We start from the raw sequence: 70,881 nt of genomic DNA on the forward strand, positions 1-70,881 counted from the left end.
GGCCTCACTTCCCACTTGGAAACTTGAGGGTCATTTTTTTGGGTGTCTGGGAAACCACCCACCCAGCTGCACACAGCTCACAAGGTGTGAAATCCTTGATGCACATCAGTACCATCCACATCCGAGTTAATTTTGTGCACTGATTTTTCTGTCATTACATTAATTCCATTTTACGGAAGAAACTCGAACATCCTTTTCCTTTGAAGCAATCACCACTGTAATGCAGCTCTAAGATTCATGGTGCTGGAAACCATGCCAGGACCAGAGTAGCAGTGCAAGTCTAATTAAGACATAGAGGAAGAAAGGCTGTAATCTCCCTGGTCAATTAATCAATTTCTTAATTAGATAGCACACTGATGGGCGGACAGAGAGCTGGGGGTTGGACAGTCGGGGAGATGGAGTACGAGCTCAAGACCCATTTGAGTCGATCGCCCGTCCACCACGCGAGCCAGACCCCAGGCACCCAGCAGACCTGCTTTCCCCCGAGCTGCCTCACGCAGCCACGACCTCCCCAACAAGCATCTTTATGGACGTTTTCCAGCTGCTCAGTTGTAATGCAAAGAAAACGAGCGTGCAAACGAAGCGTTTCTAGGTTGAAGTAGGAGGGAAGAAAGGGCTGGAAACCCTTCCCCACGGCCACCTGAACCCCTGTACCAACTTCCCTCACCCCACTACTGCTTCACCTCCACTGTTTGATTCTCAGGGCGGATGCCCTGCAAGGATGCTGGCTTATTTGGGGAAGGAAATATTTAAAATTCTAAAAGGTAGAGCTGAAAGTGTAGTTTGTCTCTACTCCTTCCCTCCCCCTGAGAAGCCTGGATGGAAAATGAAACCATACCCCATAAAAACAATACTGCAACATAAATGTAATTATTTAAAAACTGTAAAAATATCAGAGAAAAGAGGCTGTAAAACTTGCTCTCTACAGAAAAACAAAACTTTGTCATTAAAAATAACCACAGGGTCAAATTTTCTACCAGTCCTACCAAAAGCCTATAAGTACTTCCCCATGCAGCACAGCAAGAACATTATAACATTGAGGAAGATCATCCTTCTCCTTTCATCATGAATGGCTGTGAAGCCCAGAGCAGATAACAATTCGCTTCAAAAGAGAAAGAATTGGGAGAAGAACCCAGAAGCTTCAGCTCAGTTTCTCTTCAGCCTTTCCACAGGCTCAGCTCTGTTTCTAAAGAGCTGCTGTTTATGTGCCACCAGCTGCTTCTCCTCTGCGTTTTACTGTCCTTGAAAGTGGAGACTCCCTGCTTTGGTTTAAATTTATTATTGATAATAAAATAAATAAGCAATCATTGCAAAAAGCCCTAAAACTCTTTCATGCTTAATTTAAATGCACCAGTATAACATTTGGAATAATCTCATGAATAGATGCAGGAACTAAGATCACGTAAAATAACATCAGCAAATTATCTAGTTGCCAACGCAACTTTCTGATAATAAAAGGCAGCTCAGGACAATTTACCATTGTTTAACCTAATTTATTTATCTGCACATAATCGCAGTACAGCCCTAGGGGAAATAATTGGAGTTGATTTATTTGTATTTATTTGCTCTGAATTGGAACAGAAAATAAAAAGGTGGAATATTTTACAGAAAATCATTCAAGAAAAATTAAATCTCTTTTGAGGGAGCCAGTTTTCAGCTGCAAGTTGCCCACCTGGCTGGTTCTTCTGCAGGCAGAAAGCAAAGCAGACAGCAGCCCTCCCAGTAGGCATGGGGGAGCTGTCATTCCCATTTCCCCGATAGAAAAATCCATTCTTTTATTCAATAAATCCATTTTTGCTGCTGAAAATCACAATTTTTATGGAAAGGCTACTTTCCTGTTAAAATGCCAACCCAATCTGGAAATAACAGAGCAGGGCCCGCTAGTGAGGAATTTGAAAAGGTTAAAGAAAGTCTAAAAGCTATTTGGGAAACATGTGGCCACTTCTATGGGAAAAAAAATGCATCATTTCCAAGGTGAAACAAGAACACCTGGACTCCACAGCCTGCTAGACTTGTTTTTAGAGGCAAGTAGAGAAGATGCATCCCTTCACCTGTGGCAGGCTCAGCAGGAAAACAAAAGATTTGGGGAGAAGAATGGAAAAAGCTCATAATGTGTCAAAGATTTGGTGCATTCTTGACACCTGCTTGCAAGGAAGGCAGGGAAAAGACACAATAGACATGGGAGTATTCAGCAAAGCCAGTGCAAAACAGGGCTTTCCAGGGGAAGGAGAGGACTGTATGCAGGATTTGGCCTTGGTTTATAGCTTTATAGTCCCTCACTGCCCCCAGATGTGTGCAGGATGGAAGGTCCCAGATGTGGCAGCTGCCAACACCAACTCAGCAAGTCGCTAAGGGATGTTGTCTCACCTTTGAGCTCCCTGAATCCTAGGAGGTTGCCAGCACACATCATGGCGTTTGAACTGATTTTCTCAGGGAGAGTGCAAGAAAGGATGCACCAAACTGATCAGTTTGGGCTGGACTTGCTTCCAGACCCAAATTAACTTTAGACTGTGCAGGAGTCCCAGCAAAGCAGGAAGCAATGTTCTTAATTGCCAGCCTGGAAATATGGTGACAAAACCACAGAAAGAATAAAATATGACATGCCATTTTGGATTATAACTTCTGCACTCCTTCCTGCAGAAAACAGCCGTATGAGAGTATTTTATTGCACTTGAGCTGGAAGAGATGCTGCCAAGACTGTCACCAGAATCAACAGGAGGACCGGTGCAGGTGAGCAGCTCTCATCTCTCCTGGGACAGCTGGGCTCTCCCAAGCCCTCATGGCTCTTGGATTTGATTCCACTGCCACAGCAAAATCTGCATGTGCATAACAGAAAGTAGGACTTTAGGAGAAGCACTTGCTTTCTAGATAGAAAGAAGCCATCTTAAAAAAAAAAATTAAAAAAATCACACTTGAAAACCTGATTATTTTGTTAAAGCCTTGCCTTATTGCTCATGTGAAGAAGATTTCAACTCAGAAGCAAGTTTCCTTACCTAATTCCCATGTCACTGCTGATCTTTCCTCTGTCCCAAATTCAGCCCCATCCCAGCACAGCTGGCTGAGGACAGAGGGATTTGCTCCTCACTGCTGGCAGGGTCCCCACTGGCTGCCCTCTGCCACAGTGTGCAGCTTCACCAGAGCTTTCCTTCTGCTGCTCAGCCCTGCATTTAGGAACTCTGAGCTGTAAACGCTTTCAATGGCATGCTTGTTGTTTTCCTTCCTTTGTTATCCATTTAACATCTTTATATATCAAAGCAGCCTATTTATAGTTGCCTTCTCCAGGAGGATCTGAACAGCTCCTTTGGCTGTAGCAGGATCTCTTAGCCATAGGCCACATCAAGCAAACACACAAACTGAAAGAGATCTGTCTTTGTGTTGCAAATAGAGCTGCTCTTTTAACTCTGTCTATAGCTAAAGCTGAGCAGGAACAAGGAGCCCAATTCTCCCAGGGATTCTCCACCTCTTACGTGAAAACTGAGAGTGCCTCGCATTTTGCTAACACTAGACACAGCTTTTAGTTCTTCCTTTGGCAAGAATGGGAAGAAGCATCTCATCTCCAGACTGCCAAGGCTGAGATTACAGTTAATGACTTAATTTGTATACACCTTCTCGGATTGCTTGGGCCTAATTGTTCCACTAGATGGACCCAATACCATTCTCAGTGTCATGTGCCCTATGCTATGAACGGCTGATGGAGCCTCCCCTGGGAAAGGTCTAGCTGAGCGGGAAGACATCAGTTACACAGCGCAGCCCTGGCATGCAGGATTACAGCATCCCAAAACATAAAGTCTCATTACAACTTCTTTTGCCCCACACCAGCATCAAATCTATAGGGAAATAGTTTCCTTTGGTTCTTTGCTTTAATTGAATGTGTGTAACAACAATCTATTTAAATAAAGAGCAAGAGAACAGAGTCCTGCTCCATGGCAGGCTGTGCAAGTATGCAGCCACCACGGGGTGTTCCCCTGGCTGCTAATCCCCCACAGGTTATTGGTGTGGCAGTCACAAATACCAGAAAAAAAGGAATGCAAATCCCTGACAAACTCTGCCATTTGTCATCCTGGCCATCAAATGTGTACTTTTCCTGGGAACATCTCCTGTGCTGTAGGATGGGTATCCACCTAAACAGGACAGCAGTCTCTCCTGCTCTTGGCATGTAGGTAAGCTGCCCAGTTGGCATTTCTGTTCCCTGACCAGTCCAGGAGTTACAGATGGCATGCCTCTTCAATATTTTATTAACCTCTGCCACCATCTAAAATCCCCTAGCAGTTTAATTTCTTCTTTCCTAAATCTACTGAAATGGAAAGTTTACCCAGAGTGATTTTCAGCCAAGATGACTCAAGACAGAGTCCTCAACTGAACTTGCTTCACTCTCCAATGGTAAAGCCATTCTGAGCTCTTTTTACTTGCAAGTAGAGAAGAAATAAAAGGACTGCGCTCTCAGACGGTTCAGTTGAGCACAGTTGATCTCTACCAGCGGGGTGCCTGGCCCCAGCGATGGAGACTGCTGAAGCTTTGCCAAATATTACTATAGGAAAACATACAACTGAGTCTTGTGATATCCCACAGCCCAGCAGAAGAAACTAATGGTCCAGGGAGGATATGCAACCTCACTTGCAAGTAAACTCCAAGCTGCTTTTGAGTCTCTTAGAGAATCACTGGAAAAATAGCAACCTTTTCTCCAAAACACTTAGAGAAAGGAATCAACTCTAGCTAATGCCTAATACTAGATCCTGAGCAAGAGTTAAAATATTTATATTTAGCCACATTAAAATTAAGAGCGGGTTTAATAGCCATGCTTTGTTTAATGCTGCCAAGGGAAGCTGGGTTGTGTTTAACACAGGCTGTCACTTGTGGGCTTGAATCCTGGCACCGCACAGACATACAACCCTTCCTCGCTGCTCACGTCGCTGGCGCTGCTCAGTGCCTGGTGGGTTCCTCCTCTAACCCCCAAATGGAAAAAAATCAGCCCGCTTCTCCACTGAGGAGGTGACATTTATCTCTCCCTTGTCACACCGTCACCAGTGACCGAAAGCGGACGGAAGGATGGATGACAGAGGAGACTTCAAAGAGGTCCAGTTTCTTGCCTGCGACAACCTCCACAAGCAAACCCTGAGCCCAGGCTCCGGAGAGCGAAGGCTGACGAGGCTCTGCCCTTCGGACGAGGACCCCTCGTGTTTCTGCAGCGGTGGTTGCTCAGCCTCCTGCGTGGCACACGCAGATGGTCAGAGCTGCTTCAAGGAAACTGAGAGAGGAAAGCAAAGCGATGCAATCGGGGTCACGCAGACAGCGAGGATGCCCGGTAGATACTCACTTGGATGCAGGATTCCTCGGTCTGGCTGACAAACAGCAATTACTATCCTCAACTTGGGCCCAGGCACAGCTCCAGCTCTCCGGTTAAAGGCAAGCTCCCACCCAGGGGAGCTGGGCTCCTCACCTGGGGGTACTTCATGGCTTTGGGTGGGTGGAAGCTAATTAGCCTTCTTTCTCACCAATTTCATTTTCACCTGTTTCACTTGCTAATCCCTTGGCCATTCAGCCTGTTCAATTAGCACCCTCTCTGCGGGGGGTGAGGGCAGAGGAGCAAGCCCTACCAGCAGAGATTTAACCCTTCCCAAGCCAGAAAAGCTGGTGTAAGACCGCAGCCAGGGAAATGCCCTTCTCTCCCCACATTCCTGCAGAAGGGTGGTTTTGGCACTGGGTGTACCTCCTCGCTCGTGGCCGTGGCTTCCTTGGCTGCAGAGCGGTTGGAGTAGCTGCACTTCCCAACTGGCATTTGCTGCTCGAGGCAACACTTATTTTCCTACAGATTGCCCCCCTCTGTTTAGCTGACAGGAGCGATTACCTGCTTTGTCAGATTTGTGTTATAGCAAACAGAAGGTTTGATCCAGAAGGAGCTGAGGAATTGCTTGGTTACCCAGACCCTCCTAGATGACTGGACAAAGAAAGGAGCTGGTTTTTTTTGTTTATTTTGACCCTAACAGTTTAAGATTCTGCATAGTGGCTGCTGATAAATGGTAATTCATTAAGCCCCCATAACTCAATCTCCTGCAACTATCTACCCGCATCCTGAGCACTGCCAACAGGAAGAAAGGTTGTCTATGCAACTACGGCAATTCATAGGGATGCTTTAGGGCACCCCGAGTCATCTAATCTTTAGATGTAATTTATATACACATTTATACAGGTACCTATAGACAGCACCTTTGTCTCTTCAGCTGGATGTTAAACTGGCATAAACAGAACACCCAGAACCCAAAGCAACTGAATTCCCTGGTTCCTCTTGACAACTTTTGGACATTGGTGTTTATTGGTATACCTGCAGTGACTCCTGTACTCAAGTTTCTACTGGTTCACAAACAGGTAGATCACAAGGCCACTAACTGGGATTCCCTGTGCGGCAGAGCAATCTGGCAGGGTGTGCTGAGCCCCTGCGCAAGCACAGCAGCCTGCATTAGTATTCCAGAGCAGCTCTGCTCATCAAATTTTCCCTGGAATAATTATCTAGAATGGATCAATGAGTGGGTGACATGGCCCAAGAAAAATACACAGCTGGAAATGTACCAGTATGTCTGATTTCTCCAACTTGCATTATAATCCTACATCATACTTTATAATGACTAACCCTCCGGCTGTGTTTTCACTCCTGAAATATATTAATGTCAGCTTCTTTGCCCGGTTCCAGGCATTAAAAGCACTGCTGGATTTTAACTGTAATCCTTGATGCAAAAGTGTAATCCAAGCAGGACTAGTGCATGTGTGTATAACTGGCCAAAATACCAGATTAAAGGAGCAGCATCTGCCTCAAAACAGCCTTTGGAACTCCTGTGCCATTCAGTGCTAGGAAATGAAATGACTCACTGGTTTAATTTTCATTTCAAACTAACCCAAATCTCCATTTCTCATCTTCTCCCTGAATTTGGGGGAGGATTACAGGCAACCTTTTGGACATGTTCTCCCTCCCCAGCACACAGGTACTCACATGCCTGGGCTTGCTCCGCAGCAGGAGGGGCAGGCAGGGTCCCACGCACCCCAGGGACAAGAACCCCCTTCCCCAGCCCTGCTCTCGTGGAGGGTACAATGAAAGGCACCAAAAATCAGGGGCTTTTCGTTTGGTACTTCAACGTTCCTCCCAGGTTTTGGGTTGGCAGGAGGAGGGATGCGTGAGAGGCTCCTGGAGGTTGGGGAGGCTGCAGGACCGAGTGGAACAGCTTTCAATTATCACGAGCCTCAGACATGGTAATGAAAATAGCATCCTGCCGAGCTGCAGTCGCTACCAGCAAGGACAGCTTTCTAATGCATGCAGCAAGCAGCCTGTGGTTTCTCTCCCGCGTATCCTGCCTACACTCAAGCCATGCTGGGCTGCAGAGAAACAGATACGAAAGAGGACAAACTCCTTGAAGCAGAAGGAAAGAGACTAATTTGCAGCAGTTGAGGCTCTGGCTGCTGGGTGTCATGCTCTTGCTGGATCTGGACATCGGTGGCTGTTGCCTGGACCTTTAGGATCCGATGCCACCCCACGCCGGAGGCGTTTGCACATAGCTTTGAAAGCTCACCTTGGAAAGCGACAGGGATTGCTGTCTCTGCTCCAGGTTTTCCTTCTCCCGGCTTGGAGGCTGTAAGCTGGAGCCCCGGAGCCAAGCTGCTCGGTTGTCTGAGCACACTGTCCCGAACACCATCCCCTGTCAGAGGGCAGTGGGAGAAGGACCCATGCGCACATCCTCATTATAATCACTTCTTGTCTTCTTGCTTTTGCTCCTCCCAGCACCCTCATTTGCAATTTTCACATGTTTCTGCTCTGTCTCCCTGGACCATAAATCGTACACCCGAGAAAGGCAAGCTGGGCTGACAGAAGACATCAGCAATAAGCCAGACAAGACAAGAGATACCATGGCAGCAGAAAACAGGACAGCGCTTTAATAATAGCATCTGTTTTATTTATCATGCCATCTAAAAGTTCTTGCTGTCTGTGTCTTAGTACTCTGTACCAGGGGATGGGAGGGACAGCTGGAACATAGTAAGAGCTGACCTGAACTGTTGTGGAGAGCTTAAACAAAAGACAACTAGGAAAGAACCTGAATATTAAAAAATAGTCTCAATAATACAGTTCTTCTGCTATTGCCTTGTCTTCTCAAATCTTTCGTGGGTGATGATACACACTGATCCAACACCACTGCTGGATCTGTCTCCCCACTTGGGATTAACACCTGGGATGGGGTTATTGGGTTCTCCGTTATATCTGGTATTATTATTTGCACAGGGGTCAAATGGGTGTGAAATGCCAACATGGTGATCGAGAGTGCCTAGCACTGGCTTTGCTTGGGAGAAGATGACCACCCAAAGTGCCATGTGATGATAACCAGACTCCTCAGCCTTACAAACCTTCCTGGAACGACATGCCATGTGTCGACCTAGACACACTAGTCCAAAGTATTGTCCTTCCTCGAGCCGTGCTGCTGCCTGGCATGCGGCAAAGTGGAACAGGACCTTCTAAATACAGAGGTTTTTTTAATGGCTGCAACAGGTGAAAATATCCTGGATCCTTTCATCTTTGCAGGGGAGCACCATGGGGATTTCATAGTTAAACTATGCACATCCAGTTGCTGTGGAGCTTTTACCAGTCCCTGTACCCATCATCCAGAGGAAAATGGGTCAGCGTAGCTTTCTGCAGTCACCAGTTCCCAAATCTGGTTCCTCCCTTGCGGACCAGCGTTTGAGCTCATCGTGTTGGTGGAGGTGGCCGTGGTTTGCACCAGCAGCCAGGCTTGGTGCTGAGCAGGGTCCTCGCAGGGGGACTTGGCAGCATTTTGTAGCTCCTGGCCTCATATCTGTAACATGACCAAGGCCATGGAAGTCTCCACCATGTCACAGCAACATGGTTGTTCTGAACTCAGGCCTTAAAAGGACCCATTAGAAAATCTGGCTTAATTTTTCATATCTTCAGCAGTGTTGGTCCCAACTTTCAAAAAAAAAAAAAAAAGTAGAATTAAAACCAGCCTTACTGAAGACCGCAGAGCAGGCTGGTTGCTGTTTCTTTCCTTCATTTTCTGGCCATCAAATTCCAATTCCAGTTTTAGACAGGGATGTTCTTCCTGGAGGTAGCCTTTCTCTACTTATCTTAATTTTCTGTGAAAAACAGTCAAGAGCCCTGCCACCCTGTGAGTGATGCTCTGGGAGAGTTGGTATTACAAATACAATACATCCCAGACACTTCCTTCAAACTGCTTTGGGAAATATATGTTTGTTTCTTGACCACCTTTAACTAGGTTTACGTAAAAGGTCAGAGCAGCTGTGTCCTCCCTGGAACCAAAAGAGGAAAAGCCAAAATAGACAGCCGAGCAGCTGTCCTCAAGGTGGTTTTGACCTTATCAGATGTAGGCAATGTAGGAAAGCACATTAAAAAAAATATTGCTGGTGCAATTAGGCAGATGCCTCTGAGACTGGGACAGTGAAAACTCTTGCACAGCCAGCATGGGCCCGTGACGTGGGCTGGAGCAGCATCACCTCCGAAAAGTGTCAAGCATTGAAAACCAGTGAGGTATGTGCCTAGATTACTGGTTTAATTGTAGTGTCCAAGCCCCCTGCTTGGAGCAGAGGGATACATTATTATTACTCACGTTCAGTGCAAAAACTTTCATATCCTCTTTTTGAATCGGTCAACCCACTGGAGATGATTAGTGCTTTGCTGTCTCAAAAACATGGTTCTTGGCAGGCAAGGTCATCCCAGGACCCAGCTGCATCAGCTTGCTGCCTCCAGCAAGGGACAGTCTCCTCCTCCCAGGCACCCAGCACAGCCGCCCGTGCCATGAAGGCCAGCTTCTCTGGGGCAGCAGGATGGGACCAACGCGGGAAGGCAAGGACTCTTCCCGTTATTTTACAATTGGTTCGTGTTAGCCTCAGGACGGAGGGGGCACTGTAAAAGCCCTAATGAGCACAGCATGCAGAGGGGAGATGCCAAGGGATTTCTTTTCTCACAAACACCCAAAGCTCCTGGCCAAGGTGGTAATTTATAAACCTCATTATGCCATCAAAACAAATCGGCTGGATGCTTCAGAGTGCTACGGATTAACACACAACAAAGGCCTCTTTTGGGATGTTAACAGCAAGAGCTTGAAGATGAAAAGGGCCATAAAAATAATGATCTATAGTTTTATGGTCAGGAGAGACTTCCACAGGGAAGAGGTGATGCTCGTGCACGGCTGGGGAGACACAAGCCAGCCTCAGCAGACTGCTCAGGCTGGGAAAACAACATGGAGCAAGCACCAACAATTTGCAAAGCCTGGGAAGATGCTGGGGGACAGGGCAGAGGGATGTGCAGGAGGAGCCCCTGCAGCCCCATCCCAAAGCTCTAGGGTTTCAGAAAAAAAGCCGAATAATTCCCAACCCCAGGTCTGGGCTCTTGTTAGCACACTCCTCACTCTCACTGCAGGACTAAGCCAGGATCTGACCACTTTCTGAGCAAAATGCAAAGTCCAGTTAACGAGGCTTAATTAAAACATAGAGATTGGTGCATCCTGCAGCTGCGGGCACATCAGCTTTGCCATTAGTACCAGAGGGTGCTGGCAATTAAAGCAGAACTGGCAATTACTTGTTTACTGTTTTTGTCAGACTTGCTCTTGTTTTTCACTTTGGAAAAGGGATGCAGACCCTACGCACCCTTTGATTGAACTGGAAACCAGAACCCGCTCTGAGTTAGATTTGGAGGGTTATCAAAGACTTGGTGTACCCGAGACACAGCTGAACTGCAGGCAAAGAGAAAATTACCTAATTTTAATGTAAAAACAAATACTGCAAGAGAAAAAAAAAATATCCCATTCTTTGATATTTTCTAAACAAAGGGGTAGTCCCAGAGGTGAGCTTTGGCCCTGCTGGAGAGGAGGAAAAGCATATTGTGCATTTCTGAGATTTTTCCAGTGCTGTTCTATGCTCCTGAGGTTATACCTTGTACATTTATTTATATGCTGGTGACTTAATTAGATGTTCTTTTGTCTCAAGTGGCAGTGAGATGAATCAGCACTCTCTGTACGGGTGCAAGGTCTCTGCTCAGGACCGGCTCCTGGCAGCCCCGTCCCTCCAAAAAGCCACGGCAGGGGAAGGGGGGGCTGCGCTTGCCCTGTGCCCAGGACCCCAGCCCAAAGCCTCCAGTGCTGCATTTTTCCCAATGTGCCTTCGATAGCATTGCCACCGGCAGTTAAAAGCAAGGGCATCCCCACACTATCAATTACATCTCAGGCTGAAGAAACCTAAGCCCCCAGGTTTCCCCAGGGATGATGGACTCGCTTGGGAGCAGAGGGTGGGAGAGGAGCTGATCCTGCCTCTCCCTCCCCTCTCATCTGAGGGACTCACTGTAGATCAACTGGAGCTTATGTTGCTACAATTTGTCAGGCAGAAAAACTAGAGAAATCAGATGAAAAGGCTTCCTGTGATGAACCTTTTTGGGTTTGGTTTTTTTTTTTCTGCCTTTGCTGGTTATTCCAGAAAAGAGTAGTTCCCCCTGTCCCGCACGTCACCCCAGCTCCCAAGCCCTCCAGGCACCAGGGGATCACTCTCACCTTTCAGCACAAGCAGTGTGTCCTCTGAGACAGCTATGGAGAATCTGCTCTTTGCAGAGCTGAAGTCATTTATCCAATATCCCATTAACAAACCCAGAGAAGTGCCTGTAAATGCAGGGGTGTGGTGGTATCAACACTCTGCTCAACCTAAGCTAGCCCAGCCAGGCAGGTCCCAGCCTGCAAAACCACCCTAAGGACCTGGGTGAGATGGAGCCAGGTGGACATTTGGGTCCTGAGAGGGGTTGAGCTGCTTCAGGGCCATGGGTGGATGCTCCATCTCCTCCAAGCCCATCGCCCAGTGGGAGCAGCCACGTCGCGGTGCGTGGGCAGAGCCCCCCAGCACATGTCGGTGCGGCTGCTGCAAAGGAGCCCTGACTTCTACGCTGGTTTTTGCTGAACTGATTTTTTTCCAGCAGAAGAACTGGTCTCTTGCTGGTTTAGAAGCTAAGCCCACATGGTCATGTTCAAAGTGATGCAAGTCTGAATTACAAAGTTTTGCACATTTCCCCCGGTATCTGGCTTCGTTTTTCATCAATGTTTTCATATAACATTGCCAATATCGTATTACAAAGAAAACGCATGACTCTGTCAGCCAGATGTCTGCACTCCAGCATGTTCATTTACAACCAGCAGTTCCTCCCGGCTCAGGAGAGGTGCTGCCCACCCAATTCCTGCGCCAACAGCACAATGGGTGCAGAGCATGAAGCAGGTGCCGATGCCCAGGGTACGGTGCAGGATGCAGTGATTCTTCCCAGCTCTCTCTTGCTTTTGCTTGGGCAGGATTTTTTGCTAGCAGATGGGAGTGGGTTGCAGCATTATTTGATTGCTACCTATTTATGGCAGTCTCACATTATTCTGTTCCACCAGGGCAAGAAGCCATTTGCAGGGGGTTGGACATGTGAGTGGGAAGTCGTTATGAGTCGCTTTTCTTCAGCCCAGTGATTATGCAAGAGAAGATGGAGTGTCCAACCTGCAGCATTCGGCTGGAGGTCTGTCCTGCAGAGATGGGTCTGTCAGAGGGGCAGGGAGAGCTGTGCCATCCCCCAGCAGTGTCTGGTGGGACGCGGTGTCCTGCCTGAGGATGGAGGTGACAAACCACCCTGCTCCCCCCAGCCCAGCTGCCAGGTGCCTGCATTGCTCAGCACTTCATGGAAGTTGTAGTCTGCTCCCGTCTCCTCGTCGAGCCCAGCTTGCTGCCAGACTTTGCTCCTCCAAATGCAGCTGGGTTTAGGGCTTGGAGAAAGCCTCTTTGCATCTATATTTTCAGTGAGAAATTGTGATTTAGCAAGGAAAAGCAAAGAAAATGAAAAGCCTGGCTACCCTTGCATTGCACATGTTGCCTGCTGAATTCCCCTTACAAACCAGCCTTCCTCAAGCGAACAACCCCATTACAAAGAGTTAATCGGCTCCCCAGGGTAAAAGCTCCTCACCTAGTAAGAGAACAGTCCACACTCCGGCACAGGAATGAATTCAATAGGAATGGAGCTTTCCAGGCCTTCCCATGGCTCTGGATGTCCCCTGCACCCCCAGCCCAGCGACTGAGCCCCGCTGCCCACGGGAGCAGCTCCAGCTGTGCCCAGAGGTTGTCGGGAGGATTTAGCAGGCACTCGCCTGGCTCGCAGCCACGACGCCTTGGGAGCAGATGTCAGAGCAAACTTCTCCCTGTACCTGGCGTTGCTGGCGTTATTACTTCCGCGGCAGAGACAATATGATTTATTGAAGCTTTTTTTATTTCCCAGTGGTTCATCCAGTGCTCTATGTGTAGGGAAGATAAACTGTCTCATTATTGCCCTGATCTCTAATCATGTCACATTTTCAGTTGCTCTGCAGTGACGGTGACATGTTGGCATTTTGGTCCGCTCTGATGCAAAGATAAAAACAAAAAGAAGGGGAAGAGGAAGGGGAGCAAATGCAAGTGTGATATTGACTCCAAAATAACATTGTCCTGGCCTTTTCTCGGAGACCAACACACACATACGTGACTCTGCTCGGGTCTGCGGTGTCACTGGAGGCAACGTGATGGCAGCGTGTGATGTTATCTGCATGCACGTCGGAAATCAAGGGGTTTCCGAGAGGCACGTGCACCCTCCCAGCTCTGCCTGCTGGGGCTGCGTGCCCAGAGTGAAGGCAGATTGCTTACCCACAGAAGAGACCTCCGCTGCTCGTAGCATCCACCCCAGGAGGTCCTGAGCAGGGGCAGCACAGGCTCGTAAAGGCTCTGGGGATCTTATTCCAGTTTGCACAAGAAAAATGGGATTTTTTTTATCCCTCCCCATAGCGAGGCGACACGCAGAAAGCAGGGAAAGACACCTGAAACCAGCTGTCCACCTCAAAGCTAGAAGGGTGCTTGCAGAGAGGCCTCTTATCTGTTCCAGCGACAAATTTCCACATTTATAAGCGTGCTAATGGCATGCGGCCGTAACACCTCTGGTGCCCCTCAGCCCCGGCAGGATTTTCCCTTCTGACAGCAGCATCTCCTCCTTGGGCTGGGGGTTCTCCGGGGCGCAGTGGGGGGTGCGAGATGGGGCCAGGCACAGCCCTCCACCCTGTGCCCAGCCTCGACACGCAGGGGCACGGGCTGAGCATCGCTGCGGGCTGCGAGCCGCTGGTTACAGGGCCTCTTCGTTACTTGCCTACAAGGTGGCATTCGATATGTAGGGCAAAAACTCCACAGGCAATGCTTGGGGTTTTTTTATGCTGTCATTAAGCAAGGGAATAATATGACCAGATGCTCTGAAAGAGACTGCTGGATTCATCAGTGAACAACAGAGAAGCCATAATGATTAAACATATTAGATAGTGAAAGACAACAGAGGATTAATTTCAGCACTTAATTAGAGTACCTCTAATCTTCCCCTTCATCACTACTTTCCTTCTCTTCCCTTCCCTTCCCTAGTTTGTCCACATGTGCTTCCAGAGAGCATCCTTCAGGGAAGAGGGAGGTGTGAGATATGCCAATGTTTATTTTAACAGCTCCTTTTTTAGGGCTCTGCTGTGAACACGCTCCTCCTGTTGAACGGGCTTGTTGCTATGGGATAAAGTGATCCAAGTTCCCCAGTTTTGTACTTTTTCTCCTCTCTGCTTACAAGCAGCTCTCGCTCCTCGCTGAAGGACATCCTTGGGTGTGCTCTCCAGGCTCTGGTGGCCTGGCTGCACGGTCCCATGGGGTGTCCTACCCCGCACCTCCATTCCCTTCCAGGGAATTAATTAGTTGCCACCAGTTTTATGCCCTCATGGAGTTTGAGCTGCAACTGGGCTGAAACCAAAACCAGCCAAACCCACCGGGCTGCCTGGGCTCCTGCAGTGAGCAGGCAGAGCCCAGCAGTTTCTGCAGTGCTCAAGGACTCCGGCCAGGGTCGGGGTGGGTGTTTGACATAACAGAGTACCTACGATATTGATTTAACAGATGGGAATTACAATATTAATACTGTGTTTAATATTTAAAATGCAAAACGTATTTAAGCAACACTGTGGACGATCAGGTCTCGTAGCCTGTTTCCAGCAGCAGCTACTGCTGCACGCTTTCAGCAGAGAGCATTACAACTCCTAGCACAGTCCATTAGATAGCATCACCCCCAGGACAAATTTCTTCCTGACCCTTAGCTGACAACCATCGTGCGCCCTGGTGCATGAGGGTTGATTGCCCTTCCGCAGGTTTTATCCCATCTGGTTTAACTGCAGAGGCTATTTTTATGCCAAAGGCTGGAACATTTTACAGCTCTTTATCCCAGATTTGTGCGTGCCTGGGGTGGCGGGGCCGGGGTTCCTCATCCTGGCTCCCAGCCGGGGCCAGGCAGCGCTGCGCTCATCGCTGCTGTAACGAGCGGGAGTGTGAACATCTGGCAGTCGCAGAGCAGCTTCTATTCACTCGCATTATGATAACACAGTAACGATGGCTGGTAATTAAAAGTCTGACAGTTTTTCCTGTGCAAAACACCAGTTTATTGAGTTTTTGAAAGAAAGTGTTATGGCTAAAATCTGGGCGCAGAGCCCTGTTCGTTTACAACAGCTTACCCTCCTCTGTCTTTACTGCAGCGGCGGCTGGGCTCCAAGCACCTGCACTCGAGCGGTGCGTGTGTCGGTAATGTGTTAGGTGCTTTGGGATGCTCGGCAGAAATTTGTGATCTCCTCCTGCTGAACACCCTGCGTTTCCAGAGGCTGGTTTCCTTCCCAGGGATGAGTGGGGTTTTGAACCTAAAATCCGTAGAGGAAAACCAGCGCCCAGTCCTGGGTCCAGCCAGGAGACAGATGCTCAGACCCGGCCTGGTATCATCGTCATCATCGTCGCTGCTGTCACCGTGGCTGTAGCAGATGTTTGCAGCCCTGTTTTGCTCCATTCCCCGCAAGCCCTGAACGCTGCATCAGTGATTTGGGCTGATTCTTCCTGCTTTTTCAGGGGAAATGATAAGAAAGAAGAAATGTGGAAGTTTGGAAACGCTTCTCAGCTCCTGTCTGAGCTCTTCAATGCGCCTTTCAGTCTGTGTGTTCGCAGCTGAAGGCTGCCAGCTCTTGAGCGGTGTTTGCAAGTGGAAATCTTGCTTGAGAGCACAAATATTTGTGCTCAAAAGACAGTGGGCCTAACCTAACACCTTTTCTTCATGCAAACTCCTCCTGGATTGCAGGACTTACCCAAGTCTCATATCTCAAAGTGCTGTCTGAACCCCAGCTCCCAGATGGTCCCTCTCACAATGGCACTCCAGAAAGCCAGAGCTGTCCTTTCATCTTTCCACCACGTCTGCTCCCAGGTCATCCCACGCTTGTGCTTGCTCATCCTGCTAGTCATGAAAAGCAAAGCCAAGTGCACGGTGCCACCACTGTGTTTTCCCTGGATCTCGCTCCCGCTGACTACCACAGCTGACTGCCCGGTGCTCACGGCCAGGATCACTGGCAAATTCATACTCGGCTGCTAATTTAAAATCCCAGCACAGCTATTGAGACTCACCCTTGCGGCTTCACATTGCAGAATTGCAATAAAACTTTAATTGAATGTCTCCTTCAAAAGGGGACCTCCCTGAGTTAAAGTCAGCCCCTCTGAGTGACCCTTTGCAGCCACAGTATGTCTGTTTTATTATGGCACGCCATGGCCAATTTGATGGGAAAAGGAGACTGCTCAGGCCACAGAAAGGAAACGCTTTAACATTCATTCAAAGTGACAGTGCCCTAGTGCAATATGACTGGTAAATGCTAAATTGCCACAGATGGCAGATTTATGTTTCCTTTCCCCAAGGTCCCTTGCCTGCGTTGCTGGGGGCTCGCTATGCGTGTTTGAGGAAGGACCCACATCGCCGCTGCCGGTGCTGATCTGCCTGTAGACACCTTTTTTTTGGTAGCCGGGCACTCAGAAAGTGCAAAAATGGAAAAATATGCACAGAAGGGCATGAAAAAATGATCCTGAAAGTGAGGAGGTCTTTAAAAGCCAGACCAAAAAGCCAGAGGGAGGGCGAGAAAGAGCTCAGCCCCTGTCTGTCGAGAGGGAGATGATTCACTGCAAAACAGCCCCGAAGCTCGGAGGATGCCGAGGGCCAGGAGGGAATCAGCCGCCTACGGACAAAGGCAGTACCACAGCGGCTGGAGACGGCCCTTAGCCCCTGTCTGGGTGTCAGCCGGTTGTCTGGGGTGCTGCTCTCCGTTCCAGACCAAAGCTGTTTCTCAGGGTCATTTCTACCTCCTCTCAGAGGACAGCAAAGCCACGAAGCCGCCGGTGCCCGGAGTGGCCAGGACTGCCTGCGCAGTAAATTCCTTATGTAATCACTCCTTTGCATTCCTCTTTTCATTCTTTTTTTGGTTTTATTTGACAGATTTGCTTAAAAAAACAGCGTGGGAATACAAACGACATGTTCAATACAGATCAGCTCATGGCTTTACAACATCCCAAAGAACATAAGTACCATATTATCACAAGTCCTCGGCACAGGCTGAGAACAAAAGCCCAGCGCACGTCGCTTCAGCACGGTGCTGTTTGTCATGGCTTGCACAGATCCCTCCGTACAGCTCTGCCGCACACCAAAGCCGCTTCCCTCGGTCGGCTCCCCTCGGTGATACGTGTCTTCCTATGATTATTATACAACAGGCTCTTAATGGCCATGAACTTATTCAGCCTGGAGCAACTGGGGACTATTTTACAGGAGGAAGCAGCTCTTTGGGGTGAGTTAAAGCTCTGCGGGCTGGTGCCTGTTCTGCTGCAGACAAGCTGCATCCCTCCTTTATACTCGTCGGATGCGATGTGAAGATGGCCATCCCTTCCAAATGGCTTGGGAACCATTTTTAAGAGGTTTTAAGCAAACCACTTAAACCTTCCCCAGGTCAGCAGAGCTCCCCTTGCTTCATGTTGACTCTGCAGATTTTAAGAAGACCTCGATGCTGGGTTTGTCAATCGGCCAGCCACCTCCCGATTTTTTTGGCCACCACGGTAGATCAGGCCATAGACTCATCCGAGGAACCCAGGCGAAGCCTGTGTGACTCTGTGCTAAGTAGGAGAGACCCATTTTTCTTCCGTGTTCGTAGCTGCACTCCTCCAGCTAACAGCTTGCGCAATACAGTGAATATAATCCATGCCCATCTGGCTTTTATTTATTCATGACTGGCCTGATCCTGCAATGTGCTGTTGGGAGGAGCTGAGCCTTGCTAACTGCTCTTTCACCCCTGCAGAAACGGAGGGTCTCGGCACCTACTGTCATCTGGTAGGAACATATCCAGGGTAAATTAATATAAAGAGGGATGTGTACATTCATTTTTACAGTGCTGTAAAAGCGGAGTTATTAGGAAATCAGCCTATAATTGCCCTCTTAATGATTCTTAGTCTTCTGCACTCATTCAGAGAGTCACGTCTATTGTATCAGGTATAAAAAGAGCAGCTTCATTGACATGGTTTATGACTTTATTAAAACCAAGGATTTTATATTAATAACTATCAGCTCCTCAGCTATATTTCCCCAGTGAAGGAAATGTGTGTATTGGTGTAGGTCCAAGGCAATTTGTAAACACAAAGTATTAAAAGGCTCAACAATTCTAAAAACTTTTAATTGGAAACTCAACAAATTGCTTTGCAACGTCTTAATGCTTCAATATGGAGCTCTCAGATAATGAGGAGCTAATTAAGGGGCCAGGATTCATTTTTTTGTGATAACTGTCTCCATATGGGCTCTGCATTCGGTGCTTGCAGAACTAATGAAGGTCAGAGAAGTAACAGCAAAGGAAGAAAGGAAAATTTTTAGCTCTCAGTGTTGTGATGATGCTAAGCAACAGTCAGTATTTCTGCCTGGGTTTTAGGCCAGGTGCTGAGCGAGCTTCATTTAATTCAACGGGACAGTCTGTGTAAGCGCTATCGCAGCTCTAAGCTGCATTTCACAGCCCGCTGCTGCTCCCCGTGGGCTTCGCCACCGGTGGGGGAAGGATGAGCTTCGGTTTCCATATGTCAGCCCCAAAAGCCAGGCTCTCCCCTGCACACAAAACCAGTTACACGTGTTGCTAGACGTGGCCTGGAGAATGACAGAAATATCACGGTGACAAGGTGGAGGGAGCTGTTTTGCCTGGGGTCTGAGCTGGCCAGACACACGGCCGTGCTGTGGGGAGGCACGTAGGGTGGGCAGGTATCCTCTGGGGTGGGCACGAGGGCTTCGGGGAAGGGGGTCGTCTCAGAGCAAAGGATAGAAAAGGACCATGGCTTGGTGAACTGCAAGAATGAGAGCAAACCCATCAGATACCTCATTTATCCCAAGGCAGGTATAAAACAGCTGGAGAGTATTGGTTCATCTGACTCAAAGGATGAAGGACAGCAATATTGTGACATGCAAAATTAAATCTGTCCCGTTGCTTGCTCAGCTATGGAGCTGGGACTCGGCATGGTTGATGAGGCTGGGAGCAGAACCTGCTCTCTGCATCAAACCAAAACCCTCACAAGTATCTAGTATAGTGCTTTCAAATTAATCCCTTGTAAAATATTAACAACACATAAACACACATACAAAAGTACGGTCAGATGTTTCTCTAAAGTAACTCACTGACTCCCATGACTAAATTTGGACAGCAAGCCTCGTGCACCAAATAATTAAGTCATAGGCTATAGGAAGCAATCCTCTGGGACGTACTTGTCTTTGAATGGCTCATCCACTTGAAAAGTAATACATACCATTAAGTATATGACCATATGGATCCATTTATAGAATATTGCACTACAGGCAAATAGGACAAAGGTACACCCCTTAAAGCACTTTTCTCATCTCATTAACTTTGGGTACATGTTACAGAAAAGCTTCTCTGTCTTTGTTGTGTTCAAGGACATCTTGTGCTGTTGAGCCTTGTCTTAAACGAATTGCACTAGGAAAATTAGAATCTAAATGTAGCTGTGCCCTAAAGCAAACAGCATTATTTTGCCTTTCTGTAATTCAATTTAGTTTTGCAGATCAATGTTTCGAAGCAAAGGTGTTCTTTTGTCCTTAAATCTTGCCTAATGACAAAGCTGACTTTGGGTGATTTGGCACATGGCAGTGCTTCGGTGTGGCAGTGTGCCTGGTCGGGATGCTAGCAGATTCGGGTGGTGCCCTGCCATGTGCTCCTGTCTACCTGAACCATCTCCCCAACACTGGACAGATTGGTTGGGACAATCTCCGTGAACACCTACAGAGGTCTTCGAGAAGAACCGTCTGGTCTTCAGGACGATTAGCACAGCTCCGTGGCATGCAGGCGGGTAGGAAACTGTATGCAAAGCCCAGCTGCTGGGACAATAATCTGCACTGAAAAGCAATTCAGCGTGTAGTACAGCTGACAAGAGCCATGATTCAAAACTACGGCATGACTGTGCAAGACAATGCACTTGAGGAGTTGTGCAGCAAGCAGGTTCAGTTGGCTGCAAAAGCTCAGCCCCTGTTGTAGGCATCGGTATCCATCCCATTGATTGCAGCGGTTGCTGGATCCAGCTCTAAATCTTATAAAAACAGCACGCTCCCCTTAAATGAGTTTGCACTGAAGAAATACATTAATTAAATAGAAATGACTGCAGGTGCCTTACAGCTTTTTGGCTTAACACATTTCTCTTGTGCATTGAAGATCAATACTGCTGCCAATTACACCGTGGGTCTCTAGCCCCCTTTTTTAGCTTCTTGGAGGGAAAACCACTGCTAAATATCAAAGATCTCCACAAACCTGGCAGTCCAGAGTCCTGGAAATATGGTGTGTGTAGCACAGAAACAAATCCTCAGAGAGCTGTCCCCGTTCTGGATACAGTCAGCATTTCAGAAGAGGAGTAATGCTGACACAGGGCGGTATCTCAAACCCGTATAACTGGCTCAAACATCCACATGTGGAGGATCGTTCATTGCTTGTGGTTTAATCCAGCTCTGGGAAACCACACTACACCATTTTTTTCTTTCCCCTCTCCTGCTGAAGAGCCCAGCGGGGACTTTCTGCTAAGGCCGAGAGGTTGAAATCCATATGTGCAATTTGCAGCAGTCACCAATTGCTTATATTCAATTTCCTGACCTCACTGATCCGCGCTCCTTCCGAGGGCCCTAATGCATCAGTCTGCCGAGTTCGAAGGCTGAACCTCATCAGCCAATATAGCCGTTCACATACCACTTGGCTGAAAAATCGTCGTGCCTGGTGGTGCCAAACACAGTCACCCGCTTCTCCGTTTGGAAGGGAGGCAACAAGGGTCTAACGACAACAGAGTGAGCCCTTTGGAGCTCGTGCAGGTACCAGGCATCCCCGCTGCCCGCGAGATCCAGCTCAGCGGGCTCCTTGGGCGGGCAGTGAGGGCAGGATGGGTGCTGTCCCTTCACCTAGGGCTGGCTGTGGTGTGGGGATTGCTGAATACTGCTCTCCTTGGGGCAGAGGGGAAAGGTGGGACCCCGTGTATCACACCAGAGGGAAGGATGGGACCCCACACCAGTGGCAGCAGAAAGAAGCTGCCGGTGGTGCTGGCTTCCCAGTAAAATGAGCCCTGCCATAGGGAGAGCATATGGTGGAAGTGTGTAAAGGGAGAGCGGGCAAGTGCAGGATTTGTTAAACACGGTTGAGGAGCATGTTAGCATCCAGCATCTTAAGCTTCAAAATATCAAGAGCTTTAGGAGCGTTCAGCTGGCAAAGTGCCTCGGATCATTTCAAGGTGTGTGCTGCGGCACTGCAGCATCCTGCAACGCTGTGAGGCCCCTGCTTTGGCAGAAACGAGAGGCATGATTGTGTTGAGTGCTCAGGCCCCAACAGTAACAGTCGCTCGTTATAATAAGCATCGCAGTGCTAGCTGTATTAAATGGAAGGAGATTTTTACCAGCATAAGACTATACCAAATTCAGGATGAGAAGCACTCTAAGCATCTGAGAAGGAAAATTATCCAACTGCACTTAGCAGTCCGAGGCACCGTGTCTCCAACTCTTTACAAAAGCGATAGACGACACAATTTCCTCCTGTTGTAGCACTGATATCAAACGCTGTCCCCCCCCCAAGCCCACTCCGCCGTCAGCCCCTTGTCAGTCACTTGTACAGAGAAGACAAAAAACAAAGCAGGGAAGTCTCCTAATATTTTTATTGTTCCTTAGATAACTGTGGATAGTACAAAGTTTTCCTCTTAAAAAAAATTAATGACCTTCACACTTCCATAAACAGGGCTTCCCATGGGAATCTGATGCCACAGAATTTCCACAGAAGCGATTTCCAACCACCATAATGCTTTGTAGATAGTATAACAGTAAGAGAATATTCTTGTAATTATCAACATGAAATTGGTTATCTGTGTATAAGGGTGAACACTGATCTTTTTTTTCTTTTTAGAAACAAAACCATCATTTATTAATCCAAACTACATCATTGCATTTACAACATTCATTGCATAAACTGGACATACAAAGTTTTGCCACCTCTGGTAAATAACAGACATACATTATACAATATATTTGCTGAATACATAAGTTCAAACAATATGGGTACAACAACTTGTTCATAATACATACTTAAACCATCGTGTTTAATAGTTACTAAGACACAGATCCATGAGCTACTTCAGGTCTCAGCACAGTTAATCTAAGTGACAAGAACACAGTTGAGAGACAGTAGCTGCAATGGAAGGCGAAGAAAACTAACCTGTGATAGGTCTTGTTCAGACAGCGAGAGCTCCTCACGGGTCAGCTTTTTCTGCTTAGAAATACAAATCACACATCCATCACAGCTGACCGTGACGTCGGGAAAATGTCCATGCAACCCACACACAGAAGAGAGCGAGTCTCCCAAGGATAAACTTTCAACAGTCATTGCCTTACTTCTTTAGTATGTACTATAGGTTTGCTATCGGAACAGAAACAAAACAAAACCCCAAACTTAAGTGGTTCTTTAAGTGCAGTTCCAGCTGCAAGTACATGGTTATTTGTGAGTCTATAACACAGGGCCAGACTTCTAGAAATGTAGAGGTAATGCTGATCTGTCAGGTTTATGCTGAGTAATCCTCCATGACGTTGGTCTTAATTTTGGCAGCTGTTTATATATTTACTTATTTAAAATGTGTTTCCTTGATATTAGTTTGGTTTTTTTTTTAATTCGTTTCTCCCTTTTTTCCTTTTTTTTTTCTAAATCAGTTTCTAAACAAGGATGGACTACAACTCGTCAGACCTGATGACGTGGAAGAGGGTGACATTGTAAAGTATTTGGTGCCCGTTGTTCCAGGCATAGAGGGCCCGATCCTTGGGGTTGTAGTCCAACATGGAAATGTGCGAGTACTTGTTTTGGAAGGGGATGTCGATGTACTCGTAGGTGGAGGCATTGGTCTGGTAGGCGTAGTGCACCTTGGTACCTCCCGAGTAGCCGTTGGTGACGTAGAGCGTGCCGCAGATGATGAAGGCCTCCCCAGCGCTGCGTTTCGGGTAGCTGGTGTTCCAGGTCTGGAGGCTCTGCAGGGTGTTGGGGTCCAACTTGCTGATGACGATGTTGCCCGCGTTCTGGTTGGTGGCGTAGACGGCCCACAGCCCGTTCTCGTCCACCATGAGGTCAATGTCCGAGTGGCCACCCCAGGCGTAGTGGTACATGTTGTTGTAGCCGGCATAATCCAGGCTGCGAGTCTTGAGAATGGTCTCTGTTTTCAAGTCAAACCTGATAATTATGTGGCTTTGGTATTTATTGAAATAGATAGAGCCATTGTAGACCACTTGACCGGTGCCTGACCACGGGTGAGGGAGACGGTGAGAGGTAAAATTGTCAGTATTCATGAAATCTGCCATGGATTTATATTCGCGGACGAAGCGGTTGTTGTGGTAGCTGTCCATGTACCAGACCTGGGCGAGCAACAGAAACACGTGGGGTTAGAAAACAGCAAAGACCCAGCTGAGCCCTTTGCACATCACCCTAGAAACTGAGCTGGGAGCGAAATCCAGAGCAAGGAATCCAACCCGCTGGAAGATGATGTGTCCAACACCTGCCACCTACACCCAGAAATAAACCCAATTTTTGGAACCCAAAATCAGCCAAGAAATCAACTGAATAGCAAAGCTTTCCCAGGGGTAACCTGGTATCTCCCCAGGAACCTGGAGCTTAAAAGGTTCCCTGGGAGTGCTGCATGACTGGCACCGTCCTTCGAGAGGGCAATTAACATCTTTTCTCTGGCTAAACCCAGCCTATTATGTTGATGCCGCTTTTGCTTCCCGTAAGCCCCATCGTGGTAGTACTCAGTAAATTATACCAGCTGCTGTGCAGAACTCCATTAATTTGGCATGCAGAAGTGATGGATGCAATCGCTCATTGTCAAGGAAATTCAGGCAAAGTCCATATTGGTTTAAAAATCATACACTTCTGCATCAAAAGCTGAAACCAAGGCCGCTAAAATATAAGAGACAAAGACATTAAAATCCTGCTATCAGTAGAGGGGGGAGAGGTTTTAGATCATCATTTAAGTGCCAGTTCACTAGGGACACTGTCTAGACTCCTTAAAAAAAAAAAAGGCTTTTGTCATATGAAACCCATTTGGAGGCAAATGACAAAGCTGTGCAGTTAATATCAAGCAGAAATATCCAGCCAGTGAGTGACATTCTGTATGCAGTTGCTGCCTAGAAATAAGATAGCCGCTTTCTGTAGAAACTGTTTAGGAAGGAGAAAAAGTAAATTAAATAGCAAGATGGAAGCCTTTAAGGATGCAGATTTGGGTAATGTTGTAGTGCAAACTTCTTTTGCAAACCCCTTGCAAAATCTGATAGTACTGTCTCTGCAATACGGCTGTCTCCAGGGTCCCTTAGAAGAGCAGACAAACATTTACACACGGTGTGTGCATGTAAACTGCTTTTGGCTGCTGTATTTGAAAGGCCAAGTGGGGTCTGCAAAAACTTTGTAGGGAACTTCAGCCCTCCGTCGTTACCTCCCTGGAAACACCACAGAGGTGGGGAATGAACGTGTGGCAAATGGCTCAGATCTTCACACCTCTGCTGTGGGCTTGACGATGGCTGCAAAAGCACCAGAGAAAAACCACGTGTGTTCCTGAGCCCATGGCAGAGAGGTGCCTGCAGCCTGGGAGAGCTTCTGCTGTCAGGCATGGCACTGGAGAGCATTCCTCTCTTAATGAAATGCCTGCGTTCAACTAAACCAGCTTGGGAAATCACAAAAAAAACCCAGAAAACTTGATTGTCTCTCTGCTGCTCCCATTTCATTATTTGGTATTAAAAAATTACGCATGCCAATGCATTGTGCTCAGTTTTGAGAGAGACAAAGAGAAGCCCAGAAGAGCAGAACCCCATATCGTCACACCGGGGCTGCAAGGTGGCAGGACCCAAAGGCGTTTCACGCTTTGGAGAAGCAGAGATTGATGGATAGCAATGTCTCATCGCACCGGCTGGCTTTGAGCAACCTTCTCCTGCCAATACACATCAATCCCAGCGCTCAGCATCCACCTGCTGCCTCGCCGCCGGGCTGCTCCTGCGAGACTTGCAATTTTCCCCAGTTGTGTTCAATGATTTCATGACACGAACAAATGACCATACGAACCACCAAACACCGCCTGGGGCTTGGTGACATAAGACAGATATGATAAACTGCCCATCTCTCCCCATTCCCAGTTTCCCACTCTGCCGGGCAGCCAATGAAGTTCGCTTAATTGTGTGTTTCTAATAAAATTCACAGTAGATTTATATATTATACACACATACACGCTTGTGAAGCTTGAGCTACAGTCCAGAGAAAACCGCTTGTCTACTCGCACGACAAAAATACACTGCGGAAAAAGGCATGGGTAAAAAAAAAATATTAAAAAATACTAGTTTGAGACAAAACTCTCATAAGACATGGAAAGATCTTTAGCATTTGATCAACTAGCTTCAGCTGCAACAGGCCTGACTCTTCCTTCACAGATGTATAAATCACGTCAGTGCCGAGGGATGAAGCAAACACAGCCCAAAGGGGACAAGCCTGTCCCCTCTTTTGAGCAAAGCAAGATGTGATGTGGGTAAAGTCTTCCCATCTCACTTCATAATTAGGATCTTATTGGGGCTACAGGTGAAATTTTGTTTAATAACTGTAAAATATGGAGGTGTCGCATAGGGGAACCAGTGCCAACCAGCTAGCTGCTGGAGGGAAAGAGCCTGACATCTCAAGTCACTGTTGCTTCATTGCTGCACATCCACAAGCCACCCTGGGGGGGGCTCCTCCAGAGCATCCCTCGTCCTCTCTTAGCTACAGAAAGCCAATCACGGGGCAAAGCTCTCAAAATAGCTGCCCTGATACAGCCCCGGCTGATGCCTTCATCCTTTGATGAAGGATGCTGCATGCAGGAGGGAATTGCCATGCAGCCAAGCTCTGTGGTTTTTGTTTTGTTTTGCTGCCTGCAAATCCTCAGCAAACACTCAAGATATTTTCCATTCCATCAGTCATGGGAAGCCTGGATTGATTTTCAGCCAGTTATTGGCCTCCTACCTCCTTGGGATCAAAATTGAATGGTCTGAATGGAAAAAAAAAAAGACCAAAACAAAGCAAAACAAATCTCTCTCTGGCTGCAGTCAGTTAATTCCTCACAACAATGAAGGTGGAGGATGGAGGACAAATGCAGTCAGATGACATTATCGGAGGCACTGGCAGCAGAAGAGCAGCACAGCCTGGGACCACGGGTCCCTCTGCTTGGCTCCAGCTCCTGCTGGCTGCCAAACCCAGATGAGAAACCCAATATTTGGTTTTTCCCTCCCGTGGGGGGCACAGACCTCACGGTGACACTTCTGAGACCATGCACGCTCATCACTGCAGTGAGTTTCGCCTGCTCTGGGAAAGGACCACTGCATGGGGCTGCTCAGCCCCCTCCTCATCCTCCCTCCCTGCGGGATCCTCAGCCCCATCCCACTGCCGATGAGGCCAACAGAGCCCCGTGAGATGAATTACGACCTTCCACAGGTTTCACAGGGCACAACCTGGGCTTCGGTGCTCGGGTGTAATGAATTTTCAAAGCCGCGTCGGTGGAGGTGGGAACACAGAGACGAAGGTGTCGGGGTCTTACCTTGTTCTCTCCTTCGGGAGCGAGAGGGTCTGTCATCCACGAGCCGAACCTGGACCCCGAGGTTTTAATTGTGATTGGGTCACTTATTCCCGTCAGCTTGCCACAAGCTGAAAAAGAGTGCAAGGCTGGTGAGCACCATGTCAGACCACCACCGCGGCTCCTTTGGTGGTGGGTTTTTGCCAACCGGCCCCAAAGCCCCAGTGACGGGCACCAGAGCCGGCCACCACCCACACCGCTCTGCCCACTGCTCTCCCCCGCTGATGGGCAGCTCTGTTTTTAATTAGGTAGAGGTAATTAGGCCAAGAACAACTGTCGGATGCTTTTGTTTGTTTCATGCCTCTTAATAACAATTGTCCTTATCACACGGCCCCAAGAAAACAAGCTTTCCTGAACCAGCCGTGCTGCTAATGTCACAGAATAGGAAATGAGAAGAGTTAGCCAGGGTCGAGCAGCCAGGTGGAGAAATTAGCTGAATAGCTCTGCTCATTTCTGCTATGATAGAGTGGGTGCAGCCAAGATAAAAAGAGAAACATGTCTATTCCAGCCCTGCTGGAAACATGCATTTGTTACAGGTTATGCAAAGGAGAAGAAGAAAAAAAAAAAAGGTGGGAAATTATATGCAATATAAATCTCTTCCCTGCAAGACCATTTACCGGCTTCTACCAGCCACCTCTCTGTTCCCTATTGTGTCTGCACGCTTAGGAGACACTAACGAGTTCACCAGCCTCCTCCTGTCTCCTCTGCCAGCCTGGGCTTCGCCAGCTCCAGGAGAGGAACCCAAACACAGCAGGCTGGAAGGCAGGAGGTGGGGTGTCCCTCGGGAGCTGCCCCGGGAATCCTGCCCAGACTCAGCATCACCACAACAGGGACGTGCACCCGCACAGCACTATGAGCCAGGTTTTGAAGCGTACTCGGGTGCTCCGCACCGTTGATTTCATGCCATTGAATTCAGTGGGCATGTGAGCACATTTGCAAGCCCAGCTAAGTGCCTTGCTGTGTTTTTAAGCCCTAAACAGGAGGTGAAGCAGCGGCACCTCTCCTCCAGCTTGCCGTGCCAGCTGCCTGTGGCAGTTTGTTTCCCTTCCATGGTTGTGTCCCCTGATACTGAACCAAGCACCCCTCTGGAGATGCCTGTGAATAGATGCCTGCAATGCTACAGCCTCAGCATAGAAGGTGCGGCCATATGCTGAGTTCCTATTTCTACTGATATCCCCAAGTTTCAGCAAAGCTGCCACTCTGGTCTCCTGCAAACCCAGCATTTTAGCATATGGGCACTAAGGAATGACAGGCAAAGAGATGAAGATGCCGCAGGAGGGACTGGGGGCTGGTGTTGGATGGTCTGCTGCTGCAGGAGCCCTCATTTAAAACCCAGACACATTCAGTGTAGAACTGGTCCTGCAGCAGCATCTCCTGAGCAAGACAAGCTAAGGTCAGCGGCACCAGGGGGACAGCCACAACCTGAAATTCAGAAGGCGTTTCCTGACTTCTCCTTTTTGATGTGGAAGCCTCTGGCAGGCTGGGGAAGGGGAAGGCGGCGGTGCTGGGATGGAGCGGCTGCGCTGGGTGCTGGGTTTGCAGGCTGAGCTGCAGCTGCACTGCGGTACGGATGGTCCCGCTGCTCAGCGGGGGTACGCAGGGCCAGGGACGCAGTTGGGAGCCCATGGAGGTGCTGCTGAACCGTGGTTAGAGCTCTGCCAGCTCAGGACAAGGTCCTTCTGCTCAAAATTACCAAGGAGAATCATAGAATCACAGAATGGTTTGGGTTAGAAGGGACCAGTAAAGGTCATCTAGTCCAACCCCCCTGCAACGAGCAGGGACATTTTCAACTAGATCAGGTTGCTCAAAGCCCCATCCAACCTGGCCTTGAATGTTTCCAGTACATATACTCTGCAATATCTCTTAGCTGCCTTTCTCCTTAGCCTGTTCTCATCTGCCCCTTTATATTCCTGATCACGGCCATGGGACACATCCACCTACCTCAGCTCTGAACTGCGGGCAAAGGGGTCACCTTAGCCCAGGGCATAAAATAGCTGAAGCTATTCTTGATATGCACCAGCATGACATGGCCAAGGGGACCATCAGTCTTCCCACAGCCTTCAGACACCAGGCAGATAAAGAGAGATCCCACCAAAAAGCTGAGAGCTTTCCTGGCCTCCCTGAGACACGATGTATGGGAATTTATCCTCCTGCCTGTCTGATGTATGCAAAACCTCTCAGCTCAGGAGGAGAGCAAGGTATTGACAAAGGGATGCAATGGGTTAAAATAATAAATTCTTAATGTCTTGCAAATTCCCCTGGCAGAGGACCAGCCTTCCTCTAATCACAGATCTGCTCAACGCTGCCTTCTATTATCGAAGCCCTACATTGCTGTCACTTTATCTCTTTCCTTCCATTTCCCTGGAGAGAAAGGTTGTATAAAAGCTCATTGATTAAAAAAAAAAAAAAAGTAAAAAAAAAAAAGCAGCAGCAGCTGATAAGGGTAAACTAGTGTTGTTTGCAAGCACTGAGGCTACATCTCATAAACGTTTAGCTGGAGGCACATTCACAACAGCTCTTCAGCAATGCAAGAGGGTTGCTCTTACACAGGGCAAGGTGTTTTCTTTCTTGTTGTAAATCTATCACGGGCACACATATGCTAGGGGGAAAGTTTAAAATGGATCCTTTAAGGCCCCTAGTTAGCTAGGTCCCTGCAGCTCTCATGGGCTTACCGCCCAGGGATGGACAACTACAGCCTCTATGATCCTCATTCACCCGTCCGTTCCTGACAAGATGCAAACCACACTCTGAACACCATCAGCTTTTTTCCCTCTTTCTATGGGGCTAGAAATCATTAAAAGCAGGAAGATTACTTTACTGGGAGCAGAGGGGACTCTGTCTTCTACTGCTTCCCTTGGACATGTCGCAGTTTGAATCAGAGCAGTAGCTCACAAGATGGGATTCTTGCATCTCCCCATGCTCCGGCACAAAGCAGCAGCCTGCACAGCCTCGAAGCACCCACCAGCAGCCCCGGGCAGTCTCAGCACTGCTCTTCTCTGCAGGTGAGGAGCTGAGCATGCAGCGATGGGTTGGGAGCAGAGCTGGGGCAAGAGCCCAAGACGCCCAGCATCCAAGTCCTTCCTCTACCAGACTCTACTGATTTGCACGGGGGAGTTTTTATGCCCTGGCTGCGATTGCCCTAAAGCTGCTGCTTGATTGCCCAGCAGAGCCCTGCCCTGGGCAGCCCAGCACCCATGGGTGCTGAGCCTTTTGCAGCAAACCTGCTCTCCCATTGGGATGGCAGGAGGATGGGATGCTAGGGGCATTTCAAGTCACTCAGGGACAAATGTGCAACAGGAAAGCATGACCTGGTGCTCATCCATGAGTCCAGGACACAGGGGAAGCCTGTGAGGAGCAGCTTTCCTGGAAAACAGCACAAATCAGCCTTTTCCCGAGCACCTCCAGGCTGACCCAGCCAGCTGCCTCCGACCTGCCCTCCTGCAGCTCAGCAGAGCAGCAAGGAAACACCACGTCCACGCACACAGCCCCTTCCTCTAGCCACACGAGGAATTTTCCAGCAGGAGAAGACACGCTTTCCTCCACCCAGTTACAACGAGCACTACCATCCTCCCAGGATACTAACACCTCAGCTCCGTATTTCTCCTAAGATCCAGCCCACAAGCGATGTTTAGCAGCTCAGCAGCAATTTATCCACCAAGGCAGCCATGGCACCAGCACCAGCGCCGTCTCCTTCTGGACTCCGCGGTTCTGCTTGGGCTGCTGCTGCTACAGCCGAGCACCTTCCCTGCTGGGGTTTCCCACAAAGCCGAGGTCTGATCCCCCCCCACATCCCGGTCCCAGCCCTCCGTAGCAGGGATGGGGCAGCGGCAGTTGCGTCGTGCCCTGCCCTTGCCTCTGTCACCTGGCAGGGAGCCCTCCCATCCCCAAAACATCTGGGACGGGCGGGCAGGGCTCTGTTCCCATCCCTGCGCCGGGATTGTGGGCCGGGATTTTTTGCAAGAGTCAGGGAAAGCTCGTGCTATCAGGCAAACGTGAGCCTGCGGAGCGCAGCCAAGTTAAATTCCCCCTCGAATCAAGGAGTGACAACCTTTCCATTCTTCCAAGTCTCCTCTTAGGAACATTAATGGAAACGTTAAAATCCCTGTATAAATAGTGATCTTTAAGAGTGTAAACGGAATAACAGATTGAACATGCCATTATTGATTTTTTTTTCCCTTCACACACATGCCGGAGTCAGGAATTGTTTTCACTATTGATCCATCAATAATGCTTAGGAAACCCAAAATGCAAAACAGGACCTTGTCTCAGGAAAATGCTGCTGCACTGTCGAGCATCAGTGCTTCCCAGGGGATGGGGAGAGGCGAACCGGACGGGAACCCAGCACACCCCCTCCCCTTCCCTTGTCCCGTGCTTATTGCAGCAGCTCCCTGATCCTGTTCTGGGTACTCTAAGCTGCACCCTGAGCTCTAGCAAGTGAGCACACACCAGGTGAGCAGCATTGCTGGCCCACGCAGGAGCAAATCTAAGCTAAAACGTGCTACTTGAAACATCAATGAATCCCTCTGAGCAGATAATTTGCAGCACACAGCAATCCTCAGTGAACAGGGCCTCGTCGTGAGGCAGCAAAGTGTCTGTAAGGTTGTTATCCGAATTTAACTCAATTAACTATCATTTTCACTGGTTTACACGCTGGAGCGATAAACAACATTGGAAATTCAATCTGTGCTGTTTGCTGTTAAGTGACCAAATAAATCACCCTCCTGGGTGAGCAGCAAACCCTCACGGGCGAACGCTTGCAGGACTCAGCATCCACCTCCGCGAGCACCCACGGGTGCCGCAACGCCCCGAGGCAGAAAAGCTACCCTGACCCCGCAGTCACAGAGAGACCAAGAGGAGAAAGAAGGGGCACAGCCAAAAAGCTCCATAAAGCCTCAAAAAGATTCCAAACAAACGCCAAAAAGTTTCTAGAAAAAGTTGCTTGCAGGAGCTCACCATCCTAGCTGCCCCAGTCAGGCTTACCTGGGCTGCTGCCTTGGGGGGTGTCCCAGCTGGAGGACCTGAGCATGAGGGGGCTGTAATGAGCCAGGACATGGTCCAGAGCAGAAGGAGCTAATGGTCCAAGAGCAAAATCTTTTTTTTTTTTTTTTTTGAGTTACTTCTTAAAGTCTGCCCAGGGTCTGCGGGAGGATCATCACAGCTTCCCTGGCTCTGGTGGAGTCAGCCTGGGCTGGGCAGCTCCGCCGAGGCCAGCTGGAGAGGGGCTGTGGGGTCCAGGATGGTTTTGTTTAAAGAACTATGCCTCAGAGAGTACTTCTACAGACTCAAATCCCTGGTCCTGCTGCTGTTCCCTCTCCCCATCACCTGCAGCTCCTCCTCATCTTCAAGAGATGGGCTGAAGGCTATGGATGCAGCAAGCAGATCCCTCCTTAGGCACCGTCTCCTCTCGTCACACCCACCTCTGCTTTCGGGAGGGGAGAAATAAGACAAGCCGTTTGCAGGGCAGAGCTCCCCTGTGCTGGCAGTGTGGGGCTGCGGGGGGGTTGCTATGTGACCTTGGTCAACCAGACACTCCTGGGACTGTTCTCCATCCTTTCTTATCTCACCCACTGCAGGACTGTCATTCCTGAGGTGTCTGTATGGTCCCCACATGATAAAGCTCCAGGTATTAGGTACTGCTAACACAGAAAGCATGAAGTCATTACAACCTCGATCATTTCTGTCCCCGTTAAGCTTTCAGGGTGAAATTCAAGCGGGTAAGGACAAGGTCAGGACTTCCCCGCCGTCCCCCGACCCTGCTGCCTTCCCCGCGACCATCACGGGGCGAGGAGCGGGACCGCAGACACGGTGCAGAAAGCGACGGCATGACTCGCCTCAGCCTGTTCTGCCCCCAGAACCACACCGGGGCACATCAGCGCTCATTAATAAATGAGAAATCAGGCTCTGCCCTCTCACTTAGCCGGGGGGGGGGGGTATACCTGCCCACCGGGCAGCTCGCCGGGGGTATCGCAGGGCACGACTCGCTGCGTGGTCGTAGTTCAAATACCTCTGAGCATCCAGGCTTACGTGGAAATTTGCTTTCCTTTCCGAGATTTCAAGTGAGAGGTAGCTTATGAGGGACATAGAAGGTAACAGAGGTCGGGATGGAAATGCAGGGGGAAATACAGGGGAGGCTGCTGCTTACAGAAGTGTGGAGGCATCTAGAAACAAGCAAAAGCAATCCCACCAGCAAAGACAAGAGAGAAACAAAGCGTTACCTTGCCAAGGATATAAAGTGCTCAGAAGAGATCGGATCTTCCATGAAGTTACCTGAGAGTGTTATTTCATATGTGCTACCAAAATAGACTGCAGAGCAGTTAATGTGTTTAGATTATCTAAATTGCTTAACAAGAAAGTCAATAATGTAAGTAGAAATTAAATCAAGACAGAGCTAGGCCAACAAACGGTGGGGAGATTTCTTGCAGCTGCGGAAGGCAGTGCCCTTCCTCCCCCCTTCTCCACCCTCTGTCTGGGGTCGGACGCTGGCTTTAGCTACAGCTGTGTCTCCCCACAATGGACCCACCGGCTTCAGTCAATTAATACTCTCTGAGTGAGATTACAGACGAATCTCTCGCATTTTAGCATCGCTGGTTACTTGGCCTGACGGAAGGGGCTCCCTCAGGGAACGGGAGAGATGGGGAGGATTTATATCCTGCACATGGCATAGTCCGGACCAAACCGCGACCCCGCACCAGCTACATCATGCTCTTCTCAACAGGGATTTGCAAGATGCGAAAGGAAAGGAAAAAAGGCAAACCGAGTCACAGCCTGCACACACACACACGCGCGCGCACGCTACTTAAAGCGGTGCGCGGAGACCTCTGCTGATGTGCCAGGTCCAGTCAGCGAAAAGATCGGACATCGATGCATAAGCAAAATGGGTGCATGTGTTTGCTTTGCATAAGCGTTATTTGCAATAGGCCACGCATTTCCCGCATTTCACCGTCCACTTATGCAAACGCCGCAAAACGTCACATGCCTAGGCAAGGGCCCGATCCTGAAGCACTTATGCCATAAGCAACATTGGTCATGCAAGTAATCCTCAGCAGGACTACTCCCAAGATTAATGTTACTTATAGCATAAATATTTACAGGATCAAACCCGGCTGTGCGAGTTCATCTCTTACAGCCAGGCCAGGCACAAGGAGATGTCCAGTCTAGCATCTCTGCCTCCAGACGGGATGCGTGGTTTAACATCGATGGTGTTTAGCCAGTGTCACCATGTTGTTCTGAGCCTACCTAATTTTTGCATGCATGCACGAAGCCTTTCTTCAAGATTTGACACTCTGTTCTGAAGCTCTTCGTAGTCATAGGCGCCAATCTCTTCCTGGAGTTCGTTTAGAACTGACGTCAGATTCTGGACCTCCTCTTTAAACTGCAATACCAATTTTGCATCGGCTTTGTACTCTTCCAACACTGGTATCAAAGGCCTAAGTTCCTCCATTTTCGCTTTTATCGCCTGCAAGGTTAAAATAAGCTTGGTTCAGTGCTATGCGTGCAAAAATCTGCAACACTCTGCCTTGACCTTGTTGCTTCCTACGTGAGTGCAATGTTCATATCCCACAATTATTATCATTAAAATTATTTTAATTATTATTTTGGTCCAAATGATGTATTGGAAAGAACATATTAAACAGGCTGCAGAACACCAAAATATTTGGGAAAGGCCTTTATTTGTCATTTTTAGAATGCAACATCTTAGGGTTACATGCTTCAGATCACATACACAAAGAGTTCTTTTTTTTTTCTTTCCAAAAAATAAAATAAAATAATATATATATGCATTGACAAGGGTTTCAAACTATTCATGAAATGCATCTACAATTGCATGCAAAGGAAGATCTCGGTTGTGTGGTTCAAGGTTCCTTAGTGAGATATGGTGCTAATTTGAAAAATAATCAAAAAAATAAATGCATGGTGCAAAATGCTCTGTGGCCCTCTTTTCATGGTTACATGGGAGTGAACTGCTTCTTCAGTCACTGCAGCATTGAAAAAACTTGCTTTTAAGTTAGCCCTGTAAGCAAGAAAATGAAATACTGTTGAGGATCTAGCTCACTAACCTGCCTTATATAGATAGCCATTCATAGACAAATACTCTTACGGAACTAAAGAGAAAAAAAACACAAGAGCTCCAAACCACTCACATTTTAATGCTGGCATTAGCAGAAACAAAATGCTGTGGCTGTTATTTAAAATGGTGCTTTGGCAGCAAATTAGACAAAAATTCCTTACTGTTTTTAGGCATGCTATAAAGAACATAAAAATCAAAGTCATTATCAAATTTATTTTGCAGAAACGAAGACTTTTTTTTTTTTTTAATTAAATGAAGGCCTTGTTTAAAGGCACGGTATGCAGCATTTTGTTGAAGATGCTTTGCTCCAGCAGCTAATGAGTAGACATAAATATGCATGCACCTACCCGTTAATGAAGCATGTTAGTATACACAGTATACCTGGTGCTGCTTAAACTATTGCACAGTGGCCAAGTTCACAGCGCTCAGGGCTGTGACATCTGGCTGTCTGCTGAAGCAGCTTGGGGGTGAACGGGATCAGAAATTGGTTCTCAGCCTCATTTCTTTCCTTCCCATCCCCTCCTATTTAAGTCGAGAGGCTTTCCCTCCTGTGGTTTGCATGTGGGGAATATATTTATTTTCTTATTTACTTGCACTTCCCGGTGCAAGCTCCCCGGCAGGCAATGGGGAGGATTAAACTCATCAGAATGGAGGGGGGGGGGAAGTATAAAAAAAAAAAAACAAAACTCATGCATAAATCAGAAAGATGGTCCTTACATCCAGGCTGTGGAGCTAAATTTAGGCACCTGTGGTAACTGGAGATGGGGAGTGGAGGAGGTGGAGTTGGTGAAAAGCTTTAAGAACCTTCTTCCCAGCTTTTTATGATGTAATCTTGGTATTTCAGTATTTAACACATCAATTAAAAAATTCTCCTTTAAAACACCAGCCAGCTGGGCAGCTGCCTGGAAATGAGGATGGGAATCAGCTGGGTAGCTGATCAGAAACGTCCCCAAATTTCACTAGAAATCTTCTCAATTTGGTTTTTATATCTATTAATGAAAAGCATTACTAAAATTTAAGATTCCAAATATTGCTGACAGCCTCTTTTTGGAAATTCATTTGTTCTCAATCAAGTTCTTGAAAGTTCGACCATTGCTCGCAATGACACCTTCATTTAAAAGGCTCATATCTTTATTTCTCATTTGTACGACACCAGGACAAAACACGTATAATCCATCAGCAGGTGCTGGCTCTGCTGCCAACACCATTACTTCAAAATTGGACATTTGCACATCCTTGAGATGGGCCGTTTGCCAGCCCGAGGACAGCTGCAATAGTCGTACTTTTGGGGTTTTTTTGGGGGGGGGGTTGATTTGTTTGATCGATCGCCCCGTTGCTACAACCACCCCAAGGAGGGAAGCAATTTGGTGACGGCCCGTTGCGGTTTGCCACGGGCTGCAGAAATGTAACGGAGCCCCAGCTCCTGGCTCTTCCCCAAAAATGGGTCCCAGGCACGGCGTGGGGAAGAGCTGCCTTGCTGTGGAGGGGAACCCACCTCGTCCTGACCTCAGCTGCCCCGGGGTCTCCCTGCAGACCCCCCCGCCTTGCACAGAGCAATCCTACGCTGCCCTATTTGGGGCACCCAGGTGTGGTTCGTGGGTACGGGAACGTGGAGATTTATGCTTTTACCCTATAGAAAAATGTACTGCGGCCGAGGACGCGATGCTGCAACCTGGATCTGGCCGTGCTTTGGACAGGAGGGAGCTGCACGGGTGGGTGGCCACCAGCGCCGTGTACGACCGGACCAACGGCTGCGTGAGCTGACGGGGACCAGGGCCACAGTCCCGTGCGCACCCCGCTAAATCCCTGGCCACGGCTTCGTTAGCAGTTTGGAAAGCAGACATACCTTAAACTGCCTTGCCAGGTGCTGCTTGTGGCTTTCTTCCACTTGCTTGAATTTTGATTCCAGTCCCCTCATCTGGTTTTCCATCTTCTCAACGTACTGTAGGTCTCTTTGAGTCCGCCTGTCCAACACCTCTATCGACTGGGACATGTTTTGCACCTGTCAAACGAGAAGGGACTCATTAAGAATGTGCTTCCCCAGCAGCAAGGCAGCCCCACTCGCATCCCAATGCCGAACGCTGACCTTTTCCTACACAGTCAACAAAGCTAAAGAGTAATCAGCCTATGCATTAGGTACTAGTTAATCAAAAGCATCTCATAGTATTATGACCCCGTGCTCTAAACCAGAGCAAATTGGTTTCATAAACATTTATTCTGCCGCGTTGCAGAGAATAATTTAATAATCACACATGCAAAAAAGGGTTGTAGTCAAGGCTAAAATGCATCACTCACGATGGCCTCTTTGAGAGGCTGGAGCAGCACCCACCGTTGCCCGAGGAGAGGCTCTTAGTTGAGCAGAAGCACATCTGACTAAGAAATGCTTCTGCTGAGGTGCGCATTACCATTTCTTCGCGTACGCAAGTGACACTTACTGATTGCCTAAGTGCAAACTTTACTCCCAGCTAGTAAAAACTTCATTATCCAAACAGCCCTACTGTTTATACAGCATCTGCCACAACAAATCCAGCTGCAGGTGGAGGCATCCTGAAGCTGGGAAGTACGGCAGGAGCTCCCGCTCCGGTGGGCCCCACCGGTGCCTGCCCCACTCGGGCGGTTGTGCCGCGTCGGCATCTTTTCTAGCCGACCGATGCCGCATCCCCACGGCTCCCCGCGCAGCGCCCATCTGGCCCTGCCAAAGGAATGATGCAAGAAGGTTGGCTGGGCTCCTCATGAGAAAAAGAGCTGAAGGTGTAAGGAGGGGAGGGAAACAATAGCTAGGCTGACCTGATTTTGAAGCTTGGCTGCCATCTGATTTATTAAGATATTCCCTTCTCTCATTTTTCAGGCTAGGAGACGGTAAATGAAGCTCTGACTTAGGCAGGCACTTAAGCACCTATTTAGCATTAAGCAATGGGTGTAATTTAAGGTCTTTGCGTCAGGGACGGTTGTATTTGCACCACGGTTTGTACATTACGGGGCTCAGCCCACGACTGGTGCTCCTGCCACTGCCGCGCTACCCACAGAACTACGACTGTCGGCATTGGTAGGGATGACGCCCGAGTTTAAAATGAATCAGGCAGCCAAGCATGCTGCTGTGTCAGGGCCCTCACGTTAAAGGCATCCTGGTTCAAGTCTCTTCATCCGTGGGCGTCTGAGCAAAACCCAAATGCGAGCCAGCACCGTCTCTGCGGATCCGCTCCGAGACACCTCCCAGAGCCCATGCTGCCACATCCGCTCCCGTCTCCGTCCTCGGCAAAGCCAAGCGCGGACAGGCTGGGTTGGGAAAAGAACGGTGCAAGTGCAATATTTCCTCCAGCAAATCACACTGGGCTGCTGCGACTTACCTCGAGTGACAGAGCGAGGGGACGGCGGGACACCCGCACGCAGCCAGGTCTCGGAGACTACTTGCTGAAACCAGCATGGGTCAAATGCCAACTTTGACGTCTGCATCTCAGAAGCGATCAAAATGCCCATCGCTCACGCATGATGACAAGAAAACTATTACAGGGAACTATTAAAAATGTATGGACGACCTGTATTTCAAAGGCCAACAGGGAGGAAACATTTTGTACAACCAGTACAACTGCTCCGGGGGCCTAATAGTCTTCCTCAGCAAAGGGGAAGCTATTTTCAGTCTCTGCGTCCCAACACATCAGCCAGAAAAGAACCAGCACCCATCCTGACTACCACGAAGGACCTGCTCAGGGAGGTGTGAGGAGCAGGGAAGAGCAGAACAAGACCTTCTTGGTTTGAAGAGGAAAAGAGCAAACCTGAGCTCAGCCCGAGCCTGCGTGGCTCCCGTTTAGCCATGCCTGCCCCAGGGTACGTGAGCTCTCAGCGGACACGGCTGGGTGCTAATTTACCTGGGCTGGATGCAGAGGAGTTTGAAGACCTCTCTCTACCCTGAGGCAGGAGAAGGGAAGACTTAGACAAGCGTGTCTGGTCTGCAGATATTTTTATTCTGGTAATCCAGTCTGTCCTCCTTTGAGTCGAGCTGTATCTACATAGCAGAATTGTTCCAATGGGTTGGAATAGGAATGACTTGTAGGGATCATACAAAATTGATCTCATTTATTTCACTAATGCCTAACCCCAATTAAAGGCCAAGCTGCCAGTAATCAGAAAAGAGCATTTCTGTAATGATCACTGGTATTTGACCCTGCAGGGGCTGAGCGAGGCTACGGGGGCTCCTTACGCTGCCTCTTGGGTGGTGGGGAGGGAGAGACGGACTCCGCTAGGAAGTGAATCAGAGCATCTCGCTCAGGCTTCTGCTCTGAATCACCTCTGGAGGAGTCTGCCTCTCCCCTGACTGCAGAGGAAAATAGCCTCCTCACATGTCTCTAAATGGAGACGCCTAAATTTAGCCGCTGTGCTATTTCGGGGATGTGTTTTACAAGTCCAGACTCTCACTAGTTGTTGCCCATATTGTTTTCAACCAGGCAAGATTCTGACCAGACTTGTAGAAAGTCAGTCTCCATCATTGCTGATCTCTGACAGTAACGTGTGCTTCATCAGCTGAAGACCTACTTGTTTTCCTTCATTAGCAGATTATACCCTTGATCCAGCAAAGTGCTTTGGCACATGATTAGATCTCAATGAGACTGTTCATAGCTTAAACTTAAGCATGTACCTAAGTGCTCTAATGAACTGAGACCCAAGGATACTGTCTCTCAAATTCCCTCAGCTTCATCCATTAACCGAGACCTTCAAACATCAGCTAAAATGCTTTTTGCCTCCATCGGTGGAGCATGCGCTCTCAACATGAAACCTCATTTTCCATCAAGCTACTGTGAGAGAGACACCTGCGATTGTCTTGGGGAAAAGAGTTAATTTCAGCATTTGAAATAGAAAATTGATACAAACAAAACTTCCAGTGCTATTCTTGTCATCTTGTTTGACATTGCGTTGTTTCAGAATTAAACCAGAGTAACAGAGAGTCGATATTGGCCTGATGACCCCAGTGAGATTTATATGGTCAAAGCCATGGTTTAAACCCTGCTCAAGCTTCCCTGTGGATCAGCCTTTCATGCCAGCTCAGAAAGGACTGTTCTAAGCCCATCTTTGGGGTTTGAACTGGGAAGAATCTTTAGCTTTGGGTAGCCGGACAAACTGGTGGAGCAATAGCATGAGGCACCTTGAGGGAGATTTTCATGGTCTACAGGAAGAATTAGGAGAGAGATGGACTCAGCCAATGGGCCAGGACATGAAAAGTTCATCTTATAAGGTCTGTAGAAGGCAAAGGAAAGGCAGAGAAGAGATGTCATTGTCCTCCCTATATACACCTCGGAGTGAACATCAAAGGAACAAAAAGAACTGTTTAATCTGGAAATCAGTGCTGGCAAGGAATAAGAATTGGCAGGAAATCAAAAATGGTTTAACCATCGGAGGAGGAAGTCCTCCCAGATAACAGGGCCAAAAAAAAAAAAAAAAAATCCATTTGAAGGTAAAACATAATCTGTTTATGAACAGGATTTAGGTGATGTCTTGGGTTGGATGCAGTCCAAGATCTGGACTCAGCACCTGACACATATAAGGCTGGAAGGACTCCGTGTACTCCAGCCAAAGATGAGCTCAAACACCTCGGTGTCAAAACACTGGCTGAACAGTTTGTGCGATGGCAAGCAGACCTGGCTCACCTTACCTCACTTAACGCCTGCTCTTTAAACTGACGGGGTGCCCAGGATTCACTTGCAAGCAGCATGAACTACAGTTTCTACGCATATGCCCGTGCCCATGTGTTGAGGGTAGATGGGGTCTTGGCAGCTTTGAACCTCAAAGTACATTCAGCTGCTGAAGCCTCTGTGCGGAGGTTTTCACTGAAGACGCTACAATTGGTTTGTGTACACACGCATACACACACACACACAAATGCAGCTTATTTCTTGCTCGTAAAAGCAATGCCTTATTATTTCCATAGGTGACTGCCAGGTCTCCTCCTTTGAAAATCCAAACACAATTACCTCTTTGACACATTATGCTTCTTCATCTGCTGGCAGAGAGAAATTAGGAGCTGCGAGTTTTCCTATCACAAAGCTAGAGTTAAAATGTCAGACGAGGGAAGGAGTTTTCAGGTTTGAAATCCTTCCTGGGAAGCTGGAAGCTCTTCTCTGCAGTTGCATTTTCGCATTTTCCTATAGGGATTATCATTTCAGCCTTCATCAAGATCAGGTGTCTGGCACTAAGAGCCTATTCTTTATTTTGGGGTTTTCATATAGGTTAGTGTAGGAGTGAGATGCAGACAGATTAGCAGGCAGGTAACATATCCCCAGAACACATGCCTTGAAATACCGCTCCTCCCTCACTTTATTCATTGGCAGCCGGAGAGCTGCATAAATGAAAAATCACTGAGCACTTACACCCTCCGCACGGGAACTGATGTTATCCCAGGTCTCGTACGCCCAACTCGCCTGTGCATTAGCAGAGGGCATTAGGTCAAATCCTGCTTGTTTAATGCATACGAGCAGTTCTGGGAACACGATGGCGCTCAGACGCCCGTGTCAGCTGCTAATATAACGCCTGCTGCCTCTTAGACAAATGTGCTGTTGGACCGATTGCCGTTACTGCTTAGAGAAATCAAAGCTTGAGTGGGATTATTTTTAGAAGCCTCTGACATACCAAAGAAGTATTTTAGGGCTAAATGTTTCCTGCCTCACTTTACTGTTCTTATCACATCACAGGAAAATCAGTTAAGCGTAGGTTTAATATTGTTACGAGTGACTAATACATCAACTTCCCGAAAGCAGCAGGATAAAAATTATTTTGTCTATGCGCAACACATGCCAACATAGCATTAGGGCATGAGGGATATTTACATATCCAGCACAGAAGTCCACTTATATTTTAAAGAGAAGAGCAGCATTTCACATGAAACAGCATTTCTTCAATGAAATCTATTATCTGAAAAATTTCTTGTTATCAGGAATGTTTCCCTAATGAGATTTTTTGATCTCTTTGGACAGCAGACTATTAAAAACTAATCAAGTGGTTGTCAACATTAGAAAGAAAACCACTAAACTGTCATTTCTGTGCTATTTGATGTTGACAGCTTGTACTGTTCTTTTGACCTTTTTAATATCAGCTTGGCTAGGAATGCATGGGCTCTGGGTTTTTAATTCTATCTTCTCTCATCTTGTTGAGGCTCATCCTTTGAAACTGCTTGTGTTAACGTAATGAAAAAAATGAGTAAATTACAACTTTTTTTTTTTTTTAGCAATATGGTTCAATATTGTTGCTTTGATCTCAGCAGTTTTAAGCTGACCTTAGGCCATGGTCCCTTTTCCTCTGTGCCTCAGAAACACTTAAGAGATTTATCTTCCCAACTGTGGCTGATTATTCCCCACTACAGACATGGGGACAACTACGGCACGGGAGGGCTGGCCCAAGGGGTCTGTCTTCCCTGGAAACCAAGGCTCAGCCCAGCTCGCTTGTTTTTTTACTCCCAATGTCACGCCAAACCAAACCACCTTTCCCAGAAGGGGTCAACCATTACCTTTTCTAATAGTTGTCTCAGCTGCTTTGTCCTGGCATCACGCGAGCACATCGTCTGTTGAGGTGCCACCACTGTGCATATACAACGTCCCTCGCTATCTTGGGCAGAGCTGTAGACCTGCCAGCTTTCTTCTGGGTTGGTTGGCAACACCTAATTAACACAGGGAAAGACGGGTTAAGTAAATGGGGGGAGGCCTGGCAGGGGTGTGGGAGGTGAAGGGGGATGAGTGGAAGAAGCAGGATGGATGTGGCAGATACCAGAGCTGTGCTGGAAGCAGAGGGAGGCTCCTCCGAGGGCCCAGCTGGCAAAATTCACTTGTAATGCAAAAATATGGATTGGGGACAAATAAAAGAAGGGTCTGAAAAGGAGAGCAGGAGCTGAAGCAAGAAGGCAACGCGAGTGGGAAAGCATGGGCACAAGGAAAGCCCCGAAGCAGCGAGGGTTGGAGCGTGCTGTAAGGCACCGAGCGCATCAGGGTGGGGAACCCACTGCCCGGCTGTCGGCTGTCGTTACAAAGCATTTGACTTCTCCTTGACACCGTGAGAAGGATGTGCCCGAGCTACCAGTGAGGATACGGTGTCCTGGCTGAGGGCTGAGTATTGATGAACGTGCCTCTGCAGAGCTCTCCCGGATCCGGCAGCAGGAAAATCAGCTCTCCTGAGTAAATGGACACCGGGAGTTACATTTCCCCCCTCCTCTGCCAGACTCTCCTGGGCATAGGGAGGTTCACCAGACAACCATTTCCCTCCAAACATGCTGCGGGTCCGGGGCAGGGAAAGCCTGCTGCCGTGCCCTGCGAACCATGCCAGCTAAGAAGAGACGCGATCCGGAGGGTACGATCAGTGCCTCCGTCTGAGCTTCCAGGACACACCGCAGAAAGGGAGCCCAGTCACAAACACAGCACATTCCCCAGCCCCCCTCGTGCCCTCTGCGTTCTCCAAACCTCTCTGATCTTAATTTTCCTTTGATCTCACAGCACTTTGCAAAATGCATTATTTAATCACAATTCAGCCTCCGATCACTTTGAAGGTACCACCGTGTTGCCAAACAGAAGGGAAATGTTCTTTCTACTATTTCAATATATTACAAATAACCTTGCAAATATCCACATCGACAGACGACACGCACTAAGAGAGAAGGCTAGGCAGACAGACAGACAATTTGATTCACTAGGTAAAACAACCGGGGGAAAAAAAATAATAAATGGGTCTCATAATCCCTGGTAACATGGAAAAAAAATCCTATCTTCATTCACGAGCAGCAGAACCACTACATGGAATACTTGTCTCGAAACAGCAGAGCTGTAATACCCTAGCTCTTTTAGAAGGCACAAGCATGCAGCCTGGAGGCGAAAGGTGCCCCTTTTTTCCCTGCTAAGGGAAGACAGACAGAAGGATTGTTTTTCTCAGCCATTTCCAAAGTGCCAAGACCAGGCACCGTCCTAGCCCTCCAGCAAAACAGGGACACGAAACATACGGCACGACCAAAACGTACCGCAACTACTCCACCGCATTTTCCATCCCATTAACGACTATTGATTAAAGGCAGGGAAGCAAAGGAGAGCTTGCGGGACTCGCACCTGCTGTCCCAAGCTGCTTCACCCTGCGACTGCAAAGCGGCGACGAGGGAAACTTTGTCACCCTTTGGCCGAAGGCACGGGGAGAGGGGGGGGACACCCGGCTCGCCCCCAGCCCCCTGCTCAGGGCTAGCGCTGGCTAAACCCGAGAGCTGCAGGAGGAGAGGAGATGCTCTCCCCGCACTGCCAGCCTTTCCCGACCCCGCACCGCCCCGATCCCTCTCGCAAGCGATGCTCCCCCCTCCCCGCCATCGCGGGGGCCCTGCCTCTCCCCGGGGCGCTGCTTTCTGCAGCCGGGGGGGGGGGGGGGGCGGCAAGGAGGGAGCCAGACGGCCGAGGAGGTCCCGGGGATACGGGGCGGGGGACCGGGCAAGGAGGGACCGGGCGGCCGGGGCGGGGAGCGGGGCGCAGCCGCCCCCGGAGGCAGGGATGCTCCGGGCAGCCAGGCGACCTTCCCCCCCCCCGCCTCCCCGCCGCACTTACTCCCGTGCTGCGGTCCAAGGTGCCGCCCGTGGCCGCCGTGAGTTTGGTGGTGTTGAGCCCCACGAGGGAGGGCAGCGTCTGCGACATCCAGTTGGTGATCATGGCCATGGTGCTGAGGACGACTCCAATCTTGAGTAAAGGCACAGACATGTCTGCGGGGGGGGGAAGCCAGGCACCCTTCATTCTGCACCGGCGCCGGGCTCCATACCGCTGGGGACGGGCTGCTCCAGCCGCCCGGCCGCCGCCACCACCGCTCGCCGCCGGCCCATCGTCCGCCGCCGGCCCGCCGCGGCCCTGCCCGGCGCTGGCGATGGTGTTACCGGTGCCTGTTGCCGGAACCGGTATCCTTTACCGGAGCCGGTATCACCGGAGCGGGGCTGCCTCCCTGCACCCGCCGCCGGGCGCGCCCCAGCCGGAGCGGAGCGAAAGGCTGCAGGAGGCGGGATGGGACCGGGGCGGGGGGGGCGGGAGGGAAGGAGGGGCGGGGATGGGGGGGTAAGGAGGGGGGGGGCGTGAGCGCCGCGGAGCGCCCAGCCAGCCGGAGCGACTGCGGATGGGCGGGTGGGAGAGAGGGAGAAGGAGGGGAGAGCGGAGGGGAGGAGAGATTTGGGGGAGGGAAAAAAATTGGGGGTGTGGGGGGGGGAGATTTGGGGAAGGGGGAGTGGAGGGAGGGAGAGGAGAAAAAATTGGGGGAGAGGGGAAAAGATTTGGGGAGTGGGGAAAAGGACTTGGGGAGAGGCGGAAAGGTTTGGGGAAGGGAGAGGGAGGTTTGGGGAGAGGGGAAAAGATCTGGGAAGAGGGGGAAAAAATTGGGGAAAGGGAAAAAGATTTGAGGAGACGTAAAAATTTGGTGGAGTGGGGAAAAGATCTGGGGAGAGCGGAAAAGAAGCGGGCAGGGAGGAGAAGAGCCTCGGCGAGGGGACGGGGCGGCTCCGGGCAGGGGCGGGAGGGGCGGCTCCCCCGCTGCGGCGCGGCCCCGCTGCGGCGCGGCACTGCGGCGCCCCCTGCTGGCTGGCGGCGGGGCCGCCGGGCGCGGTGCGGGGCCGGGCGCGGCGCGGTGCGGTGGTCGGGGTCGGTCGGTGGGCGGACGGCCGCAGGGGCCGCGGCGAAAAAGGGCCGTGCGGGAGCCAGAGCTTCTCCAGGGGACAAAGGGGAGCTGCCGCCAGCGAGGGCAGTCGGGAGCAGCGTTCCTCCGCTGCGGTGCGCGCGGGGGCTGCGCCGCTCCCGCGCAAATTCACGAGGTGGGGGGCAACCGGTGGTCCCCAGACGTGTGGTCTTCCCGGGCCGTGGGCCGTCGGAGGGTTCCCCACATCCCCGCTTGCCCCCTCACCACACTCTGCAACCACAGCCTTCCGTCAGCACGAAGGACCCAGTATGCTTGAGCTAAGTCAAAACGCCCTGGCAGCTCTGCCTGCCCTCGAGTTGGCAGCCCTGCTCCTGCCCCATTCCTGCCCCAATGCTTACCCCATTCCCAGCAGGCAGGGCTGCCTGGACAGGAGAGATGGGACAGCATCAGACACTGCTAGAGCATCCCATCCTCGAGTTTGGAGAAAACTCTTGGCTTTCTGTGGCTGGTGTGGCTCTGAGGCAAACCCTGTCGAGGAACGCTATGGGCTGTTACACTGCAAACAGCATAGAGCCCGTCTGTGCAGGCCTGGCATGTAGTCTGCAGCGAGACGGAGCTTGTTCACAGCTCAGGTTTCCTGAAGGCGTTTGCAGAACTGTCCTGGTGACTTCAGAACCAAAGTCTCCAACCAACAGAGACCTGCAGTTCCTTGCACATCCTTCCCTAAGTGAGCCTTTAAACACCCTGTGCAAAGCAAATTATGAAATTAATCCCCTGGCCCTCTCCAGAGTATAGAAGTGACACCCCTTGCTCCGCTGGTATAGGACCAGCCTCAGCATGTTGGAGCAGCCGCCACGGCCCTGCTCCAGGAGACCCCGAACTGTTCTGTGGCCCCACCACCCCCAGTCTGGCTGGCCCGCGGGAGCTACCGCATTCCCACTGGAGTCCGATCAGCCCAGCCCCAAACCTGCCACCTCCAGAGCTGCTCTTCCGCTGGCATGGCTCTGTGGGGTCGTGGGTCTTACGGCCCCCTCCCCAGGAGCTGGCTGCTGGTCTGGGCAAAGGGAGCAGGGACCAGCGACAGCCAAGCGGAGCTGTTTCTGCAGCGAGCGCTGGGGGAGTTTCTGTAAAGCGCTGAAATGAAAGCACACTTAGCAAGTCCACCAGGTGGAGAAAAAGAGATGAGTTAGAGTATGAGCACTGATGCCAGGTCGGATCCTGTCCCTCCGACAACGTGGCAGCAGAATCAGACGCTGGCAGCTGGGAGGCAATGGCTGGTGCGTGTCACAGGCTGCAGCAGCTGAGATGCCATTCCCTTCCCTCGCTTCCCAACACTTGCAAACCACATCAGTCCTGCCCTTTCCCCCACCTCGGGCCAGACCAGCTCTAATCCGGGTAAGTCAGCTAGCTGACAGGTCAATCTGCTGTTGAAAGCAATAAGAAAACACTCCTGCCCTCTGAATTGGACACCCCTGATTAGGGATCCCAAAGTACATAAATTACTTCCACCCTGTGAAATCAGCTTCACCCAGCCCAAGCATCCTCTCCATGGCAAAACTGCCGTCGGGTCGTGCAGTGTTGTGCCTGAGGAGGTCAGCACCAAGGAGGTGTTTCGGGCTGTGGTTGTAGGAAGATTAGGCAAAAGCCTCGGATGGCTTTGATCTTTTAGAATAAATCACAGCTCCCCGTTCTACTCCAGTTCAGCCTGTTCTGCTCTAACAGGTCCTTATGCTGTGCTCAGCACTGTAGCAGCTGACACTGATAGCTTATCTGATTTCATACCATATAAAACATTCGAGTGCTACACTTAAATCACCTTAATGTTCATTTTGAAACTGAGTTTGTGAGTAAAGTTTATCCCTCGTATTTGTCTACTCCAAACACATACAAAGGGAATTAGACCTACGGGTACTTTATTATTTAAAATGGTATTCAGCATGGCAAGAAGCACTCCTTTGCCTTGCTCTGGATTCCACCTGGGCTAAAGAAAGACTCATTTCCTACCAGTGCACGCAGGTGATTTCATTTGCATGCCCTTCAAGTGCTTTGCAATGATTAAAGCTTCTGCAGACGGGGACAGCAAGGCACAGAGAGAGGAGCAGCAGTCATAAGTCCCTCCTGAGGAGGGGGCCCATTACCAGGAGTCTTTTCCCACCGCCTGGCACAGAGGCTTTGTGCAGGGAGGGGAGGCTGGGCTCGGGCACTGGCAGTCAGCAGAGCTGCTCCACTTCCCTTGGAGCAAAACCCTTCATGGCAGCTGAAAGAGGGGCTGTGTGTGTAATAACAGGGGAGAGAGAAATCCAGGTGATTTTCTTTCTTTCTCTTGCTTCTAGCCAAAAGCAGCAGTTTTTGGGGAGTCTTTTCCTTGCTGGTAAGATAAAAGGAGTTAAGGTAGGGACCCCAAGAGCTTGGCTGTTCTTCCATACCTTTTCATAAAGTTCAGTGACTTAATGCATTAATGACCTGTGCCGGGAGCAGGATGGCCCTGAGCCCGTAGGGTATAACCCATGCTGGCAGAGAGCCACAGCCCTTCCCCAACACGTCAGGCTGCCCGTGGCACGGCAACGCAAGCTGAGCCCACGTCAGGTGGTCCGAAGCAGAGACCTGACAAAAAAAGAGGCTCCCCAAAATGCCACTGTTTCCCTTTTTTAGGGGTGAAGGGTTATTGAGAGGGAAGATGGGGCGGCTGCTGCTGCGCAATGAGATGCTGCTGGTCGCCTCGTGCCGTGCTAGGTCGTGGGCGTCAAGCAGGAAAATGACCTCTGTCATCTCAGTTCCTGAAGTAGGTGATGTGCAAACGTGGAAACTTCTTCCCTAACCTAATGATTTCCCTGGTTTTAGAAGCCCAGCATGGCAACAAAACGAAACACAGGTAGCAAAAAACCAGTAGGGATATGAACTTGATGTGGGAGACCTGACATTGCCTTTACTCGTGCTAGAGCAAATCGGAAGAAATGCTAGTGAAATCAAGAAGGAGGAGACTCAGGTGACTCTTTTTGACCTGATAGCATTCGCTGATGGGCCTTCCCAGAGCAAAGGAGCATCTGGCCCTTAAAGAGCAACTTTCCATCATAATGTCTGCAGAAATCTCTTCAGTACCAGTTTTGCTGAACTGCTTGAGCTCACCTTTCTCCTGATCACTTTGGGGGTTTTTGCACAGGGCATTGCCTGGAAAAAAACCCTCATGATATCCCTGAGTTTTTCTTGTCCTGGTGCACCCGCTACAGCCACCCTCCCCACAAGAGCAGGGGTTGCAGAGCTGCCCTCTCGGTGCCTCTCCTGCTGTAAGCAGAGAGTAAACAGCAGGAAAAGATGAACTGTTAAGGAACAAAAGATCCTATTTGCATGCATATATTCTGAGCAGAGAAAGAGGAGGAATGATAGATAAAAGCAAAGAACAGGGTCTTCCAAAATAGCTACTTAGTGGAAAATTCCGCTGCTGGGAAGTGATAATACAAAATGTGACTGTCTGCCTAAAGGAGCCCTACAAGGGTCAAGGTTTGCAAACACAGCCAACTCCTGTGTGTGTGAGAGTATGTGTGCATGTGTGAGTGTGCAGGACACGGTGGTCATTGTCTCCCTCTCCTGGCTGGTTCAGAGAAGAGGTGCTGAAGTTCCTGTTGCTCCCAAGCTTATGTGGAGATGCTGTTCATAGACCACAGTCAGAGAACTCCGATTTAATGCATGGCGAGAGGATGGGATCTGCTTTAAAATACATACACTCGTATTTTAACACCTCAAATCTTGCTGGTGCTCCAAGCTGGCTCAGTAAATACTGGAGGCATCTCAGCTAACACCTGCCATCTCCAGCAAGGAGGATGTGTCCAGCTCAGCTGGTTGCCCAATGGAGGGCAGTGCCCCAGGCACCTTCCCAGGGCTGGCAGCTCCTCTCCTGGGAACACAGGACTCAGTAATTTGGCAGGGCACTCAGGCCTGCCCTGGGATTGCTCTGCAGTACACGGGACAGCCCGTACTCCAGCTCTTTCCGAGTCCTTCTCTCTGCACTGGAGACCCACAAGATGTGCCATGCCCTCTGGCCAGGGGCTGCGGGAAAAGTCTGTCCTTTCTGGAAAGACCTTGCTGTGTAACTTCAGGGATCCTCCTTAGATACTTGGAGTAAGTAACTTTTCTCCAAAGCTCCCTCCTGTAGCTGATGGAGAGGCTCTGAACTGGTCTCTTGGAGGACCCTCTCCCTCCACTGACTCTTTGCATCCCTCCCGGCGTCCTGACTGATGCCGGGCTGCCAGAGTCCCTATTGCTGCCCCACTGGCAGGTGCTGCTGCACTTGCAAGAGGAGTGTGGATTGCATGGAGGCAGGAAAAGGAAAGGATCACCTCCGTCACGCGCGGATGGGAGAGCACCCCATGAACGAGGGCGAGGTGCCGCTCTCCCTTGGCACTGCACAGCACGTCTGGCAGCCAAAGGCCGTGGGGATGCCAAGCAGCTCTGCGTGGGGGTCCCTGCAGTGGGGCTCAAGGCTGAGGGTGAGGAGGTGCCGGTACAGCCCAGCCCTGCCTGCTCAGCGAGCTCAGGCCAGGGCTCCGAGCCCACCCCAGCACTGCGCCGGGTGGTCACTGTGCCCCTCTGCTTTCTGCCTGGCACCACGGGGTTTTGGGGAGGCAGAGCCCTGAACTCTGCTCTTGAGCGAAGGATGATGTTTTTCATCCCTCTCTCAACTCAGTAAACAGTCATCCCCTCCACTCACACTCCCCATCGCCTGGGCTTGTGGCAGGAGGTATCCGAAATCCCTCCGCACCGGCCTGTGGGCAGCAGGAGGGCTGTGAACAGTGTCAGGCAGAAGAGGAAGCCCACCTACCCTCGGAGGCAGCTTGGGCAACTTCATCCTCATTCAGGAGCATACGCTTTGTACCCATCACCTTTGGAGCATGGGACAATCTTCAGTTGCATTTGCCGTGGGGCAACTGTCCCTCCGCAGGTCACGACTGCCACAGCAATAAATGGTACCGGTCTTCCCTGATTTTTGGGTCTGACATCCAAATATTCTTGGCCCTTCAGCTGGTTTTGTCACTACCTGTGCTACCATCACTCACACAAGCCTCGGTCCTGGAGCTGGACCCTGTCACCTCGACGTTGTACCGATGCAAAGCAAACTCTTCCCCTCCCGTCACAGGGAGGGTATGGGTGGACAGATGGGGAAAGCGAAGGAAGGTAAGAAAATGGCAATTAAAGACCCCAAAGTGCTTTGGAAACAGTGACCACGATGCTGCAGCTCACTGCCAGCTCCTGGTGGGACTCTGTGTGAAACTGCCTGTGCCTGGTTCTGTACTTCACTCCAGGAGTGGCCACGTTTCGGAATCAGGCAGCCCAACGTGCTCCGGAAAGTTAACCCCCAGCTATGGACACGGGGACTACTCCTTCCGCACACAAAACACTCTGCAACCTTTCCTTTCATTATCCGCACAGTGAGTAGAGTAGAAACACCCTGCAGCAGAAAGGACGTGCTCCTTATGTCACACTGGAACAGAATAATCCCCTTTGCAGGTCTTCACTTTGCTAAATCTGTGTTTAGCTAAAGCTGCTCTTGACATTAAACTCATGCTCTAACAGCGAGTGCCAATACATGTCAGAGGCTCTGAGCTAGAGCAGAGCCCGTTAAAGTCGGCGCAGGTTTCACGGGCGCGTCAGTGGGTTCCTGTTACTCGGATGTTTTGGTTAGGAATGATGATTTTTTTGGGCGTATTTCCCTGGGTCAGTCGCACGCCTCCAGTCAGAAAGTGCCTTTACACTGAAAACTTGTTCTGCACGTGGCTTGCTAGAAAACACGGCATTGCTCCAGAGTTGCTCGCTGCTGCGTGCTCCTGAACCGAGGGCTGACACGTGCTATCGCCCTGCTGTTATCTTTCCAGGAGATCTTTTGCATTTTGGCTGCTTTTGAATGCTGCCTCCCAGGTGGGATGGGGAGGAGGGCTGGGAGCCAGGACCTGGGTCCTGAACAAGGAGAAAGCTTCCCAGGGCCAAAACCCAGGACAAAGCCAGTCCGCAGGCTGGGACCAGGGCTCCTGTGCTCAGCTCTGGGAAGGCGGTGGCAAGTAATAGCTACAGTCTGCAGAAGAGGGAGAACCAGGATTTTGAGGTGCTCTTCCCCCCACGGTCGCATTTTGCTGGTGCTAAGACATGTCTCAGGCTCTGTGCCTCAGTTTCCCCAAGTGCACCTTCCCCCTTTTGGGGGGGCTGCTTGACTGACTCAACCTCTCAGACATCCCCCTGCCTGCCCGGGTCTCCCAAAGAGCCTGGCCGAGGCACCCACAGGCAACAAACCCCAGAGGGACACTCCTTGGGTGTCCCTGTCCCTGCCTTGTTCCCTTTTGTTCATAGCTTCATCACAGCAGAGCAAAGCCAACACTTATCACTCATAACTCGAGAATTAGCTTCTTCCACTGCCAATGCAGTCTACAGCCTTAATCTATCTAATTCATTCAGGTAGTAATTAGTTTTGTATTACTTTATGCAGTGATGCTAATACTGATTACAAGGACTGATAACCTGAGTAATAAATACGACCCAGGGCTGAAAATTACCTTTCTTTTTTATTGGTTAGAGTGGAAGTTAGTGAAATTAGACACAAATTGGTTTATGAGATGAGGCAGCTGCCTCCTGTTACAGGCTGCAGATTTGCACCTTAATCCTACTAGCTTCCATGTATCTCCCTGTCAGGGTAGGGAAGAGCCCGGCCGCCAAACGGCACTGGGAAGTCCCCCATGGAGGGAAAGGAGCCAGCACAGCCGGGCTGGGTGCTGCCAGGGCAGAGGGGCACAGGCAGCTTTGGGGAGGGCAGCGTGCATCCCTGGCAGCTCCCCGCCTTGCCCTGAAAATAGCCCCGAGAGGGACCTGATGTGCTTTTAGGAAAATCAATGGCAAAATTGGTTTTGGGTTTGCTTTGTTTTGATTTTTTTTTTTTCTTGCAGGAGTCCTAAATGTTTAATAACTGCCTGCTCCAGGAAGGTATTTCTTCCTGTGTGGTTTCAATGATTACCGGGTAAGTGGATGTCAGAGCGCCGGCTGCCCAGCTCTGCGCCTGCAAAACTTTGAGGAATGCAAAGAGGTTTTCACTGGTAATATCCCAGCAGCTTGCCAGCAAGCACGAGGCATGACAAATGCACGGGTCGGACAGACAAGCAGATGGCATCCTGAACCCCTTCTGCTGATACCCCTGGCTTTACTACAGCAGCCCAAATCCTCTGCCCTTCTGGCAGCGCTATCTTTCTGCACGTGACAAGCAGATCCTTAGAGAGCGTAAGTTGGCTCTGCTCCTTCGTGGTCACCAGGAGAGCTGCCCTGGGTCTCACCGAGAAGAAGACAAGGAGAGAAAGCCCTGTGCTTTGCCCGGGAAGCCTTTTGCCCAGAGCTGCACGCACAGCCAGAGCAAGGGTGCTGCACCCTGGGGTGCCCGCAGCAGCAGCAGCTCTGCCCCCCCCGGCCCAGCACCCATACCTGGCCGCTGCACCCTGAAACCAGCCTGCTCAACCCAGCCGAAATATGTCATTTCAGGTTTTGATCACTGACCTGTGGAGAGCCAAGGCAAGGTGCAAAACAAATTAGGAGACCTTTGGCACCTAGAAGAAATCCCAGAGCCTCGTGCAGGTCTCGCTCTGGGGCCGGGGCTCTTGCCACCCCCCTTGGCCCTGCCTGCTGGGGGCACATGAGGGATTGAGGGGCTGGCGGGGGCTTCTGCAAAGGACTGGGATATGGGGGGGCATGTAAGGGCAGCTGTCCCCTTGTTTCACCCAGGTAAAACTACCATCCACCTTAGACAGGTCTCAAAGCCCCTACCAAACCCGGAGGGGCAGCCCGCAGCGTGCGCATCACCCGTGTGCTCCCGGCTGGGCACGGGCACCCTTTCCCCCCCCAGGGGGACATCAGAGGATGCTGCAGTACCAGTACCTTGAAGACAACTCCCTTCCCTCCACGAGAAGAGCTTTCCCAGCACCCAGCTGGAAGGACAGCCATGTGCTCACCCCCTCCAGCCCCATTTAACAGCCATCCCTCTCCCCATTTCTTCCTTTCTCGTGCGCTGGCCTGCCAGTGTCACTGCAGGGAGGGAAAGGAGGGGACGGCAGTAGCTTCTGCATCATCAGGGAAAGCTGCCTAAATCAGCAACCTCTCTCCCCTGAACCTCCCCCGGCATGGGATCTCTGTAGGGGCTGGGAGAAACTCCACGCATGTGATGGAGATGTGAATCCGGCACCGAATTAAACGTGGAAGACACTGAGCTGGGCGGTGCCTGGGCTGAAAGGCATATTTGGGGATTGCATCTGGCAGCTGTGCTACAGAAATGAGATGCTAAAACTCTGAAAGGGCTCTGCAGTGCCAAGCGAGTCGGCAGGCACGCTGGCGGGAGAGCTCTGCATGGCCGGAGCGTGGGGCCTGGCAGGACTCAGCTACCTGCAGGCAGCAAAGCCCAGGTAGACACTGCAAACCAGAAACCAGCTCTAGCTGAAGGCAGCTTAGCAAAGCCAGGGCTTTAGCAGGGGCTTCCAACCTCTCGCCAGCAGGCAGGGACGGGCTGGGAGGTAACTCTGCCAAAGTCAGCCCGCAGCGCTCGGCCCCACAGTTCAGAGCAGATTTGATTCCCCGTCCCCACCCCGATTTAAAGTTGGGCGAAAAGTTGGAGCGCTGCATTCACAAAAAAAAGAAAGCAAGAAAAGGAAAAAGTAGCCAGGCACGGCAGCATCCTTGGCACAAGAGGGGATAACTCCGCGTCCTTGAAAAAACCCATCAATGCAGAGCAATGGGGGCTGACAAGGCCGATAAGGGACGGTGACAGCCCCTCGGGAGCGGGGGTACCACCCAGGTCCCCGGGCTGTGGGTGCACTCTCCGGGGCTGGATGGGAGGGGAGGCTGGAGGGGCAGCGGGACGAGGGGCAGCCCCACCACATGGCTTTGCCACGACGCTGCTATGGCCCCTGGCTGGCCATGTCCTCGGCTGGGCCGGGTGCGTAGCGTGGAGCCCCTTTTTTTCTGATTCCTGAGCAATACTGGCGGTCGCTGGCTGCTTTGTCCAGCGCAGCGCATGCGCATTCCCCGTGCATCCTCTCGCACACAATGGGCTTCTCCTGGGCACTCACTTGCAGCTCTGGTTCCTTCCCACCCCTCCTCATCCATACAGCTCTAGGATTTCTTTGCTCCCCCCCCTGCCAAATTACTACCTTCTCATCCCTTTTCTGGAGGGCTCCATGCAATTAAGGCAGCTCTTTAGCCATTTCTTCCTGGGGGCAGCAGAAATACTTGGAGGCTGCAAAGCCAAAAGGCTTCAGCTACTGAAACTTCAGCAGTAGGGAAGTGACAGGAGAGAGCATTGTCAGCAGGAGAAAGGAAAAAAATAATCTACATAAAGCATCCAGGATGAGAGCCCAGCTGCTAATTGCTCCTACACTAAGAAGCCTCCATTCCCCTCCTATTTATAGCTGCTTTTTCTTTCTTTTTTGCTTCCAGGCAGCATCGCAATTAACCCCACAATCTAGAGCATCCTCTTGCAATTACTTTTCTTCCTTTCCTCAGTGACTGGGGAAAAAAACAAAAGACAACCTCCCTGCCGGCCTCTCCCCTATTATCTTAAAGAAGTCAAATGGAGTTTTATTTCCACTTGTAAGAGATGGCTTTTGTGTGCCTCCTTTCCTCCCCCCAGCCCCACTACTCACTCACTCCAGGGGCCGGGACAGTAAAGGCAAGCATTAAAATGCAGGTTAAAAAAAAAAAAGAAAGGCGGAGGGGGGAGAGGGAGATAAATAAGATGCTCGTCTCTCCTAGAAGGCTGTCATAGGTGGAAACATCGAGGGACATTTAAATGTCACCTAAAATCAGCAAAGCGACCCCCACACGAGGAGCTGGGGGGTGTGTGTCCGTGGGGGGGGGTGACGAGGAGGGACCCGTCACCGTGCCCTCCCGTCACGTCCCTGCGGGACCCCGGGACAGGCAACCCCGAACTTCGCCGAGCCCGAGCCCTGCGGTACCGGCCGGGGCCAGCCGAGCCCTGCGGCGGGGGTCCCGCTGGGTCGTGTGTCCCCCCCCCAGCCCTGCAGGGCAACTTTCCCCGCAAGTGGGCCCCCCCCCCCCCCATCCACCCACCCTGAGGGGGTGGCCACGCCGGGGTAGCCCCCTTCTCTCCCCGGCTCTGGGGTCCGACCTGCTTCTTCTCCCCCCCCCTCCAACCCGGAGGGGCCACCTGCACCGTGGGCTGAGCAAAGGAGGGGGGGGGGGACACCGAGAAGGGGGGGGGGGCACGAAGGTGCAGCATCCTACTCCAGTTTTCTTTTGTGCTCTCGAGGTTTAATAGAAAATGGCGTTGGGGAGAAAGGGAGAGAAGGGGTGGGGGGGGTGAGGGGGGGTGGGAAAAGCAAGAGAGAAACCTACTTGAGTGAGTTCTGTGCCCATCAGGATGAGAAAGCAGAGGGTCAGGAGCTTGCTTGCCGGTTGCATGTCTCGCACCCAGTTCTAGGCACCTTGCATACAGATCACCTCCCGGGCGAGTCTCCCTGTGCCGATCACCGAGCGCCTCGCTGCCTCCTCAGTCCTTTATTGTTATTATTATTTTAATTAGAAAAAAAAAAAAGAAAAAAAAAAGAAAAAAATGACAAGAAGATGCAATTAAGAAAAAAAAATCAGAATGGTTTTCCGGGCGGCTCTCAGCACCCCCAGGAAGCAATGCAAGAAATCTGCTTAGCAGAGCCTTCACTTTGCATATTTATTGGGATCCCAGTTTCTCTCCTCTGCTCTCGGTGCTGGCTCTCTGGTAATATTTTTTTTTTTTTTTAATGGCTCCCCTGATCGAAAGACATTTGCGAGGAGAAATTCAACGGAGCACGAAATGATTATCTCTGCTATTGCCAAAAGTTTGCCTTGAAAAGGGGGGGTGATGGGGAGAGGACAGGGATTAAAAAAAAAAAAAAAAAAAAAAAAGAAAGGAATTGGTAGGGCTGGCTACTAGCAGGGGATGGCTGTGGAACAGGATGTGACATCAACTAAGGCGGGGGAAATTTAACTAAACACGGCAAAGGGAGAGATGGAAAAGCAGCCTCGGGAGCGGCGGTGCCGGGAGAGCGGGTCCGGCCGGGGGGGGACGACAAGATGCTGGTGCGGCATCGCGGGGAGCAGAGCTGGGACTGGGCATTGAGGGGGGGGATAACCCCTTCCCTCCCTGCCACCCGGGAGCAAAAGGACTTGCAGAGGTACCCCTGCTCTCTGGGGGTGCGGAGGGATGTCATCCCCCCCAAAGTACCAGCCCCCAGGCAAAGATGCCTTCCCAACCGAAGCCCTCCAGGAGGGCTCGGAGCAACAGCCGCTGTAAAGCTCAGACCCCAATTAATTTAAGACAGTAGGAGCATAGTGAAAACCCTCTTGCTCTGCAGGGCATCCTCCCCTGCATCCGCTCCCAGCACCCTGCAAGGGTCCTGCTGGTGCACCAGGGGCTTGGCTGGGGGGGGGGGGGGGCTGCAGGCAGCACCCTTCCCCTCCCTAAGGTCTGTGGGGGCTGTTTACCCCTCATTTCTGTCTCACACGTATTCCTCGAATGCTTTCCAAACCACAGTTTTCCCAGGACCTCACTATTAAGTCTCTTAATATCTGGCAATGCAGGTGAATAGCATCATCCCCCTTTTCCAGAGGTGAGAAATGTAATGCAGATCTTCTCTTAATGATTATTGAATGATTTAACAGAAATCACTTGCCACAGGCCCACAGTTAGCAGAGGCCCCACAAGAGGATTTTCCCCCTTGATTGCTCATTGCAAAGGGTTTCTTCTTCTTGAGTCCTCTGGTACTGGTTATTACTGGAGCGGGAGATGGGCTGTCTGTAGCAACGAGCTGACACAGGACCTTTTCCAAGTCCCGGGATCACAGAGCACAGCATTCAGCAGAAACCAGGAAATTTACAGCACAGTGGCTGAGGCTCAGTGGGGACAAACAGCTGAGAACAAACTGGAAAAAGACTTCTGTGTGTTGCCATCAGCAAATGTCCAAGGGAAGGTTGTCCCGGACCTCCTAAGAGTGGGTTGCAGCAACGCCCTGCAGCTTCAGGCAGCTCTTTTCTAGGAACACAATCAACACATTAGTTTAAAGTGAACTTGGAGAAAGGCAGTCCAGAGAGCAGCTGTGGGAAAGCTGGCATGTCTGACTATCCCACGTAGATCTATCTTTAATATACTTCCCTCAGCACCTCCCTTTAAGGTCAATGCTTTATAGCCCATAAAAGCTGAGGACCTTTAAAAAGCATTAAGTTCCCCTTGACTTTATCAAGAGCAGCACAATAAGACCAAAAGCATTAGTGGTACAAAAGGGTTTGAACATATTCTCCCCCGGTGCCTTAGAAGTGTGGTTTTTTTTTTTTTTTTACCACAGGCATCACCTTCCCCCTGTCAGGGATCGCAGCGGGATGCCCTGCCTGTGAATCGGTTCTCAGCAAAAATCAGGGGAGAGATGGGGGACTAGCGAGTTACACGTGGCTGTATTTCTTTGCTGAGTGCACTGTTTAAAGTGCCTTCAAAAACCACCTGAGCAGCCTCCTATTAACCCTGTGACACAAGGCAGCACATGGTTGATGCAGCTCAGGATGCGCCATGTGAGGGCCCAGGTGCAGCCGGAGCTCACAGGGCTTAAAATAGACTTGAGAGGTGCAGAAGACTAGTAATGAGAGTTTCTTTCACACAAAAATTTTCAATGGTGAGATCAGCTTCGCCTTACGTTGCTGGGTGACACAGTTTGGGTGTCTTAGACCTCAGAACAGAAGAACCTCCCCTTGTTTTCCACAGTGGTACCAGATAAGGCTCTGAAACAGGACATTTTCCAAGTCAGCAACAGCATGTCCCCAAAGGGAAATCTCTTTTCTCCCCCTCCTTTGCTTTTATACACATCTAGCTTCATTGACCTTCATGGTAATAGTCACAGCTTGCACCTGGGTAAATGACAAAAGCATCAGCTCTGCAATTTGTTTTAATTTATTCTTTTTTTGAAGTCTTTCTTAATTAATATCAAGAACCTTGTTATTGAACTTGAGCTGCAGGCTCCAGAGTGTGAGGCCCTTCCTCCAGGAAAGAGCCCTGTCCCACGGAGCTCCGGTCCCAGGACATAAATCACAGAAACCAAGAGAAATAAAAGGAAAAAATTGCGCAGTGTGACACTGCAGAGGAGCCTGGGAACACAACCCGGATCTTTTAATTCCCACAGTGTCTTACCCAGACTTTGAAAAATACCTCTAGAAATTTGGAAAGGGTTCAAGGTCTGGAGAACCTGCCCATGAAGCGCGACTAAAGAGGCTCCGGCTCCTTCACCAGCAAAAGGGAGCGCTGAGAGGAGGCTGCCTGGGGGAAGGTTTCTGTACATGAAGGCTCTTTTATCTGATAAAAAAAGTCAAAGCAAGAGTCCACAGTTTGGAGTAGAAATAGGACCTGTTTTTTTCCTCAGGGGAAGATAATCAGACTGTGAAATAACTGAGCTGAAGGCATGGTGCCCTCTCCATTGCTTGACATAGTTAAATCAGAGCCAAGAGCCTTTCCGAAAGATGCATCCTGGCTCCTCCAGAAATTACAGGCAAGATGCCTTCAATGAAACTCTGTTGTGTGATGCAGGAGAGGAGATCAAAACACTTCTGGGTTCTCTTGATTTCTAAGATGCGATGTAGCCCAGCACTCCGCTCTCTAGACCACGTTGCCCTCCAGAGCTGCCCCACCGCCGGGATGCGGACTTGCTGTCAGTGCAAAAGCACCAGGCGGGCAGGGGACGGCAGGGGACGGCAGGGGATGGCCGGGGTTGGCAGGGGATGGCAGGGGACGGCAGGGGATGGCAGGCAGCTCCTTTGTGCTGGGAACCAGAGGCATCTGCAGAGCCACGATACAGGCAGCTGGGTGCTGTCGGGCATTGGGGGGACAGACATGTGGTTCCCTCTTTGGGTCTCGTCTGAGGGTGCTAGATGCTCCTCTGGCAGCCAGCGAGCTCCTGCCTGACCCTGCCTCCCTCTGGGCTGAGTTTTGGCTGGTTTGGTCCTTTCCCAGCAGACCTCGCAGGGCCCCATCCACTGCTTTCCCTGCACAGGGCCAGATGGTGGCCCTTAATTCACATGGCCTAGTTCTCTCTGCCCTTTACTAGGATCTAGATTTAAAGAACAAAACTCTCTATTTTCTCCTCAAAGAGCAGGGTGATGGTCTCCCTCGCAGGGAGCTTTCCTGGCTCTGCAACCTCCTCTCACCCGCCACCTCTCTGAAAACCTCCTGCTTGCTGGGGTCCTGCTCTCTTCCTCCCTGCTGAGATGAAGGCTATTCCAGGTGTGGTGAAAATAGCTTCATGGTGCTTTGTTACCTATGGAAAGGCATATTTCAGAGGCAATTTTTTTCAAAAGACCTATTTTCACACTCAATTGTCCTGCCTTTTGTGTAAATTCAGTGAAGATGCCTTTCCGTCTTTTTTGCGCCCTTTCCCCTGGCCTGTTTTGGTGTCAGGTGTACCAGGATGAACCTTTACTGAAGCCACAGATGTTGAAATTCTCCTTAAGCCCAGCCCTGCTGTTTGGTGCTCCGTGCATGGGGCCTTTCCTGCAGAAAACCATGGCAAAGTGAATTTCTTCCCGGGAAGTGGGTTCCCTGCCTGGTCGCCCCAAGCAGCATATGATCATACTGGTACGGCATGATTTCTCTTTGCTGGGATGCCCCACACGAAGGAGGGACTCTCCCAGGGCTGCCAGCCCGGTGTGCTTCAGCTGACTCACAGGAGCCAAGGTGGCTGTCAAGAAAACCTGGGAGGTGAAAGTCAGCTCTGACAGCACTGATACACCCTGAGGACAAAAGAAAGCAAACTCAATGGAACAGGAGAGATCTTCCGCTTGCAATAATTTGGTCAAAGAAGTAGGAGACTTTCAGCAGCCCCAGGCTGGATATGATGACACCAACAGTCCTTCAGCCCTTGTATTCAGCCTCATCCCTTGCTTGTGACACCAAGGAGGGATGGAGAGCAATGTGCAACTCTGGGAGCAACCATGAATAATTTCCACATTCAAAATCCCCACTGGGATGAAACAGGCAACCAAATTCACGGGACTGGTGTTGCCGCAGCTCCAAGGGAGACACTGCCGTTTTCATTCGCTTCTGCCGATGGCTGGACTTGGACGAGCCACCCAGCAGCACAAGCTGCCCTTTCCTCAGCACAGCTCATCCTCTGCAAAAAGCTCTGCCTTCTCCGGGCAGGTAGGGCTAGGCTACCTGGTGGTAAATACACAAATCGAGTAGTGCAATTGAACTACACTGGACAACAGCTCCACCCAACACGAACACCAAGGAGACTACTTCATGGACCCATTTAGGCATATACATTTGTACAACCTTCCTGTCTCCTCCCCTGTTCACCGTTCTCGTAAAAATCAGTGAGGCCAGACAGATCGTGTCCTCTCCTGGGCCCGCTGGCTCGGCTGACATTTTGACGGTGGTCCTTCAAGGGCTGCCCAGTGTAAAATTGATTTTCCAAATAGACCCAAACTATCGATGCCTTTGTCAGAAAAATGTCAGGGGGGAGAGATGCCGGGCACGAGCGTCGCTGTCATGGGGCTTCAGAGTGTGTGACAGGAGGACTCGCTGCAAGGGCCCCTCTGGGAGCACTCATTCAGCATGCAGCAATGGGTTAGTAGCATCTGATACTCGAGGAGCGGGCAATCTATCCTCAGAGGAAATCATACCTGTGTGATCCTCCTAAATAGCCCATTTCATGCAGACAGACTCAATGATGAACACAGAACGTTTTCTTCTGGCAGCCGGGATGCCACCGTGGCTGCCTGTGCAATAGTTTTTCCTCTTCTCTTAGGAATTGCCTCGGGATGCCAGCTACAGATACTGGGGTTGAACTTCTCCACTGGTGGTTTTTACTGGCATCAACCGAAAAGAAGGCAAAACCTGGTGTTTCTTGGAAAATTGGCCCACTCTAGTAGAAGATGCTAATATAGACACTAGGGGTGGAGACACCTGAATAAAGCTGTACATCCAGCCTGCCCATGCTCACTTAACGTCCTTTTCCTTCCCTTACAAAGTGGAAACACTTTTGGAAAATATCCCCCTTTTCTTGCAAGTGTATACAGCATGTAGTCCCAAGTGGCTCTGGGCCACGATCAGATGGTGCTATGGTCCAAACAGTAAATCTAAATTAACGCACTTCCTCCTGTTTCGTTACCAACTTCTGTAGCATCCCTGGTGAGGGTGCGGGCTCAGCTCTGCTCCCTTTCCAGGGGAGAAGGCACCACAAAGCCATACGTGCTGCTTTAAGGCAGGGCTCCATGTACCTTGGGCAGAGCATCACCATAACGTGATGCGGCAGTTGCTAAGGTAACAGCACCAACATATTTTTTCATGTGTAGCAAAGCAAATTGTCAAGGAACAGTAAAACCCACATACGTTGCCAGGATATATGGTTCTGTTGCCCCAGGGTTACAAGTATTTACAGGCTGTTTATTTTTTTTCCTCGTCTTGAAAAATGATCCTACATGTGCCAACGTACTCTTTATGTCCAGACACATCTTGTTTGCAGCTACCTTTGTCCACTCACAACAGGGACGGCAAACTGATGCAGTGCGTTTGGCCAATGCATGCGAGGGGACTTCACCTGGCTCTTCCAAATCGCCCCTACACCTGAGCCTGCTGTTTGCTTTGCTCTTTGGCTGCCCCAGCTGAACACATCTTCAATAACCGGCCCCTTAACGCCTCCCCATTCACGTCGGTGGGTTTTGCATTTGGTCCCAAGGCACAAAGGCTGAGGAACACCAGCGAGCAGCGGCCGTTTCCCTGTTGCCAGCTCTTGGCACGAGGATGGCACCGGGACCAAGCACGTGTCTCCTTGCAGAGCTGTTTGCTCTGGGCTGCCTCTCTGCTCCCGGGGGCTAGTTTCCAGCCCACAGTATCTTCCTGCCAGAGCCTCTGTCGGCTCAGCCCCTCCTGGGACGTCCCCTCCTCACCTTCACCACCCGCAGGAGAGCCTCTATGGACGTGCAGAGCACACCATTCATGAGGATGGCGTGGAAAAGTCATGGATTAGCCAAGTCAGAAAGGTGACAACACCCCCAGGTCCCACACGGGCTCGGTAGGAAGGACCACAAAGCGGGAATAGGGCTCTCCGGGCTCCAGCTGGAAACAGGAGCTGGAGGAGCTTATGCTTTTTCCTCGGTGTTGAGCACAGGCAAAGCTAATACTCAGGGTGAGGGACTCGCTCGCACCATCATCAGCTGGTGGTGGGGAGCAGAGCTGTGGGGAGTCAGCAGCAGCCTCTGTCCGGGAGGGACGCGATGCTTCGGCAAATGCTGTCCTGTAGGCACCACGGCCGCAGTCTGCTCACATCTTGGCTGCATAATGAACGTCCCCATGGACACTGGAAAAGCTGCCTCAGTATCTACCCATACCCTGAATTGCTGAAAACAACTCGGGGCCGATTTCAGCTGATTTCAGGCAAATTTCATGGATTTGTCTCCCTCTCTGAGGACCTGATCTCTTGGGCAGTTGGTTTGGAGTCAGACAAGGCCACTTCCCATGCATTTTCACCTGCTGTCTCAGCACTGGGAATTCAAAATGCACCCAAAAGGACAGAAGAGATAGGAATGAAAAGCAAGATGCATGCATGCATCTGAAAACATGGCATGCTTTTTTTTTAAGAAAACCTCTCTCATTCTTTGCAGCTCTTCACCTTCCTGCTCAGAAGTGGGTTGAGGAGCAGACACTGCCAGACTTCAATTCATCCCCTAATGCTTCAGGGATACCAAGTGAGAAAAGGTCAGAAACCAGCAGAGTGCGCGAGGAATGGTAAGAACCAGCCTTTTCCATCAGAGAGAAGAAATAATACAGCAGCTGAAGAAATGGGGAGGTGCAGAAGATAAATAGTAGGAAGTGAAATGGAAAAGACAGACCTAATGGCAAGAGAAAAACCAAACCCCATCCAGGCTGATTTTTTTTATAATTTTTCCAGCTTGTCTCTTTGTTCGCTGCACTGAATCAGCACATGGCTGGCAGTGGTGAAGAGGACGGGGCGGTGGATGGATGTGTGAGACAGCAGCCTCAGAGGCATCCAGCCTCGGTGGCATCCAGCCTCGGTGCTGCAGCCGCCTACACGCCTCCGATTTCTGCGAGCTGCCGCGTCCTTTCCCCATTGCTGCCTGAAGTCTCGGATGACCCCAAGGCAAAGTCTGCTGTCAACCGCAATGCCCCAGGCAGGAACAGATTTGTTACAGTCTTCTCCCTGTCATTTTTTCTTGAGATTATCTCGAGTATCTTTTCCCGGTGCAAACAGCACGCAGGTATTTTGCCTTTGTGTCCTAGTGACTTCCCAGAGCCTTTACAGGTGTATCCAAAATTTCCAGATGGTTGCACAGCTAGTTCCATTAGTAGCATTGTGTTTTCCTTTGCTTTCTGATACGGTCGTATTTTTTCCCTCATCAAACGCTTCAGTCCAAGCCTCACAGTTAGAAATTTTGTTTTGCTGCTTTTAAAGAGTAGAACAGTGCCTTTCCTGGCCTCTTCATTATCCAAGTAATTCAAGGACCTGAGCGAGAGAGATAAAACTCCATGCCAGGCAAATCTGGCGCAGGAGGGCAGAATTTTCTGAAGCAGCTGGTCACAGTTCCTCTGCAAACACCACCTTCCTTCCCGGCACTTTAAAGTGGTTTTTGCACTTGATATATTCCCTTCAAAAGAAAACAAAATCCACATTAGCAGATTTTAAAGGGCTTGCAAGCTTCCCAGCAGCCTCGAACTCACACAAGGATCAATGTTTCATAACAAACTCGTCTGCTACCCGAGCCAGGCAAAACCTCCGGCACATTCCTGGTGTTTCTGACACCTGGGGCGAATCCACACATTATACCACATTTTTGTATCAACAAGTGGGGTCAAGGAGGATAACAACTAACAGCAGAGACTCAACGAGCCCAAGTCACCCAGGGAAGATTGCCTTGTGCAGTTTAGCAGTCTGATCTCTTTTAAAATCGCACTAAATTGTGCATCCTTGCTTGAGAAGCCCCTTGCTTGGGAGAGATTTCAGTGCGAAAAAATAGCTCAAAAAGGTGAGAGGCAAGCAATTTTGCAGAGTTTACCTCTTTCTTTTTATTTGTGGTATGCAGATAACAGGCTATCTGACTGGTTTATGGGGCTTTGGTGTGCTCTCCCAGAGTTTCTGTGGTATTTCTGGAGGGCAGCTATTAGACGGAAAGCTGTATTTCCTACCATTTGGGGTTCTGTCCTCTCAGACATTTTACAACTACTGGAAAGATGCAAAAAGCCTCAGACAAAAAAAAAAAAAAGAAGATAAAAAAAATTTAAAAGCAAAACAATACATTCCTGAATTTCCAGAAGTAATATTGGCTCATAGGGAGGGAAGTGCAGACAACAGCTTATGTTGCTAAAAAAACAAGTTTGCACTGTTTTGGGTTCAGTGTTTTAGCCAACTGCTAAGAACTTTAGAGTAAATCTCAGCATTTCCCAGGGCCCAGATTGCATATTGGACCATATACCCTGAAATGTTTTTATTTAATTTGAGTCCACATTATGCTGCCTACATATGGTGACACACACATTTCATTTTATGTAGCAGATGCTGCTTTGCTATTGAGAATGTAATATACCGAGTACATTATAGTATCATTTGGTCTAGGGTAACTGCAGTGTTTTTTAACTCTGATTAGCCTTAATTTTAAACCTGATTTCCTAAGGAAATGAAGCCTATGACATCCCACTCTGTATGCACGCCAGTGTATGCTGTACATCCCTTCGCTTGTTCATCATTCTCCTATTTCTTTAGAGCTTGGGGGCCAATTTCAATGCAGTAGGGGAAAACCCAGTTAACTTCCCCTCACACTGCACAAAATGACTTCATGTGGGAGATTAAGTTCACGATACAGGTTCACGAGTCCCGGGAAACCATGCTGACATAGCACTTCCCCCTAAACCGTAAGCACTTCTGAAAATTAGAGAGATAAGGGTAATAAGGCCGCTCTCCAGCAGCACCTGGGAAGAGGCATCAGTTAGGCTGAGTTGTGCTGCTCTGCATAGTGACAAAAGCCCATCTCAGCTTTAATTAGAAGCTGATTAAAGTCTACAAGTGTTTTCAGCTTTGCTGACCTCCCTGCTAGCTCGCCCTGAGGTCCCCCCCGTTCGATCCTCAGAGACCAGTTTCCCATTCCAGTGGCGCATCGGGGCAGTCCCGAGCCCCGGCACCAAGGGGGTGATGTCTGGCCACAGCTCTGACTCCATCCTGCCGATTGCATCCAGCCTACCCACTCTCGTTTTCAGATGATTTCCACAGAATCGGCAGAGCTCTTTTAGGAGGCAGCGGGGCACAGCTGTGACTGAAACAAATGGCACTGGGAAAGCCAGGCGATGTTTTTCTGCAGTTAATGTTGGTGGTGCTCTGCGCTTCCCTGACACTTCTCAGCAAAATATCATGAGACAATAAATAGCGGAATAACTGCACACCCGTGCCCGCCCTTCAGCTGGCGCATACAAGCTCTTGGTCCTTCTTTAAGAGACCAGACACGGTGGGGTCTTCCCTCTACGGATCTCCAGAGCTTGGAGCAAAGTGTTTGGGGAACAAACTTGCGGGCCAGCAAGGCAAGTGGGTCTGCGGGAGGACGAGAGCTGACCGAACCACCGCTTTCACCTTGCAGGGACCCCCACTGCCCCGATGCCGGGCTGCCGGGACTTCAGCCACCCCATCGGCTGTGCCCGCCGTGGTGGAGGCGATGCCTGGGCTGATGCACGGTGCAGCCGACACCGTGGGCTCCGCACAGCCCCGAATTCATGAACTCTGCTGTGATACAGTACAGACTCCGCCAAGAATGGCCATAAACAGCACTTAGTGATGCATAATATATGAAAATGGCTCATGCTGAGCTTTTAGATACAGAAGGATTTTTTCTCTCTTCATGCTATTACAACATTCTCCTGCAGCCATGGAAGTACCGTCATAAATATTTAAAAGGAGGCTTAAAAGACCCAATCTGTGCGGATTGAATATTTATGGCCACCAAACCCCTGACCTTTAGATTTAGGGTATGGCATACATAAACCAGTCCTATTAAACTGTACACCACAGGTCAGCCTGGGGATCAAATCCGAACTGAAATGTCCTTCTGAGCATTTAGCATTTTTAAAGTTCCTAGAGGTAAAGAAACAGAGCCCAATAAATAGGGATTTCAGTCAGGGGCAAGGAGGGGTGTGCAAGGGTGAGCAAGACCCACGAGGCTGCACAGGGCTGGGGCTCTCCTCCCCTTATCCCCCCCTGGGGAACGGCCCAAATTCCCTGTGGACCTCAATTTTCCAGCATGTAAAGCAGAGCAAATAATAGCAATGGGGTAAATTAACAAAAATTTTCCAAGTTGTTAAATGCAGAGAAAAATGCAATATTGGGAATAACGGTAATCGCTTGCGTTTTTGGAGAGTTTCCTCCAGCCAGCTCTGCTGCCTTGGATTTGTCCTGCTATGGCGCTGAATACCCTGTAACACAAAGCCGGGTGTGCTCAGCCAAATCAGGGCCTCAGCGCCTTCATTCAGGTTTTTCCAGCAGACCCGCTGCAGTTGAATACTTCAATCAGAACCAATCAGAGATTTTCAAAACCACCATGCTTCCCAGCTGGCACATATGTTTTTTGTTCCATTTCTTGAGAATTATGACTCATGCTCAGTGTTTTCAAGTAAAAGCCCCACATTCCCTCTACTCGCTCAGCTCATCAACCCAATGCTTTGCTCCCCAAAACCCCTACCCGAGACGGAGCAGAACCTACCCTGGAGAAGGACGGAAAGGGGGAGCCCGTTGCATACCCTGCCCTGCACCCCGGGGACCTCCTTCTCGCAGGCGGGTGCCAGCGCTGGGCAGATGATGCTGGGACTGGGAGGACAAAGGCAGGAACTCCTGGGAGCCAGGATCGGACCTCACGCTGGATCCGTTGCGGAGGCACAGCAGAGGGAATGCACAGCACCCATGCATTTGTGGTTTTCGGGGGTTTTTTTTGAGTAAGGCGGGAGCATCTCAAGAGCTCAAAGGCCCTTCAGATCTATTTGTAGTCAGGAGTTTGAAATGCGCCTCTGATGTATTTGCATATTTAAAAATAAGAGAGAGGCGAGAAGATAAAAGGGAAGAGTCTGTGCGCGGCAAACACTGACCTGCAGAAGCCAGTGCTCACAGGGACCACAGAAAGGTGGCACCTGATGAAGTCCCATTCAAGCTACTGGAAAAGGCAAAAGCCATGGATTTTTTAATCCATTTTTGTTTGTTCTTGGCCTACTCCTGCTGTTTTCTTTTTCCTGATTTTTGGGTTCTTCCTCCCACAGGAGAAACCTCCCTTACCTGCCAGAGCCCACGGCAGGTTTGTGCCGCCTTGCAGACAGGCAGGGCAGGGGCTGCAAGTACAAGCGTTTGGGTTTCTGGCAGTTCATGGTCTAGCTGGACCGTGCGTGCCAGAGCCCTTGTGTTAAATAACCCAAGCCCAGCACGCATGAGCAAGGAGCAAGGCTCAAGTGCCGTTTAAAGCTTAATGGGGTTAGTAACAAGTGCTGATGGTTCAGTTTGGATAGTCACATTTTGAACTCATTTACAGCGCCATGCCAGATGAGCACCATTCAGATGCCACTTATGGTCCTGCAGGGAGAGGTACTGCAGAGAACGTTTGCAGCCGAGTTTTTGCGTGTGTTACCGTCTTTCCAAGTGCAATTTTCCCATCTAGCCAGTGGCCAGTGATAATCAACAGGGCAATTGTGCTTTTATTGCCTTTCTGATGATAGGTTTTCCACGACTCGCGTCCACTTCTGCGAGGCGTTCCTATTCCTCTGCCATAGCACTGGACTAATTGTGCTACTAACGACTGTCTACCAGGTGTATGTCACAAATTAGCCATGGAACTGGACATCATTTTTCTGACATTCCCAGATTTGTTAGCTGGAATTGATCTTGCTGCTACTCTAGCTGGAAAATAAACAAAACCACAGCCAAGCTGGCTGCATGCCTATTGCTAGTAACCTGCTGGAAAAGACGGAAGATCCAATATTGCAATTAATAGGTCCACAGGGGTGTTTTGAGAAGTGCTTCGGTGTCTTCACTTTGCTCTAACCCTTTGCAGTGCCTTCGGTGCTTCCTTTCAGACTGAGCCAAAAGCTGCTGCAGATAATCCTTGCGCTTCCCAAGCTCGCTCCCCACAGAGACCCACCAGGATCTGCCTTTCGCCTCGTGTTAGTGTCCTCCCAGGTCTGCTGACAGCTCGGAGGGTTGCAAGGAGAAGCAGGGACAGCTGCCTCCGCTCTTTCCATCTCAGTTCCTTGTAGAGACACTGGATCAGAGAAGCCTTTCACCATCCCGAGCCCCGACCGTGGGTCCCTTCGTATATAACCAGGCAGCAGCTATAGGTGCTCAGGGACAGCCAAGGTTTGAGCAAGGGAGCAAGCCTGGAGCCTTTAACTTGGGTCTTTCTCAATTCAACCCCTGCTTTTTGCAAACCCAAGGAAATATCCTTAAAATCTCTCTCCTCCTCTCAAATTCGGATGGTGCCAGAGTTCCTGGGGGTGGAGCTGGCACAGAGGCAAGGCGGCTGCTTCGCCTTGTTTCCCCAGGAAACTCTCCCGCCTGCCAAATCAGCCAGCAATGTTTCCTGTAGCCTGGGGAGCCAGAAAGAGAAACTGTAATCATTATTTTTGTATGTAAATAGTTGGGAGACGTTCAGATGGGAAGAGCTGTGCAGATCACAGAAGGCCTTAGAGGGTGCAGGAAGGATTAATTAGTGAGAGTGGCCGTAGGATGTACAGAAACGTGTGCTGGCTTTCGTGGGTTAAAATTGTTGGGGTCCAGCTCTCATCTGGGGTAAAAAAGGCAAAGAAAACATCTGAATAGGTGGAACCAGACCTATTTATGTCACTAAAGGATCTGTCCCTCTCTCGCTACTTTTGGGAACCTCTTTAATAAACTTTGCAGAGGGAAACAATTTCTCACAGCCATGCAAGGGGATGTACTCTGGGGACTCTTTGGCCCATGAGAATTTGGGAACGGTCTTGCTGCTTTGTTCCCTCGTGTGTTCAGCAATCTTGTCTCCTGTTCCAGTTGTTTTCACAGGCTTGCTTTCACTATATGCCCATCTCCGAGCCTGATGGTTTCCATGGAAGGAAGGAAGCTCAGGGAGTCCCACCGGTCCCCCGGGAGCCCTCCGTCCCCTCCTGCTGCCCCGGGGCTTGTGCTTTCAGTGCTCCAGCTCCCTGGGTTTTTAGCACCTGCCTGGGAAAGGCCAAGGAGCTGACGGAGTTAAGCCATTTGCAGGAAGGGGGAAGGTTATATACCTCATCAGAGCAAACCTTTATGGCTGTTTGACTAGCAGCTGTTTGTAGACACTCGGCACATTAGCAGAGATGTTGCCATTTATTGTGCAATCATCATTTTAAACCCTCTCCTTTTCTTCCCCTCACTCCACAATAACCGAAATGGAGCAATAAAATCCCTACCCAAGGGGGACAAATAATCACCTTTATAGTTCGTCCCTGGGCCTGATCTGCTCGCGGTTGGAAAGCCGGCTGGGAGCACGAGGGCTTTTTGCACTGCCTGGGGAGGGGGTGAGCAGCACAGGGGCCACTCCAGACCTCTGCTGCGACCCTGCCTGGGGCGTCAGTCCCCCAAGGTGGGACCCGAAGGGGAAGGGGCCATTTCGGAGCAATCCCAGCCAAGCCACCTGACGAAACCTCTCCAGTTTGAAACTGGTCCTGCTTCCCTTTTCTGTCCTCGGGGAGAAGAAAGAGCCAAGACCACAAAGGGAGCTGAACTGTTGTTTTCACTGGCTCAAAGGCACTCAAATAGTGGTGTTTTTTAAGAATTAAATGCTTGCATCCAATTGTATTTGCACTGTGTAACGTCCTTATCCAATGCAATCACTTCAAATCACTGTTCTTCAAATCCTCTGGGGCATCTGCAGCGAACAGAGGGCCCAGGTCAAATATAAACCTTCTGGCTTATTTGGGAATGTGTGTGTCAGTGTTACCATTGCATTAATGAACCATGTAAATCATAGCCAGTTGTTAAATAATGGAGAGGGGAAGGAGGGGAAGGCAGAAGGGACTTTATACCCTTTATACAGAGAGATTTGCAGCTACAAGAAAATCTGTGTCAGTGTTGCAACTTGCCAGCTTGGAGGACATAAGTTTCCCATCCAAATATTGCTTTTTCAGA

The 70,881-nt window shown here is 50.0% G+C and overlaps 1 protein-coding gene across 2 annotated transcripts; it reads right to left on the reverse strand.

Moving 5' to 3' along the window:
• Positions 1 to 22,053: 22,053 nt before the first annotated feature.
• On the reverse strand, positions 22,054 to 56,612 carry OLFM1 (olfactomedin 1). 2 transcript variants are annotated; one of them, XM_052815164.1, is made up of 6 exons: positions 56,090 to 56,612; positions 42,594 to 42,743; positions 36,948 to 37,103; positions 34,270 to 34,489; positions 26,998 to 27,104; positions 22,054 to 23,806 (listed from the first exon to the last, which is right to left on the reverse strand). In XM_052815164.1, the coding sequence occupies exons 1-6, from the start codon at positions 56,153 to 56,155 to the stop codon at positions 23,132 to 23,134; spliced, it is 1,374 nt and encodes a 457-aa protein (XP_052671124.1). In that variant the 5' UTR covers positions 56,156 to 56,612; the 3' UTR covers positions 22,054 to 23,131. The 2 variants fall into 2 exon arrangements, with proteins under 2 accessions (XP_052671124.1, XP_052671123.1); XM_052815163.1 differs by lacking the exon at positions 56,090 to 56,612 and adding an exon at positions 44,653 to 45,083.
• Positions 56,613 to 70,881: the final 14,269 nt, after the last annotated feature.

Source organism: Harpia harpyja, chromosome 19, assembly GCF_026419915.1.
Source record: "Harpia harpyja isolate bHarHar1 chromosome 19, bHarHar1 primary haplotype, whole genome shotgun sequence".
In the NCBI taxonomy this organism is placed as follows: Eukaryota; Metazoa; Chordata; class Aves; order Accipitriformes; family Accipitridae; genus Harpia; species Harpia harpyja.

What these genes read in the sequence shown, in the direction of transcription:
- OLFM1 (XM_052815163.1), bottom strand. Translation starts at nt 44,835, where the DNA reads ATGAAGGGTGCCTGGCTTCCCCCCCCCGCAGACATGTCTGTGCCTTTA. An exon ending in TGAGACAACTATTAGAAAAG is followed by an intron (nt 37,104 to 42,593) that starts GTAATGGTTGAC and finishes CTCGTTTGACAG; the next exon opens with GTGCAAAACATGTCCCAGTC. An exon ending in CTCCCGAAGGAGAGAACAAG is followed by an intron (nt 23,807 to 26,997) that starts GTAAGACCCCGA and finishes TTGCTCGCCCAG; the next exon opens with GTCTGGTACATGGACAGCTA.